At 39.3% G+C, this 72,089-nt stretch overlaps 7 non-coding genes across 7 annotated transcripts; all 7 read right to left on the bottom strand.

The window, feature by feature from the left end:
* Positions 1-39,713: 39,713 nt before the first annotated feature.
* TRNAK-UUU (transfer RNA lysine (anticodon UUU)) lies at positions 39,714-39,786 on the bottom strand. The gene has a single exon. It is a non-coding gene; the product is annotated as a tRNA-Lys (tRNA).
* Positions 39,787-39,854: 68 nt separating this feature from the next.
* TRNAK-UUU (transfer RNA lysine (anticodon UUU)) lies at positions 39,855-39,927 on the bottom strand. Its single transcript has one exon. It is a non-coding gene; the product is annotated as a tRNA-Lys (tRNA).
* Positions 39,928-43,252: 3,325 nt separating this feature from the next.
* TRNAK-UUU (transfer RNA lysine (anticodon UUU)) lies at positions 43,253-43,325 on the bottom strand. Its single transcript has one exon. It is a non-coding gene; the product is annotated as a tRNA-Lys (tRNA).
* Positions 43,326-43,863: 538 nt separating this feature from the next.
* Positions 43,864-43,936, bottom strand: TRNAK-UUU (transfer RNA lysine (anticodon UUU)). Its single transcript has one exon. It is a non-coding gene; the product is annotated as a tRNA-Lys (tRNA).
* Positions 43,937-44,501: 565 nt separating this feature from the next.
* Positions 44,502-44,573, bottom strand: TRNAC-GCA (transfer RNA cysteine (anticodon GCA)). The gene has a single exon. It is a non-coding gene; the product is annotated as a tRNA-Cys (tRNA).
* Positions 44,574-55,501: 10,928 nt separating this feature from the next.
* TRNAK-UUU (transfer RNA lysine (anticodon UUU)) lies at positions 55,502-55,574 on the bottom strand. The gene has a single exon. It is a non-coding gene; the product is annotated as a tRNA-Lys (tRNA).
* Positions 55,575-55,593: 19 nt separating this feature from the next.
* Positions 55,594-55,665, bottom strand: TRNAC-GCA (transfer RNA cysteine (anticodon GCA)). The gene has a single exon. It is a non-coding gene; the product is annotated as a tRNA-Cys (tRNA).
* Positions 55,666-72,089: the final 16,424 nt, after the last annotated feature.

Raw genomic sequence — 72,089 nt, 5'->3', positions numbered from 1 at the left:
CCGATCTGGTTACCATGACTTCTAGAAGCGTTTCCCACAAACGGCGCAAAATGATGCGTCCAGAATCTGTTAAGCCTCCGAATCTATGAAGATAACCTGCAAAATAGGGTTAGACGTGGCCCGACCGTGGGGGTTGGGAGGCCACCTCCAAAGGCTAAGTCAGTTACTGAACTGATCACAAAGCTCTGGTAAGTTGGAGAGCGTAAACTTGTATACAAGTATAAGGGAAACGATTTAGATACCTCTAGAGTGAGCAAGTTGCTCGTTTATATAGATTTTACCTTCAATTCTCGACCGTTGGGTGGGTGCTCGATCTCTACAAATGATCGTTCAATTGTAGGGTTTTACCCCTAATATTCGGGGTTTGCAGGTAGTTATCAATCTTAGCACGATTCCCTCTCCGCCTCGACGGCAGTTGCTTCCTACAAATTAGTTACACCTTCCTCAAAATTCGGGGGGGGGGGTGGTCGTTCGTGGCTTGTAACCGTAATGTGACGCTCTCATACAAACGTGGGATTATGTTAAGGTGGGTCTCGATCGTGGTCTAACCGGGACAGAGAGGGCGAACCCGGTTTAACGGGTTCAGTATAATTTTCTTTGTATCACTATTATCCACATGGGTATAGATCCGTATCATGTAGGACACGAGTCCTATGCCTATCTCAGGATACATTAATAAAACATCAATCTCGTCTATATTTCCCGCAACATACTAATAAGTGGATGAGTGTTGCTAACTTACATCTCTTTCTATAGGAGAAAATTTTCAACCATTTTGTTGGGGTGTTTGAGTCAAATCTTTTACATTCGAGGGCAGAAGATAATTCTACCACTTTGACATTCCCTCCATTACATATTTAAGAAGGGTGCCTATTCCTAATTAAACATTCACAAAATAAATCTCTCTTGAATATATATTGATAGACGATCATAATAGAATAAGTGTCTAATCTTGAGGATAGAGAAAAATGACTTGGAGAATTCACCCTGTAATCATCTAATAGGGTTTAGCTTGGACAAAATGAGAATTCTGGTACATAATTAATTTTTTTTTCACGAATGATGAAAAAGAGAGTAATTCAAGTAGTGTATTATTAAAAGACCATGTAAAGTAGTAAACAAAGCATAAACTGATTCTACTTTTGATAGATTTTTAAGTAAAAGGATTCTTACCCAAAAATAAAAAAAAAAAGTAAATGGATTCATAGGGTTGGGTCCATCACAAAGAAAAAGGGTAAAAGTAATTGCTAAAAAGAGGATTTTTTTTTTTTTGGTAGACCAGATGAATTTATTAAGGCAAAATCGAGGAAACAGAGTTACAAATATTCTGTAGCCAAGGAGTGGATAAAGGCCAACTAGTCATGCTTGAAAGTGACTTGGCCTTCTTTGCTAGGTGATCCGATACATGATTGAATCTCCTAGAAACAAAAGAAAAACGACATTCTTCAAAAGTAGAGCTTAAGTGTCGAATGTCTTCTATGAATGCATAGATCAAAATAGGCGGCAGCTTCTGGTATAGAGAAAAAAATTAAAACTATTGGGTTAACTTGCTTGTACGACCCAAACAAAAAAGAAAGAAAATATACGACACCTATTCAAAATGATATCAATGATTCAGTCTTTTGTTACCTGTCGAAGAAACGGTTTGGAGTTTGGACCGGATCTAAATGCGCTAAATTTTGTCATTATTTAATCATCGTGTCGTTGGACCCATATCTGTCAATATTCCAGATTAGTATTAGTCAAGACCTTAAGATTTTTTCTTTTCGGTAAGAAGACCTAAAGATTCCCAACATTCGAAAGTGGACTGAAAATTCAGAGGTTAGGGTTGAAGTTAGGTAATGTAAAGGTTCTCTATTCTACAAGCTAGGGTTGAAGCTGAAGGAAGGAAATCGGTGGGATGCGGAGCTTCTTTTCAACGGGTCGGTAGTTTGGTCCTTTTGCAATTGCAGATTGTACACAGCTGAGAAGACAGTGTTTTAAAGGAAAATCTGTAAAATTATTGAGTTTCTGTATAAAAGGGGAGTTTTCAATCAAATTAGCTTAGAATGGTTGGTGAAAAAAAGCTTTCCTTGGTGGGATGGCACAGGAAGGTGTGGGAAAATTTACCGCCTTGAGGGCACTAGATGTTTGCATGGAAGCTTTGTTTGAAGAGAGTTCCAGTGGATGGTGAAGTGCAGTGTTGAGAGAGGCTTATGTGTGGCTTTTCGTTGTCTGATGGGTGGTAGGGCAATGGAGAATATTGACCATGTTTGTGAGGTGTGAGTTTGTTGGAGAGATATGGCAAATGTTCTGTGCACTGTTTAATGTACAACGGACGAAGGGTTAATTGGTGGTGGTGGTTTGGAAATGGTGGAAAGGCAAAGTAAAATTGACGAAGCTGTGGCATCTATGGATGAAGGGGTTCATCTTGGTTCGTTACTTCGTTTGGCAGGAGCAAAATTGAAGAAAGCATCACGGTGGGGGCACAGATGTTGTGTGGATGTTTAATTCACTTCTGCTGGAGTTGGAAGTAGTGTCCAGGTTGGGCATTTAATCGTTTTACTAACCCACCATTGGCAACTGTATTGATAATTAGGTTTATTTTCCACTTGCAATGCCATGCTAGAGATCAAAAAGTCATTGGTAATGATGATTATTTCTTTGAAGTTTCATAACCCAATATTGGTAAAGTCATTGATAAATCCTATGATTTGAGTAGAGAGATCATCCATCAGTCAAGTAGAAGATTGTGCTTCCCTTACGCCCTGCTATTATACATTTAGAAGGAGAGCCAACTTCTAAGCATTGATAGAATAAATCATAAATGCTCAGAAGTGAGTTTTCCTCCTAAATATATAGTGAAGTGTGAGAAGAACATATTATTTACTTTAAGTGTCTTGTAATCTTAATGATTCTGAATTATAACTTCTTCATTTTTAAAAGCCCAAAACTCCAATATAAAATGAGATAATTTTTGCTCATAAAAGTACATTCCTCATATTTTTTTAGTCCCCAGTAAAGCATTTCACACATTGAAAGAAAGGTCCCTTAAAACAAATTAAACCCACAAAGGAAATGGACCCCCTGGTTTTGTTTTTTCTAACTTTTATTTTTCCCCTCTAGAAAGGCTGCAAACTTCGTTTTGTTTTCAACATGAGAACAAACCTTTTTAGGACTTTTGAGATTTAGGTTTAGAATGTTAGGTGTCAAAACTTATCTAACTTGTAAAGTTGAATCTCCAAATAGATGTTAGTTATTAAACTTTTTGACCAACCTTGCCATATACAATATTCTAGGAAGTTACCTGATATAATTTCTTGAATTGACAATAAATAGCACAAAATGGTACCTAAACCCTAACTTCTTCATAATTGAGGAAGAAATATCTAATCATTTATTTTGATAAGTACCAGACAAGCAAGTTTGTTCTTGTATACCAGAGTTCAATGCACCTGAATCAAATTAAATTGCTTTACAAGAGAAGAGTTAATAACCATTTCACAAAGCAACAACATCAAAGGACTCCTTTTCATATATATGCTTTGTAGTACCTCAAACATACCTACCTTCCTCTTCACATCTACACTATTGTGGAAAACTTTGATACCCAATTAAATTTGGGCAGTTTTGCTGTTCCAGAACTATTGGTGGAATTTGGCTTGCAAGTGCACTCATATCTTCTAGTGCTTGACCTTCTACCTACCTAACTTTTGTATTCCCTGCTTATATGATTGTTGGTTCAATTATTTATGTTGAAGACCAGATTGGGACCAGAGATACAATAAAGTGGGTAGATGTATGTGAATGGTCCAACTTAACTAACCATATTCCAATCCATGTGAATCTTCAGGTTAAGTAAATAAACATTGTTTCATTAAAAAAAATTTTTGTTTCCAATTTAGGGCATAGGACTTGGTTCTTTGAATTTATCTTTATTTATGGCTTGCAAAAAGCCCATCAAACTACAATCCAAAATAAGAGTTTATCGTTCTGTTTGGTTACTTGAGTCTGGAGATTTCTAATATTTAGAGATGTCAAATCTATAAATTTTAAATTTATGGAGTTATAATTTATAATATTAATTGTTTTGTTAATCGAATATGTGGATTCATCTGTGATTTTTGTGAATGTACAAATGTTTAGCATTTTTATAGTAGGGATGAAATCCATACCCATAAATCTATAGATTCACGCTTTTAGTTTAAAAAGATAAATCTCCAGATTTCATGAATCTAGAGATTTTCACAACCAAACAGGTATAAATCTCATATTCATGAATCCAGAGATTTCAAATCTCTACATTCATGTAACCAAATAGGCCCTAAGAAAATGTGAAATATTAAAAGGAATCTTGATTTTTATGGCTGGAGAATAAATTTGTTAATTTAAAAAATTATAAAATTATTACATTCAATAAATACAAAATTAAGGGGCATTGAAATTAAGGGTCATTGAATTTAAGGTTTTCAAAGTCATGGTGGGGTTGATCCCTTTTAGATACTCTAGTTTTATATCTAATTAGAGGTTTTTGTCCTGGCTTTCTACTTAAAGAAAATCGTTTATTTACTTTGCCTAAAAAAAAGTAAAATAGTACACACTAGCTACTTTCCATTGAGATTTTCTACTTATATGGGTATAGGTGGGTCAGATCTACACTGTCAGTCATATACGTAGGGGTTCCAAACCCAAACTTGTAAGGTGATGTTTGTCTCATACCCCATGAAAGGTGGAGACCTATCCCCACAGCCAGATTTAACTACTTCTTAAATTTACATTGTTATTATTGAATGCTAATATTTGAATTATTTATTATAAATTTTGGATGATTGAACTCTAATTATACATGACCGCGTAAAAAAATATTTATTAACAGAAAAAGGAAAATTCATCATGCAGCTCTAACCTCATAATTGAAGGGAATAGTGAAATTTTATTCATTCTATGAGTGGAGTACTTATAAATTATAGGACTGACAGCTTATTGTTAGATTATTTTACCCTATTTTATCCGGTTTTCGTAATGTTGGTCTTTGATATTTTCTTGTGACAATGATACAATTCATCAAATAGTTAAAATTTATACATATTTTTATATTACAACTGTTCAAAATATGTGGATGGGTCTCTGTTAACTAATACATCTCACCCGAATGAGCCGGATTAGAGATGCCAATCCTCCCATGGACTATGGTGTGGTATCCACCATACCTCTTATTCATAATACAATCACAGACAAGTAAGTTCAGAAAAATAAATTAATCCATAACACTATATCATGTTTGGTGAAATCGAATCGCTAGAATTTTATTCATTGAGTTTTCGTTAATTTAGTTATTTCAATCTTGTTTTGTGAGTTTCATCAATAGTTTAGTTAATCTATCATAATTTGTTTAGCTAGATGATTATAGGTGTTCTTAAAGCTAGTACGTAATTTTTACTCTTTTCAAAACTTGTGGGAATGATATCCCTCTTACTTGTTTATTACTTGGGTGACCTTGTGCACTTACAAACATAGACGCAACAACCCCCAATAGAACACTTGTATTCTTGCATATGTACTTCTTTGGACCAAGTATAGTGTTAGGGTTAGGAGAAAAATGTTACTCTTATGTATTCTTCCATATGGACTTGTTTGGACCAATTATATTAAAAGCAACAATATATTAGATAAAAAGGTTTAGGTCAATAGATCTATACTAACAAGGCAAATCCACAAGAAACAAAGATCATTTATCCCACCAAGATCTTTATAAAGATAATTTGCAAGCACCCCTAATAAGAAAATCGGCAAAACCATTGCCAACCCTAGGAATATAACTAAAAGAAACCACACTAAAAGAAGAACGAAGTCTCAAAATATCTTTAACTAAACTGAACCAATAATATTCAGCAGGTTTAGGGAGGTGTAATGAGTTTCAATGGCAAGTCAAGGGTAAGGATGGGGAGCATGTAAATAACTTTTGAATTATTGATCTATTCCCCTTTTCTCATATAACCAATTTAACCTCCACTATTGTTAACCAGATTCCCTAGGTTAGATTACTTCATTTGTTATGCTTGAGGATCCCTAATTTAATAAACCCCTCTACCAATTACACTTAGAGGGTCAATTTAATATATTGCATTAAACACAAGAAACTTATAGACAAATTGAATAAATCTAACCTATTACACTTTAAATGCAATTTGTCATTCTTCAATCCTAGGTCTATCATGCATTTCTCATTGTTCAATGATCGAAAACATACCATGAGATTCATGAATATTGCCAAATATTCAAACATTAAGAACAAAATTGAAGAAAACAAGAGGGAGAATGGAATTCTTTTAAAGGAAAATAAATCGATTATTATCTCATGTAAGGATCCATCTAACCCTAGTAAAAGAAACCTAAAACATTATAGAAGAAGAAGAACTAGTTAAGGGGAACATCGCTCTAAGGTTGAAGAAGTAGAAATTCCAACAACTCCAAAATTCGTACCGAAGCAGCCCCAACTCTCCAAATTCCTCCTCTACAGTCCTCTAAAGTCCAAAATCGTTTCTATTGCTGGAGTATGCTCCCCTTTAATAGAGTGGTTGCCTAGATTACATGGGATATGATTCCTAACACAGATGAAACAAACTCTGAATTTCTAATCTGACTGAACAAAGAAATTCTTTTGACTAGGTGGCATATAAATCGCATTGATATTGAGAGCTCAAATGTACAATCCCACTGTTGGATTTGAAGATCAAGAAGTCATGAAGCTCGTGTTGAAAAATCAGCTTGATTAGACTCCAGATGACAATCAAAACTCGACAGAACACACCCAAAAGCGGGATTCTTCCTTTTTCCTTATCTGAAAAGATTCTTTTTCCTCTTTTTCCCTTCTTTGATCAACCTTCAAACTCGACTAACTGTTCCAAACAAATCCTTGTTGCTGAAGAAGTTCAAGTAGATAAATAGATAAATTTGAAAGTATTACTAGGATAAATATATAAGTTACCAAAATTACTTAATTTTGGGGAGAGTGCATATTATACTCATTCACATGCGGTATTAGGTAGAATGATTCAAAATGAGTGTGAATACATGCTAACATATCCAATTAATTATGCAAAATAATATGCATAAAATAAACTTATCAACGACGACTATATTTTTCACCTTATGAGGAATCTACTTGCACTTTTGATATGCATTAAAAAAAAAGTTTGTTACACACGAGTTGGGGCAAGTCTCTTACAAGGGATTTGGAAGCTATGCTTTTCAGGAATTTTGTGTTAGCATGACCAAGCTTCCGATGCTATATCATGGATTCTTATTGAGAAACCAGGCATGTCATACTTTGAAAAGCATTGTCAAAGGTACATTTATAGGTGTTCCTTTTCTGATGCCTTTCAAATACCACATTGTTGACTTACACTTTTTTTTTTTTGGTGGAAAATAAAAATTTCATTAAAAAGATATTAGTGCTGAGAGCAGTTACATATAGAGTCTATTCTTATACTACATTCATGAGCCTGTGTGGCTGCTAACTTTGCATGTTTTTCAAAAAATAGTTGGAGAACTGGATTGGGGAATGCAAAATATTTCATATGTTTAGTAGCTTTGGCCAACTCCATTAGTGTTGATAGCTTGTCAAGGGGCCACTTCTCTGTTGTTGGGCTTGGCACGAGCTTTGTAATAAGGTGTTAATTTGTCCAAATTTCATCAATTTTTATCCCCTTCTCCGCAGCTTCTCCCATTCCCATTTGTAGTGCAAACAGTGTGGTGTCCAAAATCCCTTTAGTCTTCTTTCCAAAATTGACGGTTTTTAGATGCCCGTCTCTGCAAATCCCAGTACTCCAACCTGTTACTCCTAACGCCTGGTAATTTAGCCCTGCACATATCAAAATGTTTATATTAGTTTGAGGCAAATAACTACACCAATTTCTTTCTATTTCATCATAATTACAAATGTTGAGTTCATTTTCGAAGTTGGTCATAGGTACCCTATTTTCGTTTATTAGTTTCAACTCCTTGATCCAATGGTTTATGCTTTTTAATACCCTTACTGGGTTTGGTGTCTTCTTATTGAAGACCCTGTCATTTCTCTCTTTCCAGATGAAGTAACAAGTTATAACAAATACTGACATAACCCATCGCATTTCATCCTTTCTGAATTGTGTGATCATTTCATCATAGTAGGCAAGAAGCGATGAGCTCTGCCAATTTTCCGTGCGTAACCCAAGTGGTCCCGCGGCATGTATTCTTTTTCCCCATTCGCATGAAATAAGAATGTGCCATATAGTTTCCTCCTTTTTTCCACATATTGCACATTCTGCTTTCATGTCTGTCCATTGAGCGAGTTTGGCCCCGACAGTGCACCGTCATTTAAAACTCGCCAGAAGAACACTTTAAATTTTGGGTGAATGGGGAGGTTCCACATTAGTTTCCACCACTTGGCGAGATGGTGGTCATGGTTCAAAAACCTTTGCTTCAGAATTTCTTTCAAGGCCAGTTTTACTGAGAAATCTCCATTTGGAGAAATTAACGAAGACCAAGAGTCTTCTTGATCCAAGAGATGAATGGAATGGATTATTGTAGAAAGAGAAGGAGGGTTTGAGGGTGCCTCCTTGTCTTGGCTGTGATTTTGATGTGCTTCTCCCACCATTGCAACCACTGATATATGTCTTGGCCATCTGCTGAAATTCTAGTTATTGGCAATGACCTGTGCTTGGTGTTGTTCCCATGGATCGAACCAAAACGATGTGTGTTGTCCGTTCCCTACTTTCCTTTCCACCATCTTCCTCAGCTGTGGGAGAATGCTAGTTATACTATTCCATATCCAAGATCCCCTTTGTTTCCTCACCATTGGGTCGAAAATACTTCGATTCTTGAAATATTTTGCTTTAAAAACCCTTACCCAAAGTGCATTTGGATTAGTGATTAACCTCCATCCTTGCTTGAGTAGCATTGCCGAGTTGTAGTCTTCCATTTTCTTAAAACCCAACCCGCCCATCGCTTTTGGTTGACAGCATTTGCCCCACGAGATCAGATTCAATTGTTTACTTCTGTTTGGTTGACCGTTCCAGAACCTTTGGCAGATGGCATCGATTTTGGTGCACGTGGTCTTCGGGAATTTGAGACATTGCATTTGATAAAGTGCCATGGATTGTATTGAAGCTTGCATTAAAACACCTCTTCCCGCAAATGAGAGATTAGAAGCCTTCCACTTAGCCATCTTTGAGGACATCCGGTTTACCACAGGTTGCAAGGTTTTGGCTTTCGCTCTTCCAGGAATTAAGTTTGACCCCAAATAGGTTGCTTCCCTTTTAATTTCTTGAACCTTAAGGATAGCCAGCACTGCATTCTTCTCATTTGTCGGGACATTTCTACTAAAGAAAACTCCACTTTTCTCAAAATTTATTTTCTGTCCTGTTAAGTCGGCGAACAATTCCAGCACTGCCTTTAGAGCCAGTACCTCCTCTGAATTCACCTTGCAGAATAAAAACGTGTCATCTGCAAAAAACAGGTGAGAAATTTCCGGGGCTCCCCTCCCAACTTTAATCCCACTTAGTAATTTCAAAGAGTTGTACTCATCAAGGAGGCGGGATAGAACCTCCATTATGAGTAGAAAAAGATAAGGGCTTAGAGGACAACCCTGTCTAAGCCCCCGGGATCCCGAAAACCACGAGAACGGAGACCCCTTGATTTTGATTGAAAAAGTCGGTGTAGAAATTAGCTCATTAATCAAATTGCACCAACCTTCATCAAAACCCAAAAACTTAAAAATCTTGATTATGATGGATCTATCAGCCCTATCATAAGCCTTTGACATATCCAGCTTGAGGGCAATGTACCCTTGCTTGCCTCGAGTTTGCCGCATAAAATGGAAAATCTCATGGGCAATCATGATGTTATCCGTAATTTGTCTATTAGCCACAAAAGCCCCTTGGCAAGGGGAAATCAATGCGGGTAACCACCCTTTCAATCTTTTAGCCAAGATCTTAGCAATGATTTTATAAGAAACATTGCACTGGCTAATGGGTCTAAAGTCCGTCACCACGCAAGCATTATCTTTTTTGGGGATAAAGCACAACAGAGTATGGTTTACTCCATGTGGTAAGATCCCATTGGCAAAGAAATCAGTCACGAAGCTTACAATGTCAGAGCTGATAAGATCCCAAGACTTTTGGTAGAAGAAACCATTAAATCCGTCCAATCCAGGAGCTTTATGGGGCCCCAGAGAGAACACCGCTTCCTTTATTTCAAGTGGGTCCGGAGTGGCAGAAAGCATTGTGCCCCCTAAGTTAACCCTTGGAAAAAGGCTTTCAATAAAGTCCGGGTCAAGGGTTTCAACTGGCTGATAAAGCGTTTGCATGTACTGAGCGAACGCACCGGCAATTTCACTTGGGGTTGAAAACGTCTTGCCATCCTTTTTGATCATAGCAATTCCTCTTTTGTGAAGATTGATCTTGCTGCTAAGGTGATAAAATCTTGTATTTCTATCCCCATCCTTAATGTACATCCCCCGGGACTTTTGGAACCAGAACATCTCTTCGGCCTCTAGGGCCCAAACCAGCTCTTTTTTCTTTTCCAGAATGAGATCCCAATCCGGTTTGATTCCTTGTTCCAACACTTCCACCTCTAGCGCCTTCTTTTGGTAGATGTTATCCACAAGACCAAAAACAGAGTTATTCCACTTCTTAAGGACCCTAGAAAGGATAGCTAGGCGTTCATTTAAAGGAGCTATTAAAATATTCTCCCAAGCTGATTGAAGATCCGATTGGAAGAGAGGGTGTGAATACCACGCATTTTGGAAATGAAAGAGCTTAGGGCCGTGTAAGATGAAACCACGAGGCTGGAAAATCAGGGGGTTATGGTCAGAGCCTAGAGCTGGTAATTTCTTTACCACTTGATTCGGGAATTCGCTAAGCCAGGTGGGAGAGACAAACACCCTATCTAGTTTCTCTTTAGTCAAATTGGGTGGTTTCTGTTTGTTTGTCCAGGTAAAATATTTCCCTGGAGCCAAAATCTCAGTCAGGTTCTCCTCATTGATGAGTTCCTTTAACAGGGGTAAGGCGCCCGAAGGACGGAAGACTCCCCCCATCTTATCATTGGCATCAATAATTTCATTGAAATCCCCCATAATGGCATATGGTTCGGGAATATCTCGCAAGTGAGTTGCCAAAGCGGCCCAGAAAATTTTCCGTTCCGAGTAATTGGGTGGGGCATAAATGAAACAAATGACGAAGCATTTATTTTCGAACCAGAAATGTAAAAAGCACATTGAAGTGTCGACCAGTACCATTTCAGCATGGCAATGGATAGAATTGAGAATTAATAGGCCTCCCTTCAACCCTTTAGAGCCCGAACTTCCTACATGCCCAGAGACCTCAAAATTTTTAAACAGTCCTTTTTTTCTTTCTACAAAACTAGCATGATCTCGACATTTAGTTTCACAGAGGAAAACCAAATCCGGTTGATGTTTTTTCAGGGTTTTCATCAAACATTGTTGAGTAAAAGACCCATTAATCCCCCTAACATTCCATGTCATGAGTTTCATAGTGGCTACTGCAAGCAGCCCCCTATCGTAGGTTGAGACTCCAAACGAGCTACAACAACTCCACTTCCCCCACCCCCAGATCCTTACCCTCTCAATCCACTGAATACAGCACAGATATAAAAACAAAACAGACCAAACTGGATTAAAAACTAAAGACCAACACAACAGTTTCCAACTACAGACATACATATAGAATAAGTTATGTGAAAGAAAAGCAAGCAGACTAAAGACGATTCTAATTAAGCATAGAACCTATTCCTAGATTTAGGATCCAGCTTTTTCCTCCACACATTAAGAATTTCAAGAATAAAGATAAACAGCACAATGCAGAAATCGAAAAACTTAGAATATTTGTGATATGGGAAAACCTGTGGAGGGCCCTGGGGGATATCAACAACCGGATCCGCTATCGCCGTGGTCATCATAGGTCGGGAATCATGTTGAGGATGCACCATTTGCTGTAGTGGCATTGCCAAAATGGGATTGTGCATATATCTGGCCTCCATAGACCCCCAAGCTTCAAAGAAGGCAGATCTAGGGTCTGGGGCTTCCTTTAGCAGAGCGTCCAGAAGAAGGTTGAAATGCTCATTTGGGCTTAGTTGCAAGAAGTTAGGTACCTCGGGAATTTCGGGTGAGATCCTACGGCGCTTGCGGCTAGGATCAGAAGATAATGCATTCGAAACTCCGAAACCAGTCCCCACAGTAGAATCCTCAACAGTATGAGTCACAGCTTCACGATCAGCAAGGCAAGGGTCCAAGCGATCCGGTTCACCACCCTTAGTGGGATCAACATTTCCCGGACCACTATTCGTCACAAATATCACTGATTGGGTTTTCAGATTTTTGATCGAGAGTCGATCGAGCTTCTCAACTCTTTCAAGTGCAGCAATCAGCTTGTTCACCAATTCATGATCCCTTCCTAATTTCCCCTCATCCACCTCGATGTGAATACCTTCTTTCTTTCTTTCTTTTTTCCCCATCTTCTCATTCGGGGCAATTTTTCCTTTTGTTGCTTTTTCCCCCTTTTTTTCACATTTTCCATCCTGCTCCTCACCGTGTTTCTGTTTCTGTTTATCAAGACCCAAACCCAGTTCTTCACAGTCTCCGACAGCACCTTCGATCGTTCCCATTTCCACACTTTCTTCATCTTTATCAACTGGCACCAATTCTTGGAACGGATCCTCGGATATCGACTTTTCCATGTTTTGAATGAATTCTTCCAGATCTAGGTCTCGAAACCCTGAACTCAGGAAGGAAGAATCCTTCAACAAAGTTGTTTTCTCGGTGTTCTTCCCACCCATCTCACCTGCATTCAGTTTCTGCAAGCACAAATTCTGATTGACGACATCGGACGGCGGGACTGGGTCAACCAGCATGACACCCTCAGCCTTTGTCTCCATCTTCTTAGCGTCGAGGATAGCTTCCTGATCCTCCAAAAGAGCGATGCCTTTTTTTGTTTTGGAGATCGCATTACCATCTCCATTCTTCTCCCTTTGTTTGGATGTCCTCCTTGAACAAACATCATTCTTCCTCACACTTTCCTCAATCAGACCATCTTGATTAATCAGACCCCTTCCCATACTCTTAACCGGCACCGGCAAGGAAAGCAGATCAATCAAAACCATCGTAGAGAGGACTCGATTAATCCCAGATTTAATAGGTCTGGTGATGAGATCGCAATAAACCCTCTCCCTCATCCGATCAGAAACATCCCCAGCTTGTAGCATCGGGCATCTTCTCGATGGGTGAGTGATTTTGCCACACAGCTCACAAAGAACCCAGAGTTCGTAAACCACTTTTACGTTAACCCATTTACCATCACTGCTGCGGATTTGCGCCATCACCTTCACCGGGTTATTGATATTCAACATTATCTTAACCCTAGCCGTCCCTTCAGGTAGATTCATATTTCCCATCTCAAGTTGTATCTCCACTATCTTCCCTATCTCATTAGCTGCATTTGAAACGGAAGCATATTCGAAACAGTCCGTTCTAATGCCTTGAAACTGTACCCACACCGGAGTAGGTGGCAGGAGTTCTCTTCCTCGGAAATCAGGGATCGGGTCCAGCGATAAAAGCAACATCACTTCTCCTAGCCACCATGGGGCCCTGGATATTACACAGTTCCGATCCTTTTCTGAAGCAAAAAGCACCCTCACCCCGTCTCTGCCGACGATCGCAACATCGACCGCCCCCATAGGAACCCATAGATCGACAACCAAACGACATACCTCCGATACTGCCATCACAACATCTCCTATAACTTTTCCGAAGAGCGATCTTGACGTCGAGTACTGATTAGTCCCAAATGCACTGCCCTGTTCTTTCCTGCCTCTGAACGGCGCCCCACCCCTAAAGCCATCCACGCTCCACACTTGTTCCTTCCCAGAAGCATTAGACCCATAACTATTCGAAGAGTTTGATTGGAATCGAAGACTCTTAGCATTCCCAGATCGACTAGCCTGCGCCATAGTCCCTCACCCTTCTATTCCTAGAAAAGGCAAACAGCGCTGCAGACGGAGTATGAGACAGAGTGTTGGTCGAAACCTGCACCAAAATAGCAAAAACACAAGAAAAGCACAAAGCAGGGGAGAAATGTTTTCACAGTCTATGCTAGTAAATGCACTCAGAAGACAGCAAGCATACTGAGCCGGAGATGGGATGTTTAATAAATGCGATGTTTGTATTTGGTTCAGGGGAGAAATAAAAAGCTTGGGGAGGTAGGAGTTAATTAAGTACTGGGAGATGTCACTGTAGCTGATGGCCTCAGTAACTCCCGGACGGAGGTAGGTATAAGCACAATCCATTTTCTATTTCCTCTGTGATTCTCACACCCGCAATACTCCACAAGGCGATAGCATAACCGGTGTCGACATCCCCCAGTTATGAGCTTAGCTCATATCCGCCGTAGAACAGAGACGGAGCACCGAGAGTGAACGGAGGAAGAAGAAGAAGGAGAAGAAGAGACCGGGAAAAAGGCTGGACGTTTTCATTCTGGAACTTTGAGGGTTCTTTTTAGTCCTTTGTTTAGTTGATGCTAACAGAACATCGACTTCTCTGAATTAGTTTCCAAGCAAAATTGTTGACTTACACTTAACAAGTTGTATGCCAGCTTGTCCACGAGATAGAAATTTAATACATGGGTTCTTCCAATGTTTACCTTTTCGATCCCTGTGCTATTCCCTTTAGTGTTGTCGATCCCTATGCTCTTCCCTTTAGTGTTTGTCTACATAAGTGACAAAACACCCATCATAATTTCTTTGCTTCATCAAAAGCTTGGGGTTAGATGTCAAGTGCTTGGAGCAGCCATTGTCGATGCACCATTGTATACTATTGTTGTTGTTCAAGCATGCCTGCAAAAGACAAAGTCAAGCTTGTATTGGTACCATTGTCTTATGAGTCTTGTAGTCTTAGATCCATTTACTACTTTAAGAGTCCAAGTGGGTTGATATCCTTGTAGTCTTTGAAACCTTGGATCACGAATGTCAAACGGCTCATGTTGCTCTTTCTGCCCTCGAGACCTTTGCTTTTTTTGGCTATTTTGTTTAGGCCCTCTTGGTCTTCTTCCATGTCCTCTATTGTGAGGAGTGTCGTGTGTGGATTGTACATGTTCAAATGAATCCATGTAAAAATAAGGATAAATCCACCCAAGTGAGTCTTACTTCCTTTTCCCATTCTCCTAGCAATTCTACCATAATTAATGGATTCTCAACATAAGATCCACTCAATTCTAGCCTAGAACAAGGAGGGGACTTAAGGTCTGTTCTTGGAGGTTGAACATAGCCTTCCTCATTCTAGGGGGATTTCAAAAGCCACCTTGTTGTCCCTTCCATTTCCTATAAAGGTCTATTGAATTCGATGGCTTTCAAACTGTAGAATTCATTAAATCTAGGATCATGTGGAAATATAAGACTCTGGAGTATGGAGTTGGGAATGATTCCCTCTCATTTAAAGAATTACTAAATATAAAAAAAATGAAAGACCTAATTAAATCTAGCCATTCCAAAGTAGAATTAGACTCCAAAGACCCAATTATAAAACCCCACGGACTCTACTCGAAGTGAAGAAAAACTATGCCAAAGATCCCCCGAACATAGGTAGGGGAAGAAGAGTAACCTTTCTGGAAGCTTGAAACTAAAACCCTAGATCTTTAGGTCTCAAGTTCAGCAAGACAAAGATGTTGGTTGATCAGATTGATTGGCAGGTTTCGAAGTTGATCGATCTCCCCCCTGCTATAGTCTCAAATTGGTCCTAGAGCCTTTAGGATTGTTGTCACAGGCCTATTTAAACTTGTAACCTCTATATAGGGATTGGAACACCATTTTGGAAAGGTTGCACACAACTCTTACTCTAAACCCATAAATTTTACTTCAAATTCAAGGTGAGGGGTCATCTGCTAGAACTAGGTGTATGCTCTCTTGTGAATTCTTACATTTTAATGATACTGTTGATTTTATGAATGAATGCCTTGATGAAATTCTGTTCCACACACATATACATTGAAACACATGACAATAGTGTGATTATATTAGAATGGTTATATTTAGAGAAGTTGTATTCTATCTATAGAATTTCAGCATAATGCACTTTATGTTTGGATTATGAAATTGGTCACGAAGTTGAAGGTAAGACTTGACATATGGATTAAGACCTATTATAGGATGGAGGAGTTCGAATGAAAAACACACCCTCACACACTTTTTCTTTTTTGTACTTGAACATCATGGATGCATGACTCATGCAGATGCGTGTCTAGGAGAGACCCTTAACACATACCAGCTCAAACATAAGAGCCTCTATGAAGCAACATACCTAGGATTATGGATGGGATGGTGTTGTGGCTGACAAGCAAGATGATGCTGGTCATGATGCTTCATGTGCGTGCTATAAATGCTTGTGCAGATTTCGTCTAGCAGACAATGAAATTATTATTATGTTGAGACAATGTTAAGTATCTATTTCTTTATCATCCCATTTGGATTATGTAATCTTCTTCGTTCTAGAACTTATATTGGATTGGTAACCAAATACCATTAGATTCCCTTAATTATTAATATTATGAAGTTATTTGAATTCGCAATCTTCTTGCCTATGATTGTGTTGCGAATGAAATGCATGGGTATAGTTCTACGTCCATGGTCCAAGGGATGTTCAACATCACTTATTCGGCTCAATCGGGTGGGTGTGACACCTCAAAGCCCACCAAACAATTGTTAGCCATATTGTAGATATAATCAGGGGAATAAAGAATTAAGAGAAGAACTGAAAATACATGTAAACAGAGCCTAAACCGAAAGGAGAAGAAAAAGGAAAACTGTCGAGGCGTGTCATACACTTTCCTTAAAACAGATTCGTCCCCTTCAAAGTGTGCTTGAGGATTTAACAGATGTTTGTCTCCCAGGATATAACGAAGAACAACAGTATACTTAGCATAAAGTAGACCACTATGACGAATTTGATATGTGCCTTCCTTCTATCACCGAAAACTTCAAAGCGATAAACTTCTCAAAACATTGACAAGACTCACAAAATTTTAAGAAGACTCTCAAAGCACTCTTAGCACAATTCTTTAATCAAATGAGAGAAAAACCAAAAAGCCTCCTCTTCATCAAGGGGGGATCCCAATTTATTGTAGAGGTCTTGGTTGATACAATGAATATACCATATTACCGTCAATGTTTCATTAACAAGCTTGAAAAAAATGAAAAATCCTTGTCATTTACAACCAAACTTGGAAATGAAGAGCTTTGGCCATTTAAAATCAAACTATGGAAATAAGAAGTTCCTTGGGAAATAAAAGTCCCATTACCCTCCATTCATGAGCAATGCTTGAGAAATCAAAAGCCCAAATGTTAATGTCCCATAACCTTCCATTCATGAACAATTCTTGGGAAATCAAAAGTCTATGCATGAATTATCATTGGGATTTAAAATACCCAATTGTTCATAATTATTTTATGCACTTATTTCCACAAACTCCTTAATGAATGATATTCATTCCCTCTTGCTCAAAGAGTATATTCCCTTAATGAATGATTTTCATTCACTCATGCTCAAAGAGCATATTCCAACAACTATATTATAAACCAACAAGAGCTTGAAAAAATAGGGGTTGAAATGTTAAAAGAAATACTTGTTGGTCATTAAAGGAATTTTGATTAGGTTTAAAGTGTCAATTACTTTAGAATATAAAATAAGTAGAACATCCAAATACTAAAAGTTGATGAATGAAAGAATGTATATACAACTTATTTCAGGGAGGCTACATGGCATAAAGCTACAATTATCACATCCAATAAGCACACTCCCAGCTAGTGCTAATATTGAATTATTTTCCTGTCGTTCATGGGCTCATACAATACAATTTTTGTTTGTTTAGAAAAAGTATTTTATATTGGAGGAGTGGAAAAGTTTTGATTGAGTTATATTTAATTTGACTACAATATTTTATGAATCTTAAATTTTGGAATCCATAACCATGGAGGTATATTATTTACAAGGATAAAAGGAAATAGTAGAAAATGTTTCATTGTGCTCCCAAAAGGGAATTTGCATACGTTTTTTTTAGGGCAAACACCTCAAGACCTGAAAAGAAATGAAGGTGAAATTTTTATTCATATAGTGCCTGAGGTACTCATAGACTACACAACTGAAAATGATTTTCTATTTTCTATTTCATGTAGCTTCTTTTGTCATGGTGATCTTGATGTTTTCTTTTTTAACAATTATATATTTTCTCAAATAATTAAAAAATTACATATTATTATTATTAGAATTGTTTACAATATTTGTAGATGATTACATGCTTTCACTCAAATGTTCAAACTAGTAAAGGTTGATTTAGGTGATATCAACTTATTTGGTAATGATCAATTTATGAATAGGATTAGTGATGGTCAGTCATAGTTGCTTAATTGATAGTAAGTAAAGAACTGTTTGGTCATAGTCTTTAACTTAGAGAAAATTATCATGGTTGCATTCTTTAGTGAATCAAACCACATTATTGGGGTTGGGAGGATTTATATAACTATAAACAAAATTTATATGTTGCAATCAAAGAATTTAGTGATTTAAAATTACCCAAAAGTGCCTCTATTATTGGATTTTGTGATTTCAAAAGAATCTAAAAGTGTATCAGGTTTTCTTTTCTAGATGACTTAAAGTGTTTCATGTTAATATACGTTCATTGATGGATGATGTGTAAACCAAAAGACGCTCATAACTTTTTTATGTGAAAACAAGATAAGCTAACGAATGTATGTCCAATTTATTTACAGGCTCTAGGTGGAAGATTTAATCAATGGGATTGATAGTGCAACAAGACAAACCCCTTTATTCTATCATTTATCCCTTTGCGGGCTTGAGTTTAATGAATTCTGCATTATTATTTTTTCTCTTTTTTTAAGAATAATTTTTAACGATCATTACCAACAAGCAACCTATTTCCCCCCCTCCCCCTTTTCTTTCTAGGTTTTCTTCAAAAAAGAAGAAAAAAATTTGAAAAATTCGGTGGGAAATCCATTAAAGCAGGCAGGAGATGGTGAGAGAAGGATTCCTACAATGAGAAAAGTAATAAACTCTAGTTACTCTACTAGAACTTCTTTCTTCTTATTTGTGTCTGATTAGTTTTATGAATCATTGCTACTTCTGCTTAGAGTCTCGATCCTTTTCCTGCCTGGGTTTCTCAATTCACAACGCTGGAACTCCCACCATTGCAACTCAGAATTCCTTCTTTGTTCAGAGCAATCCAGCCAAGGGCCTATCGCCTTCTCATCCCCTCAAAAAAAAATTCTGGAAGTAATAGGATCAAGGTGGGTATTCTGGTTCTTGAACAAGTGCATAAGTGCACTTGGTGACAGCAATGTTACAGCCCGCCAAGTAAAGCCCACACACCCAACATGGAATGGCCACTTGCGACCCAGATGCTTAGCTTGTATGCCCACATATCCTAGCCCATAAATGTAAATTGGACTAAAGTTGACTCATTATCCAGAAAGTCCTACACTGTAAGAATGACTGTATGTATCCTTGAAATATATAGAATGTAGAATTTTTGGTTAAAATATCTCAAACCCTTCTGTAAGTATCGTTTAGCTAGAAAGTTCTCCATCATTGTATGAATTATAGCCATAGATTGTACACTGAGGCACCTATAATTAGAGGTAGTCTCATTGTGGGAGGGGTTAAGCAAGGGAGTCTCTAAGTTTGTACATGAGTTCAAGAGCTAATAGAAGTTCTATTCTTTCAATCTCGCTTATAATCCTCCAATCCTCTCTTTTTTAACTCTCATAGAAATGGTATAGGCTGACTTAGAACAATGTAGTGCTAAGTGTCGGTACAGTTGGCTTAGTAAAAGACTAAAGTCAGTGACATTATAATGCTCATACACTCCCTTCCCCTTGGAATACAACTATAGAACACATAAGAAAAAGATAATTTTTACTGTTCTGTGCCCATATGGAACTACTAACATACAGTCTAGAAATACAGAGTGGAATTAAGAACATTATCTTTCCCAAAGCCTCAAAAATAAACAAGGGCATAGGAATCCTTACAAGATGAGGAGAAGAACCCATTTTCCACCTTTTCATTAAAAAGGACTCAAGGAAAATTTTCTAAAAGAGTGATTGATCATATGACTGATGATACAGCCTAGATACATAACTACTTGTCATCCAGGTTTAGTCTTACAAAAACAACTGAGCGAGTCAAGTTTGCTCATCCAAATGAGCACAGGAGGCCCTTGCATCTCTGTAGTCAAGTTCCAGCTATTCAAATGTAGCTTTAGCCTTCTGCAAATCCAGCATTTTGGTTTCAAGCAAGTGCTACTCATCAAATGACATACATCAACTTCATAGTTCATCTTGACAGCCAAGTACTGATTGTCACCACTGGTATCATAGTTATGAGGCCATAGTTCACCGAGGTATGAACATCTTCAATTTCATTCACCCTCTTAATAAAATAACTCCATGGACAAGGATCAGCACCTCTGTCCTTCAAAATGAACAGATATAGTTGTAATAACTGAAGTTTAGGCACCAAGTAGGCAAAACTAACCTTAAAGTTCATGCCACTTTCTTGTTCCCCAAAGTGTTCCATCTATTTAGTGTTCTTCGGTCAGTCAAGCTATCAGCTTTGATTAGGAACCATTTTTATTCCAGTTACCCCAGATCCATTGACTGAGAAACTTCTATAAGCTTAATCTGCATGAATTATTTGCTTGACTGAACCAAAGAAATTTGTCGCAGGTACCTATGACGACAGTGAAATGGAGAGTCAGTATCTGCCAGATCATGATGGGGGCAAGATTAGATTATCCTAATGCTTCAGAACAGACAAAAGGGTGATCCAGAATTGTGGTTGTGAATACTTCAGATTTAATGTCACATGACAACATGTGAGGAACCATGGAAGATATTAGTATATGCTAGTAGGGAGCAAAAATATACCAGAGGATAACCTTCAATAAAGTGTCAAGTAGTTGAAACTAACAAACTTAGCCTAATTCTGATGAGGATAAGCCATTCATATATTTTTGTTGGCTGAATTGTAGATATAAAAATGGAATAAAGAATTAACAAAAAAATTGGAAAGACCTGTAAATAGAACCTAAGCCAATAGGAGAAGAATAAAGGAAAATCGTCGAGGCATGTCAGACGCTTTTCTTAAAACAGATTCGTCCTCTGCAGAGTGTGCTTGAGGATTTAATGAACTTCTGTCTCCCATGATACAGTGAGGAACAACTGTATAATAGCACAAAGTGGACCGTTATGAAGAACTTGAATTATGCCTTCCTTCTATCACTAGAATACCAAGAATGACCATACTCTTAAATACTAACATGACTCTCAAAAGAACTTTAGTACAACTTTAAAACTAAAATAGTCCCAAAACCATTTACTCGTGAACGGGGGGGGGGGGGGGGGGACTTCATTATAACATTAATAAGACGCACAAAAAAATTATGAAGACTCTCAAGGCAATCTTAGCATTACTCTTAAATCACAAGAAAGAAAAATCCTAAAAGACTATCTTCATTAAGAGGGGATCCCTTTAAAGTGGAGATCTTTGTTAGGTACAATGAACGTACTATATTACCATCAATGTCCTATTAACAAGCTTGGAAAAATGAAAAGCTTTTGTCATTTACAACCAAACTTAGAAAATGAAGAGCTTCGGTTGTTAATAAGAATCAAGTTTGGAAAACAAAAAGCTTCAGTCATTTATTAACCACGCTTGGGAAACAAGAGGTTCCTCGGAAAATGAAAGTCCCATAAGATTCCATTAACGAACCTTGCTTGGGAAATGTAAAGCTCAAACATTCATTATTTCATGCATGAACCATCCTTGGGATTTGAAACACCCAATCTAACATAATTATTTCATGCACTCATTTCGGCAAAATCTTCTCTTAAGAGCTATTTTCATTCATTATGCTATTTTTCAACACTTTTATGTCTCCAGATCAACATGCTCACCTTGTCTAGAAGTTGTTTGTAGAGATCAGTTCAGTAATATGCAGTTGACATCAACATAGTTAGGTTGTATGAATTGAAATGGCTGTAGAAAAGCCACATAATAAAAGGATCAGAAATAAGGTCCCATTTGAAGAAAAGAACAAGTTCAGACTAGAAAATGCAAATAGTATAATCGTGGATAAGTCAAACAACACATATTTCCCAAAAGAGTTATAGAGTGGCAAGTCGACCATGGCATTTCTAGGCTGCCTAAAAATGAACACAACACCAACAAACAAGGCATTCATGGATCCACCTAGGTGATGAAGGCAACCAAGAAACTTAGACACCTAGGCAGTGCTTGACAACTATGTTGCCCAAAACAAGTACCACTTCATGCTCAAGATGCATTTAGCTAAACAACAAACTAGGCATATCTGGAAAATGTCAATTGGTGAACTGATGTTTTTATTCCCATGGAATGAGATCTCACCGAGAACTTGCACTTGATCTCGGTTTTTTTAGGTCTCGAGATGAGATATATAGTGAGACCTCTAAAATGCAATAACTTGACCAAGATCTTAGTCCACCCAGTTCACTTAAATCCCCCCTCTCGAGCAAGACAAGTCAAGATCTTGACTTGTCTCGTTCTCTCACGGTATCTCGCCTCCCAACTCACTGAGATCACCTACAAATTCCCTTTTTTGCCCCTTTTTTTACAGATTGATACCAAATGTTTGCTTGTAGCAAGTTTTAGCACATCTATAACATCAAAGGAAGATCAAACAAGCTTGTTTCAAGGAGATCTTCAACCATAGTGGTACTCAGCATCAGAGTTCGCAGTCCACGGAGTAAACATTCGGAGATTACACCACTAGTTCAGATCATAGTGGCTACTCTTCACAAGGAGGGTATTCTATTCCTTAAGACCCTAATTCTAGAGAGTACTTATATGGGAGTGAAAGTGGGTTGTTAACTAAGGAGTTATAGAACCCATACCCATATGTTTAGTAGGACTACCAACAACAACAACAGGGCTTTGGCTGGATGCCACTTACTGTTCAAGGACACCATAGAGTTCTCTTCTTGTAGTATTCTGACATGGACACAAATCATAATCAACTCCCACCATTGTCTCAACTGAAACCTCAAGGGAAAATACCTCCAAACTAGGGATCTCTTCTTTACTTGTACAACCATCTAAAAACAACATTTCACGAGGGATGAGTTCCAAAGAACTCAATGATTAATTCAACAATATGCATATCCACATATTCAAATAATAGAAAGTAAAGTATGATGATATGGTGATATGGCATGTAAGTGCAATGTGATGAAGTAATGCTCTTATACTCTAACCAATGCAAGTATCTATCTAGACGGAACACATTAAGGTACACCACCAACCTCCTTTGGTTAGTTTCACACAAACCCAACAGCTCTGACGGAATTGGGCATCACAACCAAGGTATAGGGATAATAGTCCTCTCGTCCATGGTTGGGGATTAGGGCCACACTCTCTCACCATGACTATTGTCATGAGTACTGGTGCATGTCGGGGTAATACATGTCCCAATGTAAGTCATCTACTTAATCATATCACTCTAGGTTCAAATACCTTCCTTTATGGCACCAACCAACTTGGTTCAACATCCTTCCCATCTAGAGTTAACTTATCCTATGTCACCGACCAACTAAGACTACACCTCCCCTTAACCCTATGGATCATCCACATATAATGGGGGGAAGCTCTCATGTCCTCTCACAGGTTGATTACCGGTCTTGAGTGTCCATGACACCAACCATACCATATGCAACCCTACCAATGAATGGCCCCGTCAGTGTAGCTATGTCCCCTCACAACTTGATTTATGGTCTTGGGCACCCACCAACACAACACCGCTGCTACATCACTCAGCATCAATACCCCCGCTGATAGGGTAACGACATGATGGGTGTTACCTAACCATGTACAACTAGACACCCTAGGTGTGAAACCTAAGCTACATGTCCATTCTAAAGCACCTATGGCAATGATGATGCTACAACCCCAAGTCAAGTCTATACATAACCTTGTGTCGCATTTGTACTCGCAAATGTAGGAGGTCGCCCAAGTAATAAAGAGGTAAGAGGGATATTGCTCCCACGAGGATCGAAAAGAGTAAAAATTACTTAATAGCTTTAAAAACACCTATAATTATCTAGCTAAAGGAATTAGAAAGGATTAACTACTATTGATAAAATTCACAAAACAAGAACAAAATAACAAAATTGTTGACACAAATCAAACTCAATGGACAAAATTACTAGGGATTTGATTTCACCAAACATTATATAGATTATTGATTAATTCCCCCCTTTCTCATATAATCAAATTTAATCCCCATTCTTGTCGATGAGATTCCCTAAGTTAGATTATCTCATCTATTAAGCCTGAGGATCCCTAACATATTAAACCCTCATACCAGTTACACTTAGAATATCAATTTAGTATATTGCATTAAACACAAGAAACTCATAAACAAGTCGAACAAACCATACAACCTGTTACACTTTAGATGAACTTTGTCATTCTTCAATCCTAGGTCTGTCATGCATTCCTCAGTGTTACATGCTCGAAGTACACCATTAGATTCATGAATATTGGCCAGACATTCAACATTAAGAATAAAATTAAAGAAAACAAGAGGAATAATTGAATTATATGAAAGGGGAATAAAATCAACAACTATCTCATTTAAGGATCCATTTAACCCTAGCAAAAAAACTTAGAACATTATAGAAGAAGAAGAAGAAGAATAAGAAGTTAAGGGGAACATCACTATGGGGTTGAAGAAGAGACTCTAGTAGCTCCAAAATGTGACTCAAAGTAGCTCCAACTCTCCAAATTCGTCCACTGCAATCCTCTAAAGCCCAAAAACGTTTTTCCTAGAGTCCCTTCCCTTTTCATAAGCTAATCTCAATTTGATACAGTTCTAGTTTCCTTATCAAACTCGACCAAGGAAGTGTTTGGCATACAAATAGGACTAACTTAGAGAGCTCAAATGCACAAACCCACCATTGGATTTGAAGAATCTCCTGTCCAAAAATCAGCTTGATCGAACACTGGATGACCATCTGATGAAGAACTTGATTGAAACTAGACAGAGACACTCAAAAATGGGATTCTTCCTTTTTCCTTCTCTAAGTAAGATATATTTTCTTCTTTTTCCTTCTTTGATCTAGTCCCAAATAGGAAATAAAACCTTAAAGCATCCATGGAATCATTCTCTCCACGTTTTTTACTTGAGAAAGCTTCTAGAGTGTGGAACTTTCTAACTTGATGAAAAAGACTTTCCTTTTTTTGAGTGGAACAAAATCTAGCTTGGTTCCTTAAGATTCTCTTTGCAAATTTTCCAATAATGCCCCCGCAAATTTGTTTGATTTCCTACAAGCACAAGTAATAAATCTAATTAGGATTTTCTAGAAAATATATAAAATTCACCAAAATTATAGAAATAAAAGGAAAGGGTGTAATATATTAATTTTCACGGAAGGTATCGCCATTCTGATCTCTCACGGGTTGGTTACCGGTCTTGAGATCTTGGGTAAGGGGTCAAGGCATCCCTCTTGGACTATCACCATGGATGGGGTTTAGGTCACCGCTCTCTCACCACCATTGGTATGAGTACTAGCACATGTCAGGGTTATACTTAGTCTAGTGCAAGTCAACCACTTAGTCACATGAACATAGGTTCAGATACTTCCCCTCATGAATCTCACAATCTTGGTTTAGTATCCTTTCCTACTAGGGTCATCGTATCCTATGGCGCGAACCAGCTCGGACTACGCTGACTCTTAACCTTATGGCGTGAACCAGCTCGGACTACGCTGACTCTTAATCGGGCATGTACCATAAAAGTGCCCTATTTGTCCACAAATGAAATAGGTATCTTTTCTTTTATCTTATAGCTTGCATTGGTGCTAGAGATCTCTGACTTATAGGCCTTGGATTTGCATAAATGAGCCTTGGATCTTAAGTAGCACCAGTTGGCCTATTGGTACCACTAAACTATCCATTTCCATAACCTATATCCCTTGGCTAAAAAGATGAAGTGGGATACAGAGCATGTCTGTTAAACCTCTTATCATTTCTGTCCACAAAATCAGTATTTCTGTTCTTCACCAATTGCTGAAATCACAAGTTTCCTTTTTGACTCTTCCACTTTCTTCGAAGGCTGCACAACTAGGGCATAACCCTCTATAGGCAGCATAGAGAGATATGTCCTAATAGAGGGTTTGAGTCCTTTGAAGAACTTTTTTCCTTTCTCTAGATCCACTTTTATCGACTCAAGGTTAAAGATGAACAACCTTCGAACTTCTGTTGAAACTCCAGCACTGACAATGATCCCTGAACAAGTGCCATAAATTATGACCCTTAGCATCCTTCACTTACTTAGTAAAATCATTATTGCAAAAAGTGTCTTTAAACACATTCCAAGTAATGCTGTTGTTGTGCAGAGCTTTTAATATTGGTTGTGTTGCATTCCACTATGTGTTAGCCTCATGCTAAAACTTCTACTCTGCAATAAAAATTTCTGAGCTTCAGAGCACTATAGATATTTAAACCCTTTTTCCATTTCCAAAATCCACTTGTTCGGCATCAGAGCATCCTTTGTCACTCAAGTGAAGTTAGGCACCTAGAGCTTCAGAAAATGTTCCATTAACTTCGCATGTGGTCCAATATCATAGCCACCCACATTAACTTTAGCAGCATAAGTGCCAGCTCCATTAGGGTTCACAGGAGCCGCATGAGTTACGTTATGCATGGTCATAAATCTTTACATCATCTAATGTGTTGTGCATTCTGTTGTTGCATCATATTTCCCATAATATTCATAACATCTTGCATGGTTGCAACTCAAGAAGGGGCTGGCAAGACAACATTTTGCAAATTATTCTAGTTCCCAGCAGCAACACCAAGGACTACGTTGTCGTTGTTGCCATTCCCATTCTGGCTGTTCGTAACATTTCTATTGCTTCGGTGTACCATCCGGTCATATCACCATCAAAATAAATTGTTCAGTTCCCTTATCAGAAATCTCCAAATTAAATCTCATGCAGGTATACAATATCCCAAGCATCACTATAATATGCATCAAACAAGGCATCCATATGCAGTAAAAATCCAAAAATCACATTTTTGGACAACTAAGGGGGATATGGTCTCTCGGGGCAACCTTGCTCAGGCGACCTTGCCCAAGCAGCAGAAATGGGCCCTTTAAAAGGCCTACGACCCCATTTCCTTTTGTTTCCCATTTTTCACATACTTCACTTTGGCTTTGGGGGAAAACTTCCACTTGACTCCAAAGGTGGTTTTGGGGCTTCCTTGTGTTTCAACAACACCATTTCCGTGATTCTTACCGACACATCACAGGTAAGTAACTGTTTCATCTTAAATCACTTCAGTTTCATAGTGGTTTTGTTTCAAATCATGAGATAGGCTTGAATTATTGTTTGAAATGTGTTTAGAAGTGTTCTTATTTACTTCCAACCACCACTCACATTGTCTTCTAGACTTCTTTCATCTTCTAAAAAATCTTCACATCTCCTTAACAAATTGCAATTTCTTGGTGGGTTTTATCTCAAACTGAAAATACAATGGGATTCTTGTTTAATTGTATTTTTAGTTTGAAACCTTTTCTTATGCAATAAATTTACTTTCAAACATAATCCCCAATGTCTACAATGCTTCTTGAACCAAATCTTGCAAATTCCTCAAAAATCATTATTTTTTCTCTTTGATCATATTATGCTTCTTGTTGAATTTCCCTTGTCCATTGATCTTTCATTTATCTTTTCTTACCAGAGCTACTTCTATGACATACCCAAGAGGATGCCAAGGACCCATGCGTGGTAGAGCACCAGGTCTTGGACAAGGTATTAAGCATCTAGATCTCTTTGATTCCCAACACATGGAGTTCTTATACAACATCTTCTTCAAAGATTCCCCCATTGAGTATGGAGGCTAGGACCACTTAGGATTTGGTGCTCTTTCAAGTAGAGGAGAGATTCCAGGCTTTTTACATTGGGAGGGTATGATGTACCTAGATGAGTCAATCTGTCCAGAATTGGCTAGGTATTTTTTCAATTACCTGACATAACAAGAGGAGGACGACGGCCAAGTCAGTTGGCGATTTGTGGTCTCCACTAGGGAATGCGAGACTCGCATTCACTTCCATTGGGGTTTTGGCACACATCTTACATGTGCTTTATATTCCAGATCAGTGCTAGTGGGTTCCTTTTTCCGTGGAGGATGGTGACTATCTATGTCCCTTCAAGCACACAACCATCTGCTCCACTCTATGTGACAATAAGTGTGACCATATCAGCAATGGTACAAACATGCTTCCATCTACCTACGTTCTAGACAACATTGTAGGCAAGAACATAGTGCCTGTGGGAGGGCTCCAGGATAGGTTTTCTTCCATGCAAGACTTTGTGACATTCGCTCTTTACATAGACTATCGCATTGACTTAGCCTACATTATCCAGAGAGCTATGATCTTCTATGTATAGGAGCCAGGGCTCACGAAACTTGCTTTCGGACGATTACTCACTCGCATCTTCTAGCACTTAGATGTCATCTTAGAGGACACTAAGGTGCTTACTAGCAGGTTGGGTGACGTCATCGGGAGATGAATGATCTCTTTGACGGGTTTCCAAGGAGAGGCAAGGTCACCGGAGTTCATAGAGGAGCATGATGAGGGTTAGGCCAACGAGTAGGTTAAGGTCTAGGAGGAGATCCAAGGTGAGGATTAGGAGGAGGTTCCACCTCGTCAAATGGAGGTAGGGGGTCCATCACATCAAGCCTTTTTAGACCAACCTACAGACGCAACACCAAGAGATTCACCCTAGCAGTAAGGCTTTTAACCACTCTAGGGGAGGGGGGATAGAGTCCCAGTTGGATGAGATGGGTGCCCACTTGACTCAAATGGATGCTCGTCCAGCTCGGGTAGAGGATGAAGTCCGGCTTACACGTTACCAAGCAAATCAGTGGAGCACATGGTTTTAGGGACATCCACCACAATATGCTACTCAATGTAGTATTTTGATCTATGCTGACTTCAATTATAGCTAGTTTTATTTTAACTTAGTCAGTTATTCCTTTTTGTAATGGCATGTGACCACGCGATTATGTAAATATTCACTGGTTAATTAATGAAGTTCAGGTTATGCTTGTCTCACTTTAATTATGGTATATTATGCCTTTCTTCCCTTTGTAATAAATGTGTACATTTATTTCAACATGATTATTGTATATTATGCAGACTTGGTGTTTTATGCTTCTTTTAATTTTGATATCTAGTTCTCAACTGTGCCTATTATCCACTCTAATATTTTTGGGTCACTTTTGGATTTACGACCCAAGGATGCTTAGTTATCATGTTTCAAGGTTAAGATTGTCATTGAACCTGACTCAGATACCACTCTATAACATCCACCCAACTGGTATCCGATCCACTCAAATACCCGAGACAGTGATCCATAGTCACAAGATCAAGTTTGCACGCAATCACCAAACCAACCCACACGATAACATAATCATGCGTAAGAACAATAAAATTCAATAATTAATTAATACTAAGTATCCCGAATAATCGAAAGGATCTAAAATAAGCAGAAGCATAATCAAAACTGATAGATATGTCTATCTGAAAATGGAAAGTCAAATAGGAAAGAAAAGGGGAATTAAATTATCCCAAGGTTTACATAACTTTTCTAAACGTTTAAAAGTTTTCATCATTGGATCTATCTCTAACTCATAATCCCAATAGCGAACTAAGCGGACCCATCATTATTGATCGGGGAGTACTCCAAACTAGCACACGGATCGTACCACGAGGCATAATCAGCTCCCACCATTGTCTCAACTGAATCCTTAAGTGAAAATACCTACAAACTTGAGATCTCTCCTTTACCTGTATAATCATCTAAAAACAATATTTCCATAAGGGATGAGTTCCCAAAAGCTCAACGAGTAATTCAACAATATGCCTATCAACATATTCAAATACTATAAAGTAAAGTATCGTGATATGGTACATAAGTACAATGCGATGAAGTAATGCTCCTATTCTCTAACCAATGCAAGTCTTTCTCTAGGTGGACATGCATTAAGGTATGCCACCAGCCTCCTCTGGGTAGTCTTACATAAACCCTAGTAGCTCCAACCAAACTAGGAGTCACGACCAAGGTATAGGGATAACAATCCTCTCATTGACCAATGCTAGGGATTAGGGCCACACTCTCTCACCAAGACCATTGGCATGAGTACTAGTGCATGCCAAGGTAATACCTAGCCCAATGCAAGTCATCTCCTTAATCACATCGTTCTATATTCAAGTACCTCCCCTATGGCATCTACCAACTTGGTTCAATATCCTTCCCTATCTAGAGTTAACATATCCTATGGCATCGACCAACTCAGACTATGGCTCCTCTTAACCCTATTAGTCACCTACATAAAATGGGGGGGGGGGTGGAACTCTCATGTCCTCTCACAGGTTGGTCACCGGTCTTGAGCACCCATGAGTCCAACCCTACCATATGCAACCCTACCAATGAATAGCCTCCTTGTGTAACTATGTCACCTCACAGGTTGGTTACTAGTCTTGGGCACCCACCAACCCAACAATGCTACTACGGGTCACTCCGCATCAATATCCTCGCCAATAGGGTAACGACATGATGGGTGCAACCTAACCATGTATAGCTAGACATCCTAGGTGTGCAACCTAAGCCACCTGTCCATTCTAAAGTTCCTAGGGTAAGGGTCATGCCACAACCCCGGTCAAGTCTATGCATAAACCCAGATCAAGTCTATGCATAACCTTGTTATTCTCAAACTCAGCCATGTCACCTCATAATTTAGTAAAGCAAGAATAGAACATGATTCTAAGTAATTTTAGAATATAAAGTGAATGAAATAACCATATAGCAGCAGCATATCAGTTATTATGCATGTTCAATACCAAATTATGTTTCAATGTCAAACATACATAATTGAATTTCCTCACTTGTCAAGTAGATTTGTAACCTTTCAAAGTCAACCAAAAGATGGCTTAACACATCTCAAATTATCCTAATTAATAGCTGAATCAAGTTATAATTAACCTAGGAAGTCACACATTGAAAATAGAAACAAAACCCAAAACAGCAGGGAGGTAGGGCAGCCTAAGTAGGGTAGCCCAGGGAGAGCCCTACCAAACAACCCTAGGAGGTAGCTTCATTTTTGGGTTTCAAACAACTTCTACAACAATTAGAGCTTCCAAAAACAATCCCAAAAACAAAGTCTACCTATTGTAGTAGATCTAAAACTCAAAATCAAACGATAAACAAGCAAAGCATGAAATGGGTCTCTCTGAAATCTATCCGTGAAGAAAATCAGCGTAACAGAGTGATTCTATCACTCGTATTGCTAGATCAAAATAGGGTTTACGTTTCCCTAATTTTTAATTGATCTTTTTTCTTTGAAAAGAGATGAAAAGAGGCAAATTAGAAAAGAAGGAGGAATTAATTAACCTTCAATTTCGTGGTTAGAACTTTGATCGCTCTCTAGATGATCCCCGCAACTTTCTCCCTCTCCAAAACTACCTCTCTGATATGGATTGACATCTTTAACAGTTGGGAGTAAAATAATTTGTTTTGGGACGGAAATAGCATTAAATAGGCACTAGGTAGGGTTGCCTTGTGTTGCCTACCAATCAACCCTACCACTGGAATTTGTTCCATGAGTGAGTTTCATAGGAAGTTGATCCATGGCACTACATCAACTTAGCACATGGATCTCAAGGGTCTTACCTGATCTTTGGGACCTTCCAATTGTGCCGACTATGAATCTTAATCCACATTCCCAATCCGTCAATGCTTGTGTCAGTTCTTCTTTTGAAACTTATGAAAACTCCAAATTATTCATCTCCACCATCAAATTCCATGGGTTCTAGTTCTAATCCAATGGTCTCTATTTGGATGGCCCACAGTTGTCTTCTATTCGTGTTTTAGGTTCTTAGACCTACATGATGGATCTTCGAGTTAGGATCATAGGGGTGGTAAGTAGATCAAAGATGTAATGGGACTGACTTAAGTGTAAACCATCAAGGTTTCGAACAATTGACATCCTAAGGAAGAACTGAAGAGGCCCTATGTGCTTCAAAAATGAAGTCAACAAGGCTTCACTGCTCCCAGTGAGGATAATGTCATCAACATAGATCATAATGTAATTGATCCCCGACTGTCTCTGTATGGATAAACAAGGAAAGATCAGTTTGGACCCTTAAAAGCCATATTCCAATAGAAATGTAATTAGTCTATCAAACCATACTCGGGGAGCCTGCTTGAGACTATACAGAGAATGATGTAGTCTATAACCACAATCTAGATGGCGAGCATCAATAAATTGAGGGGTTGCTTCATGCACACAGTCTCCTATAATATGCAATGCAAAAATGCATTTTGAATATTTAGCTGTCGAATTGGCCAAGATTTAGAAACAACAATGGTTAGAACCAACACGGAACAACAATGGATAGAGCCAACCAAATGATTGTTGTATTCATTATAATCAAGACCTTCGTGTTAGTTGAAACCCTTAACAACCAAGCGGGACTTATACCTCTCAATGGAACCATATGCTTTTCTCTTAATCCAAAAGACCAATTTGCATCCAATGACATTTTCTAACTAGGGAAGGGGTACAAAAAACAAAGTTCAACTATTGATTAAGACAATGAACCCCTCATCCATGGCTTTCCTCCAGCATGGGGATTTACTGGCACTAGTGAAATTGGAAGGTTTAGTCTAGGTGAGATCAGGAACGACAGAAGTGGCTAGATAAGCTTTAGGGTTCTGATTACCATCTTTATTGCAAGTGACCATAGGATGAGAATTGGTAGCAACGGGTAGATCAACCATGAGATCGATTCGTGGAAGATGGAGAATGGTTTGACAAGGTTCGATCAAAGGTGTTAGAGGAGGGGGGGGGCCAAAAAAGGGGGGAGGGGGGGGGGGGGGGGAACCTATAAAAAAATGTGGGGGGGGAAACCTTTTTTGGTTTGCGTGAAGTAGGTTTTGTTTAATGTTGACTTTGAAGTTTGACCGTGATTTCAGTTTTACTATCTTTGAAAATCTTAGGAAGATGTCTTTGTGGGCCATCTCAGTAGAAGATATGGTGTTTGACCCAAAACCCATGGATATTGATGATGGTGTTTCCTTATGGAAACCTTATTTGATTTGGTGTTGAACTATTTATTTGTGAAGAAGAACTTGGTTGATGGACCTAAAGCTTAGTTGGACCTAGTTTGAAGACATCCCTCCATACTAGGGAAGAGGAACGAATTAAAAAAAAAAAAAAGGGAGAGAAAATAAATTATTTTTTTTTTTTCCCTTTCTTGTAAATTTTTTTATTTTTTTTTTTTTTTTTTTCCCTTTTTTTTTTTTTTTTTTTTTTTTTTTTTTTTTTTGGACTCCTGTAACATTTTTATTAATTATTGCACTTTTCTTGCTCTTGATTATCTGTATTTGTATTTATTATTGTTGATAGACTAAAACCATGGATCCTGTGACGGTTCACATCCGCGGGTTGTCGGGCGGTTAACCGGGCCTGGCGGGCGGGGTGTGACAGAGTGGTATCAGAGCCCTGGTTTTACGAAGTCAATAATAGTTAATACAAGTATTAGATGAGCAATCTGAGTCATAGATCCAGAAGTGACTCAAGCTGTCTTAGAGGTGAATAATAGAGAACCTTGGATTAGAAACTTGAACAAATGAAGCATAATACACAAGTTTGAATAATGCACAATAATTACAATTTATGACTTGTACTTGGGTAGTAGTCATGGGTTAAAGTTTAGTTGTCAGTTTTAAGTTATTGTATGTGTCGAGTCATGAGTTGTCCTTGTGAGTGAGTTTTGTTGTGAGATATTGTTGGGAGTAAGTCGTCATATGAGTCTGAGTCATGTTGTCGTCATGTGTTGTCGTATGAGTCTGAGTCGTGTTGTCGTCATGTGTTGTCATACGAGTCCGAGTCGGGAGTTGTTGTTTTAAGTTGTTGTTGGGAGTAATGGTTGTGAGTGGTCGTTATGAGTCATAACTAAACATTGAACAATTGTTAATGCAACAAAAGAAAAGCATAATATACAATAACACAAGTGATACAAATTTAACTTCACTAATCACTTAGGTTTACAATTCTGAAAGTGAATACATCTGTGTTGACATAAAAGGAATTCCTAGAACTGCCTGCCTAGGTAATCGTTTCTGAGAATCAAGCTGATCTTTCATAGTTTGAGACTCCTCCTCTAGTCGTGTTAGTCAATCTTCTATAATGTATATGTGTGTCTCCATCCTCTCCTGTTGAGTCTCTATCCTCTCTTGTGTGGAAGTTATTGCCGACAACTGAGAAACCACACCCGATGCCTCGAAAGTTGAATTTGATGGACCTCTCACCTCAAACTGTCGAGCTGGAATAGTTTCCTCCTCATCTTCTTGAATCTCCTAATCCTGAGTCTCATCCTGAGCTTGAACCTCATCCTAGTGCTCATTCTTTTCCTCAATATCCTCATCCTTATCATTAATTACCCTCGTCAATCATCATCTTTCATCCTAAACCAAAATCTAATCTGAAGTTTTGACTATTTCTTTCTTATTTTGTTATAATCTCTGCTTGTGTGTTGTGTGTTGTGGAAGACTTTGGAAACCCTATAACCTTTTTGGGAAGCCTAGAAAACTTTTCTTCATGTTCGTTGTTCATAGCCTTTGTTCTTATCTTCATTCGATTTGTCACTTGTACATCTCTCGCATTCTTATCATCTGCTTTGTTTTGAATTCCACTTTGCCATTTATGAAGTCAGCCAAGAGTCTAGTTTTCTGTACTTATTAGATCTATTTTCGTTGTACTTTCCATCCCCTTGTAAAGATTTGGAAATCCCAATTAATCCTAACCTTGCTGCTGTGCCAAATGCATACATACCATATGCATTGTTTGATTTATTATCTGCCGTATGAAGTTACCTAGTTTCATTTGGTAGAAGTTTACCCCGAAGCTTACCTATTCTTTCTTCGATTTTTCTAGTGCCTTCTATCTCCCTTTGATAGGAGGGTAATTTTAAATCATTCCCATGACAGATCCTTCTATCCTTGCTGTTCTAATGTGGATCTCCGTGTACTCTATAACCTTGTGAATTCTCCACATGATGATTTCGAAGAGAAATCAAGTGTGATCTTCATGAATTGTTATTTCCTTCTAATTGTTTCAAGACTTCAAAATTTTCATCTCCTTTTATTCAATCAAAGATTAATAATCTCTCTTGTATTGTATTGATCTACTCTTACTATGTTTTATTCTTTGTGGTTGAGGCTATGAAGAAGATGCCGCATCCTTGCAGCCATCTCTTCTACAACCCCCTTTCATTCTTATGGTTTTATGATCTTCATATTGATCTTCGCCATGATCCTTGTGAAATCTTCATGAAGCCATGATTATACTTTCGATTTGATTTCAAAGCATGTTAGATTTTCTCCGTTGATTTCAAACAAAAAAAAAAAAAAAAAAAAAAAAAAAAAATTTGTTATTTGTTTTCCGTTGTTTTTGGGGGAAGAAAGTCAAGATAAAAGCAATGTATCTCCATTCCTTTGAAAACCAAGTACTCTCCGAATTTCAAGGACGAAATTATTTTAAGGGGGGGGGGAGAATGTAACACCTAGCCCAAATCTAGCCCGGAAACCCGATCTGTTTTGCGTGAAGTAGGTTTTGTTTGATGTTGACTTTGAAGTTTGACCGTGATTTCAGTTTTACTATCTTTGAAAATCTTAGGAAGATGTCTTTGTGGGCCATCTCAGTAGAAGATATGGTGTTTGACCCAAAACCCATGGATATTGATGATGGTGTTTCCTTATGGAAACCTTATTTGATTTGGTGTTGAACTATTTATTTGTGAAGAAGAACTTGGTTGATGGACCTAAAGCTTAGTTGGACCTAGTTTGAAGACATCCCTCCATACTAGGTAAGTAGTACGATGTATTGAAAGAAAACCTGAGAGAATATTATTTAGTTATTTATTTTGCTTCCACTGAACTCGATATTACTTTTGATTCTTGATTTTCCCTCTTTCGTTTGTTCTTGGATATTTATTGGAGTATTTGGACTCCTGTAACATTTTTATTAATTATTGCACTTTTCTTGCTCTTGATTATCTGTATTTGTATTTATTATTGTTGATAGACTAAAACCATGGATCCTATGACGGTTCACATCCGTGGGTTGTCGGGCGGTTAACTGGGCCTGGCGGGCGGGGTGTGACAGAGCGGGCGGGGTGTGACAAGAGGTGTGCGGCTAGGGTTGGTGGTTGAGTGTTCGTCAAACTAGAGTTTGATGAGGAGGGGATTCTAGAGGTCGAGCTAGGGTTGGATTGGGTAGGTGGAGTAACCAAAGGAGGAAGAACAAGAGGTGGGACCAATAGAGAAGGGAGAAAAGAATTCTGTTGGGAAGGGGAGTCCTCTCACTAAAGGGAAATCTCGGCTCATCAAAGATGACATGGCGAGAAATAATTAATTTCCCAGTTGGATCAATACACTTATACCCATAATGCCTTGAATTGTAACCTAGAAAGACATGGAGATTGTATCAAAAATCAAGTTTGTGTTTGTTAAAAGGCCTGAGAAGAGAATAACAAACACAATAAAAACACAGAGTTTTATAGTCAAGGGTTTCTCCAAAGAGTTTGAACAACGGTGAAACATTACCTAGAACTGGAGTGGGAATCATATTAATAAAAAATACAATACTTTCGAAGGCATGACTCAAATATTTACGTGGATTGTGAGAATGGGCCAATAGAGTTAAACCGGTTTCAACTATGTGGCGATGTTGCTGTTCTACAGTCCCACTTTGTTCATAAGTGTGAGGGAAAGGTAATATGTGGTCAATATCGGAGTCTGCAAGGAACTTGGAGACTATACGATACTCCCCACCTCAATCACTATGAAAACGTTTGACTTTCGGCCAAATATTTTCAACCAAGGCCCTGAACTTTGAAAAATACCTAGCGCTATAGATTAAAGTGTAAATCTACTAAATCCAAATAAATCTACTAAAAGAATCAACAAAGATCACATAATAATGATATCTTCAACAAAATTAGTAGGAGAGGGACCCCAGTAACATCTGAATAAGTTAAATCTAAAGGGTTCTCAAAACTGTCTTAGAAGTCCCAAAGGGAAGTTTATGACTTTCCCTTGCTAGCAAGCGCCTCAAAACTAAAAAATATTTCTGATTAATGAAAGGCAAATCAAAATCTTTAATCAATCTTTTGAACAATTGAAAAGGTAGGGTGTCCCATTTTGTTCACTTTGTCACTAATTATTTGCTTTTGACTCTTATATATAGTGGACACTCCAGATGTCATTGATCAACCTATCTAGGACGAAGATATTTTTTTTCTCGCTAAAGGGTCATTTGTATTAAAAAGCGAAAAGAAAAATTACAAAATACTATCAAAGTACCATCCCTCAAACCCGCAACATCAGTTGCCCACAAATACACCCATCCTCACTGGATCCAACTCATATAATCATAGATAACGAATCAAAATCTGAAACGAGAGTGACCAACAACCTCTAAATCAAGTTCTCTCCTTATCAATGCTATCTAGGGTATATTAACATCAGTTTGCTCTAACCTTCTTATTTTTCCTAGGGCGACCAGACTTACGACGGAGAGAGCCACCCTCTACTTGATCAGGAAGATAGCTTGAAGGAAGAACTACTTCCAAAAGCTGATGCTTATCCATACTGGAGTAAATGACCAAAGAAGAACTTTCCAAACCATCCAAATTTTGTTGGGCCCCACATAATCCCACTTGATGCTCAATTAATGGATCATTATCTACAATCAAATTTTGTTGGGAGTCCACCCTACTTAAAGGAGTTGTAACCAACTTTGAATTCAATTTTTATTCAAAATATTTGAATTTGAAAAGAACCCATTCCAAGTGAGATAGAAAGACCAAGAGAGGAGAGCTTACCCAAATTTTGCTGGACCAACAGATCATTATTTCCATCCGAATTTTGTTGGGCCCCACATGGTCTCACGTGATGCTCAACCAACTGATCATTATCTCCATTTAAATTTTGTTGGGTTCTACTTGTTCCAGCAGAGCAATCCACGCTACTTGAAAGAGTTGTAACCAACTTCGAATTCAATTCCGGATTTTCTTGGCCAACAAATCATTATCTCCAACTGAATTTTGCTAGGCCCCACATGCTCCCACTTGATGCTCAACCTACTGATCATGATGTCCATTCAAATTTTTTTGGGCCCCATTTGTTCCAGCAGAGTAGTCCACGCTACTTGAAGGAGTTGTAACCAACTTTGAATTCAATTCTAAAAATTGTTTGGCCAACTAATCATTATCTCCAATTGAATTTTGTTGAGCCCCACATGGTCCCACTTGATGCTCAACCAACTGATCATTATCTCCATTCAAATTTTGCTGGGCCCCACTTGTTCCAACAAAGCAATCCACGCTACTTGAAGGACTGGTAACCAACTTCGAATTCAATTCCTTATTCAAAATCTTTTGAATTTGAAAAGGATCCGTTCCAAGAGAGAGAGAAAGATCAGGGGAGGAACTCTTACCTGACTCAACTACCACCTTAAAAGGAACCACTCTATTGGATTTGAGTTCTGAATTCAAATTAGAAATTGAATCAACCAAATCTTCATTGGATGAATCTGCCAAATTCTCGAAACCTGCCTCCTCTAAAGCCACACGGTTGGGTTGTTGAAATGAACTAGGAGTCTGCATTCGCACACCTGCATCAGGAATCCCATCCATAGTAGGAATTTCTGCTGGAACGCTTGAAGGCTGCACCTGCAACTCATCCACCTTTGAAGATAACTTACAACGAAGACCCAAATGGCCTTCCCGATTACACAGAGAACACCGCTGAATACCATCCTCAAAAATCACCTTCTGAAGAAAACTAAAAACTCAAACAATCCCTGGTTCAAGACTCTCAATCTGAACCTCATTCGCACGAACAGCATCAACCTCCAATTCGATCAAAACTATAGCATAGTGAGTGACCAATAGATCCTTGACGAGTACGTCTATCAAGAGAAACAGGGCCACCCACAGACTTTACAATCGAAAGAAGCACTTTCTCATGCCAATACTCAAAAGGTAAATCGGGGAAACGAACCCAGACCAACTTACCCGCAGGTTGAGGAGATGAATATTAAAATCCGGCCGCCATCGTTGAAGACAAATGTATTGCTTACCCACATTCCAGAATCCTCTGCGCCACACCTCATTCATATCTGCCTTACTATGGAACTGAAAGATGGTAAACCCTTTCTCCAATGAATGCAAGATAACCCCCTTAGACAATTTCCAAACGCCCCTAGCAATCTCTCGCAATTCATCCATGGTTGTGATGCGAAAATTTGCTCCTCCAATCAAAGAAAACTGGAATTGATTTCGTTGTAATTCGTATTCCTGTTGTGGAATTACAATCCAACAAAACTTTCCCACTTGTATAAGAGAAGGGAGGGAATCACTCTCAGATAGCACTGACGTGTCCCCACTACTTCTGCATAAGAAATTTTCCCACCTACAGTGGAACCAACACCATTGACAGTCACTTCAAGAGGCTTCAACCACAAGAAGATAATTCCAAAAAATAGCATCAAAAATATGAAACGCCGTCTGTGGGAATCGAACCCACGACCACGTGGGTAAAAGCAACGCGCTCTACCAGCTGAGCTAAGACGGCCAGCTAAAGATATTTAATTAGGTTGCGGAGATGAATATTAAAATTTGGCAGCCATCGCTGAGGTGTGGCGCCGTCTGTGGGAATCGAACCCACGACCACGTTGTTAAAAGCCATGCGCTCTACCAGCTGAGCTAAGACGGCCAGCTAAAGATATTTAATTAGGTTGAGGAGATGAATATTAAAATTCGGCAGCCATCGCTGAAGATGGAATGTATTGCTTACCCACATTCCAGAATCCTCTGCGCCACACCTCAGTCATATCTGTCTCACTATGGAATTGAAAGATGATAAACCCTTTCTCCAATGAATGCAAGATCACCCCCTTAGACAATTTCCAAGCGCCCCTAGCAATCTCTCGCAATTCATCCATGGTTGTGATGCCAAAATTTGCTTGTCCAATCAAAGAAAATCGGAATTGATGGTTGTAATTCGTATTCCTGCTGTGGAATTACAATCCTACGAAACTTTCCCGTCTGTATAAGAGAAGGGAGGGAATCAATCTCAGATAGCACCGAGGTCCCCACTACTCTTGTAACAACCCCCGTATTTCTAACCCGGAATCCATATTGTAGGTCCGAGAACCCGAAGGTCTAGTTGGATTAATTTTATGGAGTGTCCAGATAGAAGTCCATGATCCATATCCAGAACCCATGGATATGGATTCTCTTGTTGAAGGATCTGCCTTATTGGGAATTTGGATCTCTGGTAGAAGGCAAGTGGTGTTTGGAGATGTCCGGAATGAAGGTAAGACCTCCCCCATGTGTTATTTTGGGTTAGGTTTTGTTTAGGTTTCAACCCCTTGAGCAAAGCACCCTTGTATAGCAATATGCTTGGGGGAGGTTGCTAGTGGCGGTTGATTAAACCAAGCGACCGCCTTAGGCCACGCCACTTTCTACTTGCGGGAAAATGCTCTATTTTGCCCCATGTTCGTTATATATAGCATCCCTCACCCTATTAACTCATTATTATGTTCGGGATTGCTATTTTGGGCGATTAGGCGGCAGTGGAAACATGTTGGAAGGTGGGCGAAGTGTTGTTAGTGATCTGGAACCGTTTCCCTTCTATTCTTGGTGATTCTGGATAAGGTAATGAATCTCCATCTGCTATTCTCTTCTTTTTAACCTCTAATTGATATGAACCCATCCCCATTTTTGTTAGTGGTTACCCACTTGGTTAGTTGTAGCCCTCTTTCCAATGTTCTTGATGGGATCCTGTCTAGAAACGAATCCCTGCATTTGTTAATGGATGGATCTAATCAAGGGGAATGATTTGGGTATTAGATCTATGTTAATTTTAGGGTTTCTTGTTACCCCTTTACTATAGACCTATTAAGATTGAAATTCGGACTAAGATCATCCCAAAATGGATTGAAATCGGATGATCAAAAGTCTAATTTTTGGAGTTGGAAACTGTTTGAAACAGGGGTGGTCGCTTGTGGAGGTCGCTTAACCTAAGCGATTGGCACAAGCAACCGGCTGGTTTCCAATGACTGTGTAGGTTTGATTTTGGATTTATTTTGACTCCTAACTCTTATATATTCTTGTAACCCTGCATATAGGTGTCCTCTGTTTCTACTTAAAGTTTTATAATTGTGTTTGGATTGCAATTTTAAAGGACTTCTACTAAATTATAGGTAAAGACATGCATTCTTATTTATATGCAATTACATATACATGATGATTCAGCTATTCTATTTACTATTCTTTGATCATGTTACTTGTTGTAATTGTATAAAGCATGTGCCTCTTATTGTACACTTGTTGTTTGTGGTGTTCCTTGATGTACTTAATCTTTTATGATATTGCACAACTGTTCATGGTATGATAAAGAGTGATGTAGTGTAGTTGTGATGGAAGAGGTATTCCATTGGGATATCTTGGCTGGAGATATCAGAGGGCTATGGTATGGGACACATGCTCACTGATGCCTCTAGCACTATCATGATTACTGGATGACATACCTAGGAGAGTCTAGAATTGCATGGCTAGGTACCCCACATGCTATTACCCTTTTGGCAGGGGAATTGAAGCCGGATGACCCATGACAATGGTGACGTGACTCTATTTCATCCTACAGTGGTAACTAGTCCCATACGGAGACTCAGTGGTCCACTATTGGTCATGCAATGGTACAGTTGCATATGTTAGGGTTGGGCTCATGGACGTCTAAGGAGCGGACCGGATGTCGTGAGGAGTCATGAGAGCATCCGCCCCAATAATATGTGGATGACCATAGGGTTAAGGAGTGGAGTCCAACAGCGGTAGCTAGTCCATGAGGGTTCTCACTCCTAGGTTGCGAAGGATATTGAACCAAGTTGGTTGGTGCCATAGGGGAAGTATCTGGATTTCATATAGTATGTTACCATTATGACTTGCATTGGATTAGAAACCCCAACATGCGCCAGTACTCATTGCCAATGGTCGTTGTGAGAGAGTGTTGACTTAACCCCAACCATGGTTTGAGAGCCAGGTGTGGACTTACCCCTTTGCCCAGATCCCTATAGAGGTAACCAGTCATTGCCGAATCAGAGTGACTAGACCTACTCAGAGGAGGGCTGGTGTATATCTTAAAGCATGTCAACTGTTAGAGATTTGCATAGTTAGATCTTAGTAGCATTCATATTTCTGCATACCATTCATATCATTTCATATGTGCATTTGTGGATTGTATTGACATATATTTGAGAATTGTCTGTTCCTTACTGAGTTCGTCAGAACTCATTTCTTTCATTGTATATATTACGAGTTGTACAGATGGTGGCACAACGTTGGAAGTTGGAGATGATTTGTATGAAAGAACCTTCTCATATGAAGCTGATGTGGCACAGACAGTGGTACATGAACTTGCAGAGCGTGAAGCCTCCTAAAGACGCTTGGTGTGCGTTTTTAGTATCCATTGATGGCCGACGAAGGCAGATTGCTACGATTTTGATGATTGTATGGAGAAAGATTGGAGGACCCCTCTGCTTGCTGATTTAGAAAACCAGTTTTTAGATTTAGAAAAGAGAACCGGAAAGAAGATTATTTAGTTTATTTATTTTGCTTCCGCTGAACTCGATATTAAATTTGATTCTTGATTCTTTCCATTGATTCATCTTGGAAATTTATTGGAGTATTTGGACTCCTGTAACCGTTTTATTTATTATTGCACTTATTTTTGCTCTTGATTGTCTATATTTGTGTTTATTATTATTGATGGGTAAGACCATGGATCCTGTGACGGTTCACTCCCACGGGTTATTGGGTGGATAACCGAGACCGACGGGTGGGGTGTCACAACACTTGCATAAGAAATTTTCCCACCTAGAGTGGAACCAACACCATTGACCATCACTTAAAGAGGCTTAAACCACAAGAAGCTAGATTCCCTAGGCACTCCCGAATTCCCCAAGAGGTTCTTTGCTCTACTCCATCTTTCACATCTATACTCTCCTACATCTCCAAAAGATAATATCAAAAATATGAAACGCCGTCTGTGGCAATCGAACCCACGACCACGTGGTTAAAAGCCACGCGCTCTACCAGCTGAGCTAAGACGGCCAGCTTAAGATATTTAATCAGGTTGAGGAGAATGAATATTAAAATCCGGCCGCCATCGCTGAAGACGAAATGTATTGCTTACCCACATTCCAGAATCCTCTGCGCCACACCTCATTCATATCTGTCTCAATATGGAACTAAAAGATGATAAACCCTTTCTCCAATGAATGCAAGATCACCCCCTTAGACAATTTCCAAGCGCCCCTAGCAATCTCTCACAATTCATCCATGGTTTTGACGCGAAAATTTGCTCGTCTCACTATGTCATGCTCGTACAAGAAGGGAGGTAATCAATCTCAGATAGCACCGAGGTCCCCACTACTCTTGCATAAAATTTTTTCCCTCCCACCTACATGGAACCAACACCATTGACCGTCACTTCAGGAGGCTTCAACCACAAGAAGATAGGGAAGTCACTTCAGGAGGCTTCAACCACAAGAAGATAGATTCCCTAGGCACTCCCGAATTCCCCGGTTTCCTCCATCTTTCACATCTCTACTCTCCTACATCTCGAAAACATAATATCAAAAATATGAAACGCCGTCTGTGGGAATCAAACCCACGACCACGTGGTTAAAAGCCACACACTCTACCAGCTGAGCTAAGACGGCCAGCTTAAGATATTCAATCAGGTTGAGGAGAATGAATATTAAAATCCGGCCGCCATCGCTGAAGACGAAATGTATTGCTTACCCACATTCCAGAATCCTCTACGCCACACCTCAGTCATATCTGTCTCAATATGGAACTAAAAGATGATAAACCCTTTCTCCAATGAATGCAAGATCACCCCCTTAGACAATTTCCAAGCGCCCCTAGCAATCTCTCACAATTCATCCATGGTTTTGACGCGAAAATTTGCTCGTCTCACTATGTCAATCTCAGATAGCACCGAGGTCCCCACTACTCTTGCATAACATTTTTTCCCTCCCACCTACATGGAACCAACACCATTGACCGTCACTTCAGGAGGCTTCAACCACAAGAAGATAGATTCCCTAGGCACTCCCGAATTCCCCGGTTTCCTCCATCTTTCACATCTCTACTCTCCTACATCTCGAAAAGATAATATCAAAAATATGAAACGCGTCTGTGGGAATCAAACCCACGACCACGTGGTTAAAAGCTAGGCGCTCTAGCAGTTGAGCTAAGACGGCCAAGTAAACCTACTTAATCAGGGCCCAACCGGGTTCGAACCGGTGACCTCTTGATCTGCAGTCAAATGCTCTACCACTGAGCTATGGACCCCGAGTTATACCAGTTTTCCATGGCTTGGTTCCTGATTATAGACTTTGCAACATGCATCCATCTTCAGCCTACTCTAGTGTCCTTCATTGATCTCTTTCGTTTGCTGATCAGTCACAGGTCATTGTTAAACTCATCCTCTGATTCTCTTCAGCTTACCAGAGCTAATATTGTGACTTCTCAATCTGGTCATCGAACATCTAACTCTCTACTACTCTCTGACTTCTCTCAACACAACTCCCCATATCGTTCCAATGATGGCTGTTTTAATCACAACCCTGTTCTGTTCGTAATCATTCTAAGTAGCCACCCTCTGATACACAATACTCTTGTCAACAGTATCCTGATCAGAATCAATCATGTCAGTCCTCTAAGAAATCTAATCCTCGATTTCTCGTCATGCACCTAACTTCTCTTCACAGCAGCAATCCTTAGTCGATCAGAGATCCAACATCCTGTTCTTCGGACCATCAATGGTCATCTAGTCAGATTTGTTCTCAAGGTGACTATTATGCTTCTCATCACCCACGACGGTTCAACAACGCATTTCTTGGCACATTTTTTTCTCTCTGGCCTGTCTTTTTGAGTCTTGGTACTTCTTACTGGATCTTAGATACTAGTTCTAATAATCATCTGATTGCAGATGTGAGTAATCTAGTAGTGGGTTTCAATGGCCTACCTCGTTCTAATTTTGCCATAGGTTCCGCTACTTATACTTGTAATGGCCGTGATATTACTCTTGTACAATGTTCCCCCAATAATAATGTTTCGTTTCAGTTCTAGTCATCTTTACTTCTGATTAAGGACTCTCAGATGAACCATAGGGTGTTTCGTTGCCAGACTGACAGCAGTTTATATGCTTTGCCACTTCCACAACTATCCATTACTACTACCACTCCTACTGATGTTCATACCAGTGCTCTAATCACCGACGAAAATAGCAGGCTTGGACACCTATCATTCAAGACAGTTCGATAGATTGCCAAGGCTTTCTATTTGCCTTGATATCTCTTAGACCCACTGCTTGTGGAGCTAGTGAACGTGCTAGAAGTCATAAACTCTCTTTTCAATATTGGACTATACTAGTTCTGCATAACCTGCAAAATATCTTCTCTTTTTCAAGGACCCACACATCGATACATTAAATATTGCATTGAATGCCCCAGAGATATGCATTGAATGTCAAGGGTGTGGCCAACCTTTGACAAAGTCTTTTCTACAAAAATTATGTAGAAAAACAAGGCCAATCATGGTACTTTTATTGGAAACTAAACAAATGGAAGCGGAAATCAGATCTCTTGCAAGATATTTAGGCTTTGTGGATTTTTACTGTCTTGATGCTATTGGTAGATCTGGAGTTACAACAATTTTCTGGAATGATGGTAATGTTAACATTTCTTTTCATTATGCATCTACACATTTTGTTGACATGAATGTACATGTGAATAATTCTATGACTGATTTTAGAATGACATTGTTTTATGGTCACCCCCAAGCTGAATGTAGACATCTGATTTGGAATGAATTCACACACTTAGGTGCCAATAACAACTCACCATGGATTGTTTTAGGAGACTTTAATGAAATCCTTAGCAATATTGAAAAATTAGGTGGTCGACCCAAACCCCAAGGCCAAATGGATAGATTTAGAGATGTTCTAAACAATTGTCACTTACATGAGGTTAAATGCACCGGAAACAAATTTTCTTGGTCGAACAAAAGACAGGGAGCTGATCTAATAAAGGAATGTCTTGATCGAATTTTCATCAACATGGAGTCCTTTTAGCTCTTTGGGAACATTCATGGGCATAGACATGCCATGGTTGGATCTGATCATACTCCCATTGAGGCAACCCTAGAACTTCCTAAGAAGAGACCGGTCCGTTTCCACTATGAAATAAAATGGGAAGCCCATCCTGACATACAAGGGCAAATTCAATCAAGCTGGTTCCACTCTAGATTTGGGTCTCTTGCATTTCAACTTCAATAGAAAATTCAAAATTGTACCCGATCTCTCAAACATTGGAGCAAACAAACCTTCCAGGATGCATCCAAAGAAATAGATAGGCTGACCTACCTTCTTGAACATTGTCAACAAAAACCTCCCACCATTGAAACAGCCCAAGAAGAGGCAACCATTCGAAAAAACCTTGAGTGCCAACTCATTGTGGAGGAAAAACATTGGTACCAAAGATCTAGAATCCAATGGCTAAAGGAAGGGGATAAGAATGTTAGGTTTTTTCATGCATCAACAAGCCAAAGGAGGCAGAAAAATTCGATCCACAAACTAAAATCTAGCAGTGAAATCTGGCTTCATGAACCTGATCAGATTAGAAATGAAATTCATTCTCACTTCACTTCACTTTTCTCCTCCTCTTCCCCCACACCGCCTCAAGAATTCCTTACTAGTACTCATGTTCTAATTAATGACCCCACAAATACCACCCTATGTCAGCCTTTTACTTTTGAAGAGATTCAAGCTGCTCTCTTCCAAATGAAGGGTGATAAGGCACCTAGATTTGATGGATTACCTGCCAGATTTTTTCAAAAAAATTGGGATACGGTTGGTCAGAACTTAATCAGAGGCACTCAACATTTCTTCTCTAGAGGCTATATGCTCTGAAGTCTAAATAAAACCCTCATCACCTTGATTCCCAAAAAAGCAAATCCACAAGAGGTCTCACATCTCCGACCTATTAGCTTATGCACAATACCATACAAGGTTATTGCAAAGTGCTTGACTAATCGTCTTAAACCCCTTTTAGGGTCCATCATTAGTCAAACTCAAAGTGCCTTTGTACCGGGCCGAGCAATCTCCGATAACATATACCTAGCTCATGAATATCTTCATTTCATTAAGAAATCTCAATCCAGATCAGGGTATATGGCTATCAAGTTGGATTTATGCAAAGCCTATGATAAACTTGAATGGTCTTTTATTAAGCATACCATGGAAAATTTTGAATTTTCTGATCAATGGATACAATGGATCATGCAATGCATCACCACAGTGGAATACCAAATCAAAGTTAATGGAGATCTGACTCAATGTATCGCCCCCCAACGGGGAATTCGTTAGGGATGCCCTCTTAGCCCATATATTCTCCTTCTTTGCCAGGAAACCTTCACCCAAAAACTTATATCCAATCAAGGAATTCCTCGTCTTCCGGGCATTAAGTTAGCTCCCCAGGCTCCAATGATCAATCATCTTTTCTTTGCTGATGATAGCATGCTATTCTCCCCAGTCTCAATTGAAAATGCATCATTTATCAATGTGCTTCTTCAGGATTATGAACTAGTTTCTGGCCTACACATCAATCCTTCAAAATTAGCTGTAGTTTTCAGTCATAGAACCCCTCGGGATCTTCGCACTAATATCATCTCCACCCTGGATATCTGTGAAGCTCCATCCCATGGCATTTACCTTGGCTTACCCTCATCAGTTGGGAGATCAAAAACACAACCTTTTGCTTTCATGACTGATAGGTTAAGAAGAAAACTTTCGGGTTGGCGTGAAAAACTCCTTTCCTCGGCCGGAAAAGAGATTCTTATCAAAGCTGTTGCATATGCTCTTCCAATCTATGCTATGTCATGCTTTCTTCTTCCAAATGAGATATGCAAAAAAATTGGACAATTGATCTACACCTTTTGGTGGAAAATAACAATGGCCAGGGTATTCATTGGGTTAAATGGGAAACCTTATGCATGAGGAAACTTGAAGGGGGTTTGGGATTTCGTGATGTTCAATGTTTTAACAAAGCCTTACTAGCAAAACAGAGCTGGCGTTTACTAACTAATCCTTAATGTTTATGGGCACAGGTAATTTCTGCTAAATACCTTCATCATAAATCCATCCTTGAAGTCTAGTGCCCTAGGAACTGCTCATGGGGATGGCAAAGTGTTTTAGCAGGTAGAGAGATTCTAATCCGTGGTATCCTTAAGCAAGTGGGTAATGGTTCTGATACACACATTTATAAGGATCCATGGTTACCCAGCTTTCTTGTCCACAAAATTATGTCCACTCCACATGCCAATGGTCCAACAAAAGTCAATGAATTAATTGACTGGCACTCTTTGCAATGGAACCTTCCTCTTCTTTTTCTCTCTCTTTTCAAACACTGAAGTGGACCAAATAAAAACATTACCTATCCTCTCCCCGAATACACCCGACAAGTGGATTTGGAGTAAATCTTTAAATGGGACATTTAGTATTAAGTCTGCTTATTTCTTGTGTCTCTCTCTGTCTGATTATCATGGCAACATTGCATCATCATCCTCAATAGCTTCTCATTGGAAACAAATTTGGAACATTCCCACTATTCCAAAGATAAAACACTTCATTTGGAAAGCATTGCATGAAGCTTTGTCGGTGTGTGATACTTTATTTCATAAAAATTGCTCCCCATCCCCAATGTGCCTTGTATGTGCTTCTTCAAATGAAACTATATGCCATGCTTTATTTTCATGTCATTTTGCAAAAGAATGCTGGCGCCTGTCCCCCCTTAAATTGATACCACTGAGTTTCATGGCTCTTCTATGATTGATTGGATCAATTTTATCCATTCCAAGTTTCATGCTTACAGGAGATGCATATCATAGATGTTCTTTGGACCACTTTGTCTTGGTGTATTTTGAATACTAGGAACAACTTTATTTTTGATGGCAAAGGCATTTCAATTTCACATATTATGAATTGGTTCTCTTCTCAGGTTAATGAAATTGGTGAATGTCAAGACAATAACGTCTCTTTTGTACCAAGAAATTTCAATTTTCAAAACAACAATCAGCTTCATTTATTATCTTCTCTTGATATACATCAGGTTTACACAGATGGGGCTTGGAACAAAACTACTTTACAGGGAGGTCGTGGAGCTCTCCTATGGGATGCAGCTAGATGCTTTATAGCTGCCCAAGCTAAGATCTGCTTTAGAGCTTCAACCACTACTGTGGCAGAAGCTATTAGAGATGGACTTCATCTAGCTTTAAACTCTTATGTTGATAGAGTTACTTTATTCTCAGATTGTCAGTCTCTTATTTCTGTTTTAAATGGTAGTAATCAGCCCATTGATTGGGTGAGTATGAGTATTATTAGAGAAATTCAGCAGCTTGCTGCAAATTTCTCCTTTGTTGATTTCAGGTTTATTAGCAGATCTTCAAACTCTGCTACTGATACTATTGCTCGTGGAGAAAATCTTTTTGCTCTCTCTAGGTTTTGGTGGTTGGTTCCACCTCGTTTTATTTGTGTAACAATACTTCTTCCAGGTTTATTACTTGGGATATGTTAATATAATATTTGTAGTTGTTGGGGAAAAAAATATATATTCCCTTAGAGCTCGATATAGAATTATGGAGTGTGAATTTATTTATGTTTAAAGCAACACTATCAACTTATTGACTATTTTATCATTTTGTAGGACCTTGAAAATTATCTTATATTTTTATAAATTTTATTTTTAGTTTACTTGTGATACTTCTTTCTTTTATTTTATTTTATTTTATTTATTTATTATTTTTGTATGAATTTACATTTGATATTTTAGTCCAATAATAGAAACCAATTAAGGGTAGGGAGAAGGCCAATCAGAGTCAACGCCAGGGACAGAGCCAATAGCCAATCAGGGCTAATCAAGGCCAACTCATCCCAACCCAACCCAATTAGGGCCAATCAAGGTAGGAATGGGCTTGGCTTGGCCTTGTAGAGCTTTGGGCTAGGAACAATAATCATTGGTCCTAAACTAGGGTCAAAGCAAGCATGGATTTAGATTAGAAGATATAGGGTTGGGCTTGGGATTGCAAAAGCCCAGCCCAGCACGGCCCTATTGCAGCCCTAACTATATAGTTGACTAGTTGAACATGATTCTTTAATATTAGGAAAATTAACAATTTTTTTAAGAAGCTTTTGAGTTTAATAAATGAAACTAAAAGTTTGATGCTACCAAATAAAACAAAAACATATCCATTCCAACATAAATGTATACTTAATGCTTCATTAGAGAGGCTACTTTATGCGATGAGACTAACAATACGACTATGCTTGATCTAACAAAGTCGTTTTTATTGGGAAAAAAAATTCCTCTATTGTGCACATCTCTCTGTTGTGCACAACAATGCACTTTTGTACCAAATAGAAGGCTGAGATTAAAATCTTAATTTAAAAATTTTAAGATCCTCAATAGTCTTGTATTAGCTTTGTTTTCTCAGCCAACCGTTTAGTACAAAAGTGCACTGCTATGCACAACAAATGATGTTTTCCCCTTTTTATTGGTACTGCACATCTCCTTTATTACTTTTGTTCATCAATAAAGAAGATAAAGTTCATTGAAATATCAAAGAAATAATAACCTCAATAAACAATCAATAATTGAAACTTGAATATTAAATCAAAGAAACATTTAGGGCCTGTTTGGTTACATGAGTCTGGAGATTTCAAATCTATGGAGTTATAATTAATAAAATTAGATGTTTGGTTGTGGAATGAAATCTGTGGATTCATCCTAAAAAACTATTTGATTGACGTGATTTTTGTGAATGTGCAAATGTATAGCTTTTTTGAAATCTCTGGATTTCACCCCTTACCCATAAATCTACAGATTCACGTTTTTAGTGTAAAAAGGTGAATCTCTAAATTTCATGAATCTATTGATTTTTACAACCAAACGGGTATGAAAACAGGCCCTTAAGTAGTGAGAAAGAAAACAATTTTAAGGGCATAGATCTAATTTCTAACCCTAGTGAAAATAGGTAATTTGTGAAACCCTCCAATAATAGCAGTGGATATGAAAACTAAATCGCAGAAACAATAGTAAATGGAAAGAGTTGCCACAAAGTAGGAGTATATGCACTTATATAGTAGTATGATATATATATATATATATATATATATTTGTAGAAGTGATTTTTTTTTTGGGTAAAAATTTGTAGAAGTGATTGAAGGTGAGGGAAAAAAATTAAACAGTGGATGAAGGTGGGGTGTGGTAAAGGTTAAATGGGCTTTATTTCTTTTAGTAAGCCCATAATTCAGTCCTTTGCTCTAACATTTGACTTGTAAGATTTGCATTCTTGGGTCTCAGGATGCTATTCTTATGTGGCATGAAAAATAACGACCCGAATACTGTTCCAGGGTTGCTCTAAGGTCGGTGCTATCTTTGTAATTCAGGTAAATGTTTTTGGAACGAAGCGAGAATATTATATTATATTATATACAAGTAATTTACATCAATAATTATATGAAAGAAGCGCTTTCCCTGCACCTCTTCATGAATGAAGCCATGAAGGTTTGCAATCGCAGCTTCTTTGGAACCAGAACTAGTCTCGCCAATATATCCACTCACCAATTTGTTTCTCGAACTTGATGCACCACCCTACGTGGGTTAAGCTTATCTCGGAGCACAAGAATATCCTCCAAAAGTCCAAGAACATACCAAGGACGTATTAGGTCAGAGACTATTAATAATCTGAACAGTGTTGGATGAATCTTGTTTGGTCTGAAATGAGCCTACAAACAAGACTCACGTTTTTGTTAAGAACTTTTTAGAGAGAGATTTTCGCTTTATTAATCCAATCTTCTGTCTAGCCTCATTTTCTTTGTTGTTTGGCATCAGTCAGATCGAACCTCCACCGAACTGTGGTGCATGTTTATTCTTCTCCGTCATCTATCCTTCTTAATTTTCATTTTATTTTTCCATCTCCGTCCTACATTGTTGAATCTTGAAGCTTAAGCATAGTTGAAATTTTATCACAGAACTTATTTGAACATCTTTGCTGACAATTTGTTTTTTTTTTTCACAATCCTGGAATTCCATCTTTAAAGTAGAAAAGAGAAGAAAAGTATGAGAGGAAAAACAGCATTGGAATCCATCGCTAAAAGCTATTTTTGAAAAGGCCTAAGAGTAACTCAAGAAATTTTAGAGGCATATGATCCAAGTTCAGTATTCTACCTATACTTTCACCCAAATAAGCGGTTTGGAATTTAATTCTATGATCCGTTCATCTCATCTCCAAACGAACCAAGTTCAGTAACTTTTCTTCAGATATAATATTTGGCCTCCTCAGAGTTGGTGAAGTTAACAGAAGAATTCCTCGAGGTAGACTTGATTCCTAATTTTTCTTTGGGCTTTTGATTTTTTGTGGGGGAAATGTCCTGCACACTTTTCTTTGTGCTTTTGATTCCTATGACAATGGGAGAGTTCGAGATAATTCTACTAGTTTGAAATGATGTGTTACATGCTGCTTATATAGAATTTAGCCAGCCAAAGTCCCTGTTCTTCAATCGTGTAGGACTCTTGTAGTTGTGATCCTGTGGAGTCCTAGTATTACATGTATTACATATTTTGTAGAGTTTAGGTTTACAATAAGTACTGGTTAAGAGTTTGAGATTATATAAGATATTAGATAATATGCTGGTGTTAGAGGTCATTGAGTGAGAGAGAGAGAGAGAGAGAGAGAGAGAGAGAGAGAGAGAGAGAGAGAGAGAGAGAGAGGAAATGATTAACATCATTCGGTCAATGTGACCTTTGTCCACAGGAATGATAGTTGTTCTTCCTGCTGCGTACGATTAGCCAGCCTTGCGGCGGCAAAAGGATTAGATGTCCCCCCATGCTACGGTTCCCTGCAGTCCAAACCCAGTGCCACATTAGGTTAGGGAGCTGGGCGATAATAGCTCCTCCGCATCCCAAAGCGCGCTGCCCTCCTAGGCGCACAACACTAAGTAATCCAAGCCAACCCACATTACTGACTAACGGTGGATAATCATCTTTCTTAGAGGTACTAAATACAACTCCATGAATGAGCAAAATGGAGGTTGCGGTAATGAAAAAGATCTCTGGGGAAACCGCTAAAAAAAGATTTAACATGTGGGAGGAATCCGAACGAATTCAGCTTTCATTTCCCCCGTATGGAGCACTAAGTTACTTACGGTCCTCTTTCATGTGGAATGGCACAAAAACCGCTACCCCCCTTCATCTCTTGGAGGATGATTGAGTACTTCTCTCATTGATTTAGAAAGGAAGTGTGTAACGGTGGGCTGCCGCTGCCATCACCTAAATGTCATTCTGTCTGCTTCCCTTTTCTTAAGGAAGTGGAGCTCTTTTTGAAGCAGATATAATTTCTTGCATCATCCAACTCATATTCGAAGTCGTCTCGTGTGATCTCATGCGTAGCCCTCATTAAGTCGGGCTGGGCTGCTTGCGGTTACAGAATCACCCGCAGAAGCGGCTATCGCGACTAGAGAAATAAACAGTAGCACCAGAGGAGTATGCGCAGAGCCCGGTTTACAACCTGCCTAAGCGCATTCTTTTTTTTCCTTGTCCTTCGAGTCCGGAAGAGCGGGGGCAGCTTCCTGTCTGCGCGGAGCCCCTCAGGCCATGACGCCTGGGGCTTGCGCTTCACAAATCCAAGTTTTGCGCCATAGAGCGCGAACCAACATTTGTGATAGGGAAACCAAAATCAGAATGAGGAAGAAAGAGATATTGTGATGTAAGTCCATTATTCCTTGCACTGCAAGCCTGATCTCATCCACTTGAAAGTTCGTGTAAAAGTTGGTAATTGGACGACACTATTAGAGTCGTGAGTTCTGTAGTTTTGGGAGATAATTCCATAATTCACTGAATATTTTCAAGGGCTTAACTTATTTTAAACAAGTACTAAGAAACCAAAAACCAATCTCTCAACATTTTATCAAGACGGAGTCAACTTAACACAAACTATACCGCTTAGCGCGAGGCAAGAATGCTCGACTAGGAGAATAGGAAAGATTTGGTCTATAACCCGTGTCCCTGTTCCGGCTATAGTCCATTCATTAGCAAGCCATCTTCTACGTAACATGATGGTACCACTTGCTTCCATCTGGCTCTTTAATAAGATTTGATTGCCTTTGAATTCTATGATCCCCTCATCCTTCAACAGGAAATGTGGAATACTCACTACCTGGAATTCTCCCGCCTATCACTATCATTATTGCGCTTCCCAGGAAGAGACTACTCGATGGGGGCTAAAGCCGAGACCTCACTATTTGTTATGTACGTGAAACAACCATCAAATAATAGAGGCCGTCAACCAACGCTTTCGGGGCTTTCTTCTCATTCAAAAGAGTGAGATTGTTCTTCGAGATGGGGATTGGAAATGCTTCTATGCGAGATTGCCCTCCACTCATTGCGGGTTTCTATCATAAGGAGGTGCATTATTCGGAAATTGGCGATTAGCATGTTGTGGTTGAGGTGGGTTTAGCCCAACCATCGGATTCAGGTTGAGGAGAATGAATATTAAAATCCGGCTGCCATCGCTGAAGACAAAATATATTGCTTACCCACATTCCAGAATCCTCTACGCTACACCTTGGTCATATTAGCCTCACTATTGAACTAAAAGATGATAAACCCTTTCTCCAATGAATGCAAGATCACCCCCTTAGACAATTTCCAAGCGCCCCTAGCAGCGCCCCTAGCAATCTCTCGCAATTCATCCATGGTTGTGAAGCGAAAATTTGCTCGTGAGGTCCCCACTACTCCTGCATAAGAAATTTTCCCACCTACAGTGGAACCAACACAATGAGGTTCTCCTCCATCTTTCACATCTCCTCCATTGAATATTAAAATCCGGCTGCCATCGCTGAAGACAAAATATATTGCTTACCCACATTCCAGAATCCTCTACGCTACACCTTGGTCATATTAGCCTCAGCATTGAAATAAAAGATGATAAACCCTTTCTCCAATGAATGCAAGATCACCCTCCTTAGACAATTTCCAAGCGCCCCTAGCAATCTCTCGCAATTCATCCATGGTTGTGAAGTGAAAATTTGCTCGTGAGGTCCCCACTAGTCCTGCATAAGAAATTTTCCCATCTCTACTCTCCTACATCTCCTACATCTCCAAAAGATAATATCACATCTCTACTCTCCTACATCTCCAAAAGATAATATCAAAAATATGAAACGCCGTCTGTGGGAATCGAACCCACGACCACGTGGTTAAAAGCCACGCGCTCTACCAGCTGAGCTAAGACGGCCAGCTAAAGCTATTTATTCAGGGCCCAACCGGGTTCGAGCCGGTGACTTCTTGATCTGCAGTCAAATGCTCTACCACTGAGCTATGGACCCCGAGAGATACTACTTTTCCATGGCTTGGTTCCTGATTATAGACTTTGCAACATCCATCCATCTTCAGCCTACTCTAGTGTCCTTCATTGAGCTCTTTGGTTTGCTGATCAGTCACAGATATTTGTTAAACTCATCCTCTGATTCTCTTCAGCTTACCACAGCTAATATTGTGACTTCTCAATCTTGTCATCGAACATCTAACACTCTACTGCTCTCCGACTTCTCTCAACACAACTCCCCATATCGTTCCAATGATGGCCGTTTTAATCACAACCGCTGTTCTATTCGTAATCATTCTAAGTAGCCACCCTCTGATTCACAATACTCTTGTCAACAATATCCTGATCAGAATCAATCATGTCAGTCCTCTGAGAAATCTAATCCTCGATTTCTAGTCATGCACCTAACTTCTTTTCACAACAGCAATCCTTCAGTCGATCTCTGATCCAACATCCTGTTCTTCGGATCATCAAGGGTCATCTAGTCAGATTTGTTCTCAAGGTGACTATTATGCTTCTCATCACCCACGACGGTTCAACAACGCATTTCTTGGCACAATTTTTTCTGTCTGGCCTGTCTTTTTGAGTCTTGGTGCTTCTTACTGGATCTTAGACTAGTTCTAACAATCATTTGACTGCAGATGTGAGTAATCTAGTAGGGGATTTCACCTTAATTATTTTGGTTCTGACCAGATTGTTATCTATTAAGAAACAATCTCAATGGGAAAAATAGTTGAATGATTTCATATGAGAGAACCTCAAATATATAGGCAGCATACATCCCATGCTGTTAGGTAACTATGAACGATAAAAGAAAGATATAAAACATAGAAATACAATACTTGGAAATGTTTGTATGGAAATGATTTAATAGAGAAACCTAATCAAGCCAAAGCCGAATTAGGATATTGATGAAATGGAAGGATGAGATGGTATGGAAAGAATTCAAATGTAAAGAATGATGAATGGAAGGAATTCAAATGAGAGGAGTGATGAATGGAAATAATTCAAATGAGAGGATGAAATGAAATGGAAATAATACAAATGAGAAGAATGATGAATGGAAAGAATTCAAATGAGAAGATGAAATGATATGGAAAGAATTCAAATGAGAGACAATTAGGGAAAGGATGAGAAATCATCCTTATCACGCCTAATACTCCCCCTCAAGTTGGAGAGTGGATGTCAAGAATTCCCAACTTGCCTCTATGACTGAGAAATAAATCTTTTCTAAGGGCCTTGGTGAAAATGTCAGCAACTTGAGCAGCACTAGTGGTGGAGGTGGGTTGAATAAGACCATGTCGAACCTGATCACGAACCACATGACAATCAATCTCAATGTGCTTGGTGCGCTCGTGAAAGACTGGGTTCGCAGCAATATGTAAAGCAGCTTGATTATCACAAAATAAAGTATTGGTCGAGGGACCATGACGCCAAGATCTTTTAGCAATGTAACTAACCACATGAGTTCACAAGTAGTGACAGCCATAGCACGATATTCAGCCTCAGTAGATGAGCGGGACACAGTAGCTTGCTTTTTAGATTTCCAAGATAAAGGGCTGGAACCAAGAAACACACAATATCCAGTGGTAGAACTTTGAGTCATAGGGCAACTTGCCCAATCTGAGTCACAATAAGCACGAAGAGATAACTCACTATCAGCAGATAAAAGAATCCCTTGTCTTGGAGTGCCATGGAGGTAACGAAGTAAACGAGTAGCAGCATCCATATGAGGTTTACAAGGCTCATGCATGAATTGACTAAGAACATTCACAGTGTGAACAATATCTGGACGGGTAATTGTGAGATAAACAAGTCTTCCCAATAACCGACGGTATGGTGTTGGATCAGGTAAGGGATCACCATCAGAAGTAGTTAACTTGAGGTGTTGTTCCATTGGAAATTGAGTTGGATTAGCACCTGTGAAACCAACATCAGTTAAGATGTCCAATGTGTATTTTCGTTGGTTGATGAAAATACCTTTCTTGGAACGTGCCACCTCGAGACCAAGGAAATATTTAAGCAATCCAAGATCTTTAATTCGGAAACATTGGTGAAGAAGTGATTTTAAGTTGGAAATCAAAGTTGCGTCAGACCCAGCAATTAATCACATGATTTTAAGTGATTTTCTTGGTACTTCTTACTGGACTTAGACTAGTTCTAATAATCATCTGACTGCAGATGTGAGTAATCTAGTAGTGGGTTTCACCATAATTATTTTGGTTCTGACCAGATTGTTATCAGTAATGGCCTTCCTCGTTCTAATTCTGCTATGGGTTCCGCTACTTATACTTGTAATGGCTGTGATATTACTCTTGTACAATGTTCTCTGCCAATAATAATGTTTCGTTTCAGTTCTACTCATCTTTATTTCTAATTAAGGATTCTCAGATGAACCAGAGGGTGTTTCGCTGCCAGACTGACAGCAGTTTATATGCTTTGCCACTTCCACAACTATCCATTACTACTACCACTCCTGCTGATGTTCATACCAGTGCTCTAATCACCAACGGGAATTGCAGGCTTGGACACCCATCATTCAAGACAGTTTGATACATTGCCAAGGCTTTCTATTTGCCTCGACATCTCTTAGACACACTGCTTGTGGTGCTTGTGAACGTGCTAGGAGTCATAAACTCCCTTTTCTGTATGGGACTATACTACTTCTGCATAACCTGCCAAATATCTTTGCAGGTTTCGTCTGAAAGCAATGAATTTTATAAAGGAAAACCTGATTTCAACTAGTTTCGGTCAAATTTGGGTGTGCTTCAATGGAAATATTGTACCAAAAAAAATCTGTCTAGTTTCGTTTCAATTTTTTAAAAAAATGCAAGCATTTTGATTGAAATTTCAAAGGTTTCGATCAAAATTTATTCCATGTTTCAAATTTCTTTCACGTGTAATAACATTCTTTTAACTTTTTTCCAATTTTTGGACTTCGCAATGCTTTCACTTTATCGTTTAAACAGTGAATTTGTTAATTAGTATTTTAGCATCCTAACTTCTCTTTCCCCTAGTTGACATTGTATTGTTTTCTTAATCTTCTTAAGGAATTGTTCATTACTTTGTCATTAACATATTTTCAACTTCTTTGTTTTCGGGTTAACATAGAAATGAAAAGAAAAATAGAAAAATCATTTTATTTGGTTTAGTTAACATATAAATGGAATAAAAAAAAAAGAAAAACATTTCAAAATATTTGAAGAAACATAGAAATGAAAAGAAAAATAGAAAAAATCATTTTATTTGGTTTAGTTAACATATAAATGGAATAAAAAAAAGAAAAACACTACAAAATATTTGAAGATAAAGTAGAAGTAGAAACAAGGTTTGACATGTCGGCCCATGTCGCCGTGTCGGACCCTGGCGACATGGCGACTCGGGTGACATGTCGCCAAAAGTCGGGCGATTAATTTAAGACTCATCTCCGAGTCTCTGTTCCCTCATTCAACTCATTCCGTTTCTTGGTTTCTACTTCTCTTTCTCTCTTCCCTTCTCTGCAATGAAAGAGGCAAAGAGGATGAAGTGATTAGAGGAGAGGCCGGACCGCCGGAGTTTGAGGCTGGGTTTTCTGTGGAGAAGACGCTGATGCAGGTGGTGAAGCTGTTGGAGGAGGAAATTAACCCTAGATCTCATGCTATCCATATCCAGCGATTCCAGCCTCCACCTGATTCTCTCATATAAATGCACTGCACTGATATACAAATCAACTCGCATTAGGGAACAACCAAGGAGTCGCCCTTGAAAGAATAACCAAGGAGTCGCCGGAAAAAAAAATGTCATCGCTGCTAGAATCGCTACTTCTCTAATTTTTTTTTACTGTTTTTTAAATTGATGGATTCCTCCTAACGGAGTGTTTTTTCTCCGTCAGGTCAGGCGTGTTCTTCCCTTCCTCTTCCTCTGTCTAGCTGCTTGAGATTCATCGTCGCCCTAAAAGTCTCACTGTCCTGACCTCCTCCTCCAAGAGATGCTGCTGCTACTACTGCTTCTAACTGTGGATGCTGTAAAACCGACGGCCTGACAAAATCTGCCCTAAAAGGCCTGCTTCTCCCTTTCTTCCTCTGTTATCCATGGATGTGCCTGCTAGAATCGGAAAACCAGTCATGGATGTTGCGACTTTTCGACTGTTGGCGATATATCGCCTGGGTTTCGTGTTGCCCCCCTACGACATAGCGATAAATCGCCGACACAAGGTACCGTGAGTAGAAATATCTAGATAACGAATGAGTGAACTATGTAACTATATTAAACATTAGATGATCTTTTTTTTTTTTTCAGTGCAAATAATAATAATAATAATAATAATAATAATAATAATAATAATAATAATAATAATAATAATAATAATAATAATAATAATAATAAAATAGTAGATAGGTGTAGAGTAAACTTTGTTTAAGATTTATTCAAACATCAACATAATATAACCAAAAGTTAATCTCTAAGACATTTCCTTGTTTACCTTACATGTATGGTCACACATGCATTTGCACATGCATTTTTATATGTATATACATAGACATTTCTTCGATACATGCAATTTGAAGAAAATGCAAAGTCTAAGGAGAAAAAAATGTTGTTCCATAATTTGCAACCTCTATTCGAATTGAGGCACTTCCCCACAGTTGGTTCAAAAAATTTACACGAAAGAGACAATTAGAGCAGATTGACTTAGCGGTCGGGCAGCCGTCTCCGTAGGTTGAGTCAAACAAGCAATAACACAATTTCTCGCGGAGAGGAATTAATTCTCGAGCAAATGGGTAGGTATGTGGGAGTTAATAAATCCTACCAGATTATTGAGAAATGATTGATATTTATAGCCTTGCATGGTGGTATTGGACCATTGGATGCATGAGGATCAATGGAACCCTTTTATATAGATTGACTCATCTAGCTCATTTTGCCTCCTGTTGTAATTAATGTTGACTGTCAAAGCATCAACATCTTTTCTAGAGCCCTCGACAACCCAACAAGAGGCAAGCTCTAGGCATATATACTCAACATCAAGAGATCTCCTAATACGTGGACTACAATAAATGTATATGTATGGAATATCAATGCATTTCTCTGGGGCATTAAACGCAACATTTAATGTATCGATGTGTGGGTCCTTCAAAAAGACAAGAAATTCGAGTAGTCATAGGAATTGTTCAAAGACAAGTCCTCGGAAGCAGTATCCTCAATATGCAACATCTTCGGTGCAGGTGTCACACCCCACCCGCCTGTATCGGTCCCGCCCAACAACCCGTGGGTGCGATCCGTCACGGGATCCATAGTTTTATCATCGATAATAGTAAATGCAAGTAATAATAATCATAAGCAAGAACAAGTTCAAATAATTAATTAAAAATGATTGCAAGAGTCCAAATACTCCAAGAATGAATCAAAGAAAAGAATCGAATAATCAAGTTCCAAGATTTATCGAGTTCAGCAGAAGCAAATATTAACTAAATCAGTTTCTTTCCAGTAGCTCGCTCTTGAGCCAAAACCTACTCTTCTAATCTAGAAATAATGGGGGTTCCTCAGTTTTTCTCCAAAGACTTCTCAAAATGCCAGGTGATCTACCTCCTTTTACCGTCAATGGGTGTTATAAGCGCACTCCAAGCACCCATAGGAGGCTTTGTGGCAAACATTTCGGTCTTCAATTGATGGTACCACATTCGCTTCATAGGAGTTGCACTAGTCATACAAAACTTCTCCTAATTTGGAAATATCATCTGCACAATATAATTTAACATACAAAGAAAGGAATGAGTTTTGACGAACTCAGTAAGGAAAAAAACATCTCACATACATATCGACAGAATATCCAATGAAACACATATGTATTGAATGATTTGCAAATATATGGATGCTACTAAGATCTAACTATGCAAGTCTCTAGACGGTTGACATGCTTTAAGATATAACACTAGCTCTCCTTTGGGTAGGTCTAGTTGCTTTGATCCCTCACAGACTGGTTACCTCTGTTGGGATCCTGGGTAAATGGGTTCATTCCTCATCAATCAACCATGGCTGGGGTTTAGGTCAACACTCTCTTACCACGACCATTGGCATGAGTACTGGCGCATGTTAGGGTTTATAATCCAATGCAAGGTCATACAGTAGCATATTACATGTAATTCAGATACTTCCCTTATGGCACCAACCAGCTCGGTTCAGTATCCTTCTCTACCTAGGAATGAGAACCCTCACGGACTTGCTATCGCTGTTGGACTACATTCCCTAACCCTATGGTCATCCACATATTGTTGGGGCAGATGCTCTCATGACCCCTCATGACTCTCGGCCGCTCCTTGGATGTCCATGAGCCCAAACCCTAACATATGCAACCCTACCATTGCATGATTAATAGTGGACCACTAAATCTCTGCAAGGACTGGTTACTGCTGTAGGATGAAACAGAGTCACATCACTATAATCATAGGTCATTCGGCTTCAATTCCCCTACCGAAAGGGTAGTAGCATCTAGGGTACCTAGCCATGCAATCTAGACTCCCTATGTATGTCATCCAACAATCATGATAGTGCTGTGGGTATCAATCAGCATGTGTCCCATACCACAACCTTTTGATATCCCAAGCACTGGATACCCAAATGGATACCCTTCCATCACAATTACATCACATCATCAACCATTATAACATAACCATGCATTCTAACCCGGGAATGAGAACCCTCACGGAACAACTACAGCATGTTACAAGAGCAATGAATAGTATAAGAATAAAACAGTTCATCATAGAACATATCGCATATATATAAGAATGTGTCCTTACTTGTAATTGTGTAAAAAGCTTACTAAAAATGCAAGTAGACTTCACCCACAATAGTTTCAGAGAACCTCAGAGATCACCTAAATATAGAGTTGCAAAAATATATAAAAGACATGAGTCAAATCAGAGCAAAGACTAACTTCACAGAGCTACTGTGACCCAACCAGTCACTTGGGGCACTTGGTTTGGTCAAGCGACCGCCCCTGTTCCAGACTACTTCTAAGTCTAAAATTCTGACTTTTGCTCTCCTAATTTTAATCCAATTTTGGGAAGATCTAAATCTGAATTTCGTCCTTAAGGAACCTACAACACAAGCACAAAACAGAACTCAAGAATTCTAAAGATTCATATTCAAATCATCTCCTTCAATTAGATCTACCCTTTATTTGAATGCAAGGATTTGTTTTTTGACAAGATTTAATCAAATTCACTGATGGGGAATAGAACCAATACAATTCACTCACCACCAATCCAAAGGGGATGGATCCACACCATTCAAAAGATGAGGAAAGAAATATAGAGAGTGTGGGGATCACTTACCTCTACTTGATTAGCAAAACAGACGAAGGTTTGGATTTTCTTCTCAAACCACGCTTCTCTCACCTTCCAACACATGTTCTCTGCCTACCTAACAGTCCACAACAGCAATCCCAAATAGAATAATGAGTAAAAAGGTTGGGATTTTCTATATATATGGGACTGGGAAAAAATTAGGATAAAAATCTTACAAGCATACCTAGCGGTCGCTTGGGGCGATTGATTGGCCAATCAATCACCTTAAGCAACTGCCCCCTAGTACTTTTATGTACTTGGGTGCTTTGCTCAAGGGGTTGATTCCCAACTCAAACCTCACCCTATACAACATATGGGGGAGATCTTACCTTGATTCCGGACATCTTCAAACACCTCATGACTCCGACTGGTGATCCACTTTCCCAGTAAGGCTGGTTCTTCATCAAGAGAATCCAGATCCATGAATTCAAGATATGGATCATGGACTTCAATCCAGATATTCCACATCTTATTCAGGCTGGACCTTAGGGTTATCGGACCTGCAATATGGATCCCGGGTTAGAAATACGGGGGTTGTTACAGCAGGTTCCTTCAACCACTACCCCCCCTCAGACAACGGTGTCACTCTCATTGGGCTGGTGCGATGGGATTGCCTTTCCTAGGATGGATGGTCGAGGCAGTTATTAGGAACACAAACATTTGTAGTTATGATATGATCATTATTAGTTGAAGGGGCGTGTGCGCAACTCAAGGAGTCAAATTTGCCTCCACATACATAGGTAGTAACGATGGCCTCAAATATCCTAATCGACAGCCTTACACTGGCCCTTCGATTGGATTCATCTCCACCGTCTATTTGAAATTTGAAACGTCACCTTTCTTGGTACAAGTAGAGGCGTCTCTTCTACCTTCAAACCACTGCTAGTTATGCAAAGCGCTAACTCTGTGATTTCTATTCCTTCAAAGGAACTCTTGACTTCACTTATCGCATGCTTGAGTGTTCTTCTTCATAAAGTAAGTATCAAAATCCTTTACTCTTCCCCCGCTCATTTCTACAACTAGACCTAGGGCTCACTTTCAAAGGTGGGGAGAAATTTGGTGACAAAATATGTTCATCAGGGTAACCTCATTCACTAACCTGAACCCTATGAATAGGGGTGTCAATTTGTAGCCTGAACCGTTAAATCCGAACCGAACCTTAATGGATTGTGTTTGAGTCGAGGGTGGCAGAGCCCGCAAATACCCGAACCCAAACCGCAACCCATTATAACCCGTTATATAATTCAACATTAAATATTGTTTGAATCATCATATTACCACTAGGTAGTTGGTATAGACTATTAGAAAAATTGAGCATGAATTCAAAGATCAAATAGCCATCTACTACTTATAAGAGACAATTAGAAGGATTAAGTATGAATGTCCAATTGAATGTGAGACTATTGATTAAGTATGATTATATTTATTGAGAGGTATTTCTTTTGCATATCAACTAAATACCAACCCAAAATAGAGATGGACTTCATAGAAGGGGGGGGAAATCAACATTCTCACAAAACAAGAAGCCAATTTCAAGACAATCAATCATAATACAAGTTAGAATTTAAAATGGTTTTTGTTTTGAAGTTTGTTTCACAACTATCTGGTGGAGCCTAAGGAATGAGCTTGCAGTTTCTATGTTACTAATTATTTGAGTTCTTGATTTCTATAAGGTGGGTGGGATATTTCTAGAACATGGAATGACTTTTCATTTTTTAATATAACAATTTTGTTTTCCATAGAATTTTGGCTCTTGTTATAGGATGCTCAACTTTTATTTTTACTTGCATAGCATAAATTATTAGCCCAAACCGTTAGTCAACCCAAGTATAGACCGTTAGCCCAAACCGTTAATTAGCCCGAACCCAAACCGCACCAAACCCAAACCGGCCCAAAACTGTTATTTTGCTAATGGGCCTTGTTTGGGTTGAGTGTTTTTGAGCCCAAAACTGTTAAGCCCAACCCGAAACCACCCCAAACCGCACCGTTGACATCCCTACCTATGAAGAATTAGTGGTGATCCCTTTCATCCCTCTCGTCCTTTGATCATGGAGGATATAGAAGAGGCGGAGGAATCTTAGGCCCCTGCCAGAGGACAAGGCCACCACTCCATGGAGAATTCCAAGGAAGAAATCCCTGAGGAGAGGACTGCAAGTCCTCCAGAAATAGAGCCCCCCACTATGTCACATCCACCCAGCCAATACCCTATCTAGCATACCCGGGATGTGATCCACAGCCCCAAAGATCCTTAGTCCATGGACCATACCACCCACATCGGCGATAACATAATCATGAACAATCAATATCAAGCTAAGCAATTAATAATAATAGAATTTGGAAATGAGATACCAAAGATAATCAGAGTGCTGAAATAAATATATTATCAGATAAAATAAAAAGGCAATGGGCGGAATCCACTCCTTCAATCAAGCGGAAAGTGTGGTCAAATCTAGTTAATTACAATCTCAAGTTATAAAGATAAATCAAAAGTAATTACAAATTCTCTATGTTTAACAGACACAAAGAAAGGGGGTGGGCATCTACTCATAAGTCTCCTTTATATAATATAAGTTCCCTTCAAAAGTGAAGACCATAGAGATCCAACATGGCTGCTCCCAAACTATCCAAGGGCTAACCCTAATACGCCGAAGGATCTTCTTTGGTACTGTCACCGAAGTCTTCCTCCGGATAGTGGTATGGGGTATCCGGGTCCGCCTCGGGGAACATACCATCTGAATAATCACCTGTAGAGTAGTCTAACACAACATTGCAACAAAAAAGGAATGAGTTCAAAAGAACTCAACAAGGTAGTTATTCCACAACACATAAGCCACATGATGACAATAATAAAACAATGCAGATGATATGAGACATATGAATGCAATATGATTCTAACTCTAGGTATGCTGGTCATCTATGGTAGACATGCTTTAAGTCATAACACCATACTTCTTTAGGTAGTCTCAGTCACTCATCACGGAGGGGAATTGGGTCCTGCATCCCTCTCGGACAAATCCATGATTCGGGGTTTTGGTCACCACTCTCTCACATCCCCATTTGGTCTAAGTATTGGCGCATGTCAAGGTAAAGCCTAAGCCAATGCAAGTCATCTACTTAGTCATATCATGTTTGTTCCAGATACGTCCATTCCTCCCCTCTCGGGATCCTTTCTGGTATCATTCACACTAGAGTCGCGGATATTACCCACCGGACTCATCAACCCTACTGGTCATCCACAAATAGTAGTTGGGAAGCTCTCACGTCCCCTCACGGATCATTTCACCGGGCTTACCAACAAATGGCCCCTTTCGGGTATCTGCAATGCAATTTCTGTCCTCTCACGGAATGGTTACCAGTCTTGAGCGCCCACAAATCCACACTACTACCATGGGTCGTTTGGTCTCAATGCCCTTCCAACTCGGGTCTGATATGATAGGGACATCCTAGCCAAACGCCACTAGACAAGTCCTATGTATGTCATCCAATAACCAGGGAAAGCGTCAATGGGCATCTTCAAAGAACATCCCATACTATTCCCTCTGATGTCTAAGGATAGAAGCACCAATAGGGTACTCCTCAATCCCAAGTTATACTTAAGCAATCACATGCCCAAGTCCATCATATCAATCACAAGATACAACATCGTAGTAAAATTTAAATTCATAACATTGACATAATTCATCATATATTGAAATTGATAGACATAATAAGGCATTGTAACAAAACTAATGTAAACACAATGCTACTGTTATAAGACATATGTAGCAAGTCTAAAATGGTAAGAACATGAGATAAAGACTATGTTCACTAGGTTAGGAACATCAAGTCAAAAATCACACATCCTAAGTAATTGTGGCGATAACTATCCTTACCTTGAGTTGGAGAAGAAGATGGTCCAAGATCACAATCAAGTGGCCCAATTAGTCTTAAAACCCTAAACAAACATATATGAATGATTAGAGAAGAAATCAGAACAATCGGGGATCGAACGAATCAAAACTAAGCAAAAGTTGCTGATAGCAACTCTGTTGGTCGATACTTTGGGTCGATGGTATCGACCAATAGTATCGACCCAAAGAGTCTCGGACAACAAGTTGGATTTTTGGGTTTTGGCTCAAAATTGGTCTTTCGGGTCTCGGATCGATACAAAACTTGGGGAGCAGCCTAAACACAATATATAGACACTAATTATCAAAGAGTTAATATCATCCAATGGTCAAATTAGAAATCCCCAAATTGGCATATCAAGTTCAAGAGTTGTTAATCATGGCATTGGCTATTTCTTAATGCAAGTTGGGGGAAAACATAGTCGATTAGGTAGGGAATAACTTAGGAGCAATATTGAAATCATATGCAAGGTATAGATTAGGTTAATCATAGGCTTCATCTCAGTTTTGGTAAATAAAGTAAGTTGGTAAGCAACAAATCATGGAAATGCATAGTTAATGATCAAGAGGTAAGTAAGTCATAGCAAGGTTGGGGAAAACATCAATGTATGAGGTAAAGAAGACTCATGGCAAGGTGTTTGCAAGGTTGCAGCACCTTGGCCATGGTCCCAACAGTAAAAATGAGAGTAAAGATGAGTGAGAAAGAGACTAGGAGAGAGAGTCATACCTTGAGAGTAGAGTAAGAGAGTGGAAGTGAGTAGTTGGCAATGATTAATGGGGAAGATGCTTCACCATTACCAAGGAGGAGTTCTTGGGAGTCTCATCCACATTCTCAGGTGCCTCAATGATTAGAATAGGGTTCAAAGCACGAGGATGGAATAAATAGAGTAGTGAATATTCCACAGAATCATTAAATCCGGATTCAGCAATTGTTAGTCGATACATTGGGTCGATGGTATCGACCCAAACATGTTTCAGCAGAAATTTTCAGAATAGTTCAGCAACTTTAGGTGTGGATTTGGAGGGCTATACAAGGTCAAATTGCATGGGGTTTTCTCCTATAGTTCACTCAAGAAGTCTAGTTTTGGGGAATACCTTCGGATGGTGCACAGGAGTCTGTTTGATATCTCAATTGTCTCACTCTTCATCAGTGCGCAGATTCTAACTTAACACTGATAATGTGTTCAAGGAAGGAGCAACATCATCAACTATTAGGGTCCACAAGTCCCTTCTACCACCACTTCGGGTCTTCGGACCTACAAACACAACAATTTCCGGGTCGGGTCAAGGTTAGGTAAAAGCTGGATTTTACATTCTCCCCCCCTTAAAAGAAATTTCATCCTCGAAATTGAAAGCGTACCTGTGCTTCCAAAAAGATTAGGAAACTTCTCTCTCATGTCTTCTTCTTTCTCCCATGAAGCTTCTCCAGGGGTATGATTCTTCCACCGAATCTTCACCAAAGGGATGGTGCGATTCCGCAGCTACTTGTCATTTTTATCTAGGATTTCGGCTGGTCCTTCATCGTATGAAAGATCGGCACTAAGTCCTTCGGGTGTTTCCTGTAGTATGTGTTCCGAGTTCTCTATGTACTTTTGAAGCATCGAAACATGGAACACATTGTGAACTCCAGCAAGAGATGGGAGCAAGGCCAAGCAATATGCAACAGGTCCAACCTTCTCCAAGATCTCCTAAGGTCCAATGAAGCGAGGGCTAAGCTTTCCTTTCACATTGAATCTCGTCACCCCTTTCATAGATGACACTTTAAGGAAAACTTTCTCCCTAATTGGAAACTCCATATCGGTCCTTCTCTTGTCGGCATAAGATTTCTGTCTTGACTGGGCAGACTTAATCCTCTCTCTAATCATGTCGACCATCGCACTTGTAGCTTCAATCATTTCTGACCTAAGACTCTTCTTTCACCTGTCTCAGTCCAATACAAAGGTGTCCTACAGGTGTTACCGTATAAAGCTTTAAATGGAGCCATGCCTATTGTTGATTGATAACTGTTATTATAGGCAAACTCAACCAAAGCTAAGTGTTTGTCCCAATTTCCACCCATATCCACAACACAAGATCTAAGCATACCTTCCAAGATTTGAATTGTCCGCTCAGACTGTCCATCAGACTGTGGATGATGAGCTATACTCAGATTCAACTGGGTTCCCAAAGCCTTTTGCAACCCATTCCAAAATCTCGAAGTAAACCTGGGATCATGATCAGAGACAATACTCACAGGCACTCCGTGCAGACGAACCACATTGTCCAAAGTGTAAGTGATCTTCATAGGAATGAAGTGGGCTGATTTAGTCAACCTATCAACAATCACCCACATAGTGTCATTTCCCTTGCTTGTCCGCGGCAAGCTAGTCACGAAGTCCATGGAGATATCTTCCCACTTCTAGCTAGGAATAGGAAGGGGTTGAAGCAATCCAGATGGAGGCTGTCGAACGGCTTTAACACACTGACAAGTCTCACACTTGGCAACAAAGTCTTCAACATTCGCTTTCAAACCATTCCACCAAAAATGTTCCCTTAAGTCTTTATACATTTTGGTACATCCAGGGTGTATTGTAAAGATCGACTGGTGTGCTTCTTTCAATATTTCCATCTTGATTTCATCAACAGCAGGCACACAGAGTCTACCTCTAAAAAATAAGGTACCATCTAAAGATGTACAAAAAGCAGGGTCCATTTCTGAATTTGTGGCAATCTTTTCAATCTTCTCTTTCAACTCAAGATCAGAACTCTGCAAAGCAACAATCCGGTCTCTAAGGGTGGATCTTGCCGTCATGGCATAAAGAATACAATCCGAACCCTCAGGAACCACTTCTAAGCCAAATCTTTCCATCGACGACAACAAAGGTCGACTCAAAGCACACAAGTTCAAATCCTTCCTTTTACCTTTCCTACTAAGAGCATCCGCAACTACATTTGCTTTACCTGGGTGATTCTGGATGTCACAATCATAGTCAGAAACCAACTCCAACCATCTTCTTTGTCTCATATTCAACTCTTTCTGGGTGAAGAAGTATTTCAAACTCTTATGATCTGTGAAGATAGTGATCTTCTCACCGTACAGGTAATGTCTCCAAATCTTTAAAGCAAAAACAATGGCGGCAAGCTCTAAGTCATGAGTGGGATAATTCCGCTCATAATCCTTCAATTGCCGAGCGGCATAAGCCACAACCTTGCCGTGTTGCATCAACATGCAACCCAAACCGATCTTGGAAGCATCAGTGTAGATTGTCAACCCACCGGAACTATCAGGTATAGTTAAAACCGGGGCGCTTGTCAATCTAACTTTCAGCTCTTCAAAATTCTTCTCACAAGCTTTGGTCCAAACGAACTTCTCTTCCTTTCTAGTTAGCTTAGTCATAGGGGCAGCCAACCTAGAAAAGTTCTCAATAAATCTCCGATAGTATCCGGCCAATCCAAGGAAACTTTCTTATCTTCGGTCTCCCAACGGTCAATTTGGACCGAACTTGTCTCGAACACCATCGGCAACAACAGGCCAAGAAAAGACCTTAAAGATATCACTTGACTTCACTTTCAGTGACAACAGATATCACCACTTACCCAAACATTAGTCAATCTTCGAGAACATAGCCGCGCCTTTCAACTGATCAAACAGATCATCAATCTGGGGCAGCGGGTATCTATTCTTGATCGTCAACTTATTCAACTCTCGGTAATCAATGCAAACGCATGCTACCGTCCTTCTTCTTTACAAACAACACTGGGGCTCCCCAAGGTGATACACTTGGCTGCACAAAACCTCTATCTAGGAGTTCGTTCAGCTGAGTTTGCAACTCCTCTAGCTCGGTAGGCGCCATCCTATATGGAGCCTTAGACACCGGAGATGCTCCAAGAGTCAAGTCTATGGAGAACTCAACCTCTCTATCAGGGGGTAATCCTGATAGATCGTCTGGAAACACATCAGCAAAGTTCCAAGCAACTCTGACATCTTCAAGTCTCTTCCTTTCTTTGACCTTGCTTCCAGATGCATCTTCCACCAAGGCGTGGACTTGCATTAAAGCGGTCAAAGTCTTCTTGCTCACTCTTCCCTTCTCGCCTTGGAACTCGAAAACTGAATTCCCTTCCATTCGAAACTGAATCTTCTTCGAAGAGCACAAGATCATGGCATTGTAGGATGTCAACCAATCAATTCCCAAGATCACGTCGAAATCCCTCATATCAAACAACACCATATTTGCCTTCAAGTTCAATCCACAAACACAAACAGGACATTCCTCTAACACTTTATCTAGTTTAACAGTAGACCCAACAGGGGTACAAATTGACAAACAACTAGATAAACATCTGAGTGTTAGGTTAGTCTTCACAGCAAAAGTAGATGAAATGAATGAATGAGATGCACCCGTATCAAACAACACAAATGATGGAAAAGAAGCGACTAGCAATGTACTTGTTACAACTTCATGGCAAGGGTCTTGCTCAGCACTAGATATGCTAAATACTCTGCCGGAAGGAGGGGCAGGGACACTCTTCTGAACAGGAGCACTGGGCTGGACAGACTTCTTGGGGCAGAAACGGGCAAAATGGCCAGGCTGCTTGCAAAAGAAACAAACATTATCCTTTGGTCCAACAGAGGTAGCTACCACTAGAGGTCTCTGAGATGTAGGCCGGGGATGCACCATTCCAGGTCAAGGAGGCTGGACAATTCCCGCAGGTCGGGTCCCACTAGTTTGGCCATACTGGCCTACATGAACAGCACTAGGACTCGGCCCAACACTCCGTGGCTGAAAGGTAGGAGTGGGGTACGGTGCAGGCCTCGCAAAACGATGGTCAGTACGATCAACAAATCCAGGAGGTCTTGACTGCCAAGGTCTCTGTGCTCGCGTACTCTCCTTCTTAGTTTCCTCAATTTTCTTCGCATTCTCAACGGCCTAAGCATAGCTCCTAAGAGGCAAGGCAGTGAGGTGAACTTTGATCGAAGGTCGCAATCCTTTGAAGAATTTCTTCGCTTTGGCAACATCGGAGCCTAAGGAATCAGGAGCGAAGAAAAAGAGCTCTTCAAACTTCTACTGGTATTCCAGCACAGAAAGGGACCTTGTACTAATGCCATAAACTCTGCTTCCTTGGCATCTTTCACTGACTCAGGGAAATAGTTCCTACAGAAAGCTTCTTTAAACAACTCCCAAGAAATCACACCAACGTGGAGATTTTCGAGAATAGGCTTGGTGGAGGTC

Source organism: Hakea prostrata, chromosome 7, assembly GCF_041222555.1.
Source record: "Hakea prostrata isolate BN-2017 chromosome 7, UWA_Hpros_2, whole genome shotgun sequence".
In the NCBI taxonomy this organism is placed as follows: domain Eukaryota; kingdom Viridiplantae; phylum Streptophyta; class Magnoliopsida; order Proteales; family Proteaceae; genus Hakea; species Hakea prostrata.
Note: the sequence above shows the minus strand (reverse complement) of the source record. Positions and strands in the feature narration are given on the sequence as shown.